This window comes from Colossoma macropomum, unplaced genomic scaffold (assembly GCF_904425465.1).
Source record: "Colossoma macropomum unplaced genomic scaffold, Colossoma_macropomum, whole genome shotgun sequence".
NCBI classification, from domain to species: Eukaryota; Metazoa; Chordata; class Actinopteri; order Characiformes; family Serrasalmidae; genus Colossoma; species Colossoma macropomum.
The window spans coordinates 13,040,663-13,112,751 of record NW_023494798.1 but is presented as its reverse complement, the minus strand read 5'-3'; the positions used below and the strand labels follow the sequence as shown (position 1 = coordinate 13,112,751).

The 72,089-nt window shown below is 42.7% G+C and overlaps 1 protein-coding gene across 1 annotated transcript; it reads left to right on the top strand.

Moving 5' to 3' along the window:
* The first annotated feature begins 37,013 nt into the window (after positions 1 to 37,013).
* tle3a (TLE family member 3, transcriptional corepressor a) lies at positions 37,014 to 61,563 on the top strand. The gene is given in 22 exon segments (XM_036584946.1): positions 37,014 to 37,446; positions 37,994 to 38,207; positions 38,953 to 39,053; positions 39,292 to 39,355; positions 40,590 to 40,634; positions 45,500 to 45,562; positions 46,054 to 46,128; positions 52,034 to 52,235; positions 52,740 to 52,747; positions 55,021 to 55,143; positions 55,227 to 55,277; positions 55,447 to 55,599; positions 56,221 to 56,321; positions 56,323 to 56,351; positions 56,645 to 56,808; positions 57,386 to 57,459; positions 57,689 to 57,938; positions 58,317 to 58,564; positions 58,663 to 58,810; positions 59,818 to 59,968; positions 60,336 to 60,412; positions 60,883 to 61,563. Coding segments are annotated over 21 exon segments (2,259 nt in total). The 5' UTR covers positions 37,014 to 37,446; positions 37,994 to 38,183; the 3' UTR covers positions 60,991 to 61,563.
* The last annotated feature ends 10,526 nt before the right edge of the window (positions 61,564 to 72,089 follow it).

The following is a 72,089-nucleotide window of genomic DNA, read 5'->3' as shown; positions in this document are numbered from 1 at the left end:
CATAGGGGTTGAAAGTGGGTTCAGTGTGGGCACTTGAAAACTGAAAAGGAAAACAAACCCCCCCACACCTGCCTGCACCCACACCCTGGTTACACCTGGTTGTTTCATGTGACTTGTTTCTGGATTGTATCCTGATCAGATTTTAACCACATGCATTTACACTTGGTAATCAACTGTGTCTCCGGGTTAGTCAGTTTGAAATTTGGTTGTTTTATGGCACGTAGCATGCAAAAATGAACTCATATACAACAAACAGTTAGCTGTGTTAGTCCTCATTTTTCCTGTTCTTTTCACAAGATGGTTGCCTTGACAATCACAGCATAGCATGCTATTATTCATTTTCTTGCACTGGCTTTACACCAATGTTTACAAGAAGATGACTGTTTGGAGTAATTAGTCATGGCCGTCATGGACCACATGCATTAAAACGCAATGTATGATAGCAAGACAGTAATAATAATAACAATAACAATGAGACAAAAAAGATTAACCAAACTGCTGCTTTATTTGAACAAATTTATGCAACTGAATTGCATAAATTTTGCATGGTCCTTTCTCTACATGCAAAACAGCACAGGTGGTGTGGTCACAGTATTGGGAGGGGTTTTGGTTGTCGAATGTGGTTTGGAGAGACAGATGCGTTTAGAATTCTGGCTTCAGTGTGTCACAGACCACCTCCTAAATAGGTTTGAGTGATTGGATTTAAATCTGTTTCAAATGCGTCTTGGTTGCCTCTACACATGTTTATGTGGATCTCTATCTGGATCTAGTACTCACATGAAACAACCAGGTATAAACAGGGTCTAATGTTGCTACAATTTAGAACCCTAGAAACGGAGCAGGACTTTGTAAACTATCAACAAATGTGGCTGGTAGAGATGTGCATTGAAGTGTACATGGCCATGTACAGTCATATGCAAAAGTCTGAAAACCCCTGGTCAAATTACGTGTTTTGTTTCTAAGTGAAAATAAGTTACACATGCTCTACAAGGAACATACTTAAATATGGCATTTTTCTGGCAGATGATAAATCTTAATGTATAATTATTTGATTACTTTAACATATATGAAAAAATAAACATAAATATAAAATGCATAGGCCACATTTTTCCCCAAACTTTACTTGGGCAAATAAACAGTAATTTTGCATTAAAATGTGCAGAAATGTGTTCTCTGTAGAGGATGTGGTAACTTATTTTTGTTTGCATACAACTGTATGTGTGCATGTGCATGTGTGGCGGCCACAGCTCACTTGGTGACAGCATGGGCCAGAGTGGCAGCCCCCACGCTAAAATTCCACTTACTTTAACTGGCAGGGCTGTCTGTTGTTATGGCAACAGCTGAAATCTCCACGCTGACCTGTGCGTGTTCCGTGATGGAATATAACATTTAGCACGCTCCACCGCCCTCTATCTCTCCTCATCTCCCCTTATCCAGGACTATCTGTTTCTCCAGCATGCTTTCTCTCTCCCCCACTCCCTCTCGGTCGCTCCTTCCATCTCTTCTTGGCCCCGGTGTCTGCTCACATGGTTTGTGTCATGCTCGATGTGCTGAACGGAGTGTCTGGTTATTTGATAACAGGAAGTTGGAGGTGCTGAGCTGGTGGAATCATCTCTTAACATCTCTGTTTTGTTTGTGTGAAGTGGTGCGGAAGACACACACACACACACACACACACACACTTGTTTTCATGCAATTTCAAGACGTGAAGTCATACATAAGACTCATATATATTATATACAGGGGTGGACAAGGTACACAAATTCAGTACTTGAGTGAAAATAGAGATACCCTTGGTAAAATACATTTTATGGTCAAAAGTATTTGGACACCTGGCCATCACACCTGTATGAGCTTGTTGGACATCCCATTCCAAAACCATGGGAATTAATATGCAGTTGCTCCTCCTCCCCACCTTTGTCACTATAACAGCCTCCGCTCTTCTGGGAAGGCTTTTCTGAAGACTTTGGAGTAGCCCAAACCCTGTAAAACAGCCCTAGCCCATTATCCCTCCTCTACCCACCTTTACTGCTGCTGCTACGCATTTGTGTAGATAGACTTATGATTCATCCTTCAGATGGCCAGATAGTGAAACGTGATTCATCACTCCTGAGATCACATTTGCACTACTCTAAAGTACAGTGGCACTGTGCTTTACATCACTCAAGCCAATGCTTAGCATTGTGCATAGTGATCTCACACTTTTGTGCAGTTGCTTGGCCTTAGAAACCCATTTCATGAAGCTTCTTGTGCTGATGTTGCTTTCGGAGTCAGATTGTAACTATAGAGAGTGATAGTGATAGGTGATTTTTTAGCAATTGCCGGCCCACTCTGTAAGTTCGTGTGGTATACCACTCTGTGGCTGAGGTGTTGTTGCTCAGAGAAGCTTCCCTTTCACAATAATAGCACTTACAGTTGATCGGGGCAGATCTAGCAGGGCAGAAATTTCACAAACTGACTTGTGGCAAAGGTGGTATCCTATAACAGTGCCACATTTAAAGTTGATGAGCTCTTTAGTTTTACCCATTCTACTGCTAGTGTTTGTCTATGAAGATTTCATGGCTGTGTGCTTGATTTTCTACACCTGCTAGCAGTGAGTGTGTCTGAAACAGCTGAAATCAACATTTAGAATTTGACCATATAGGTGAGGGATTTAATGAAATCTTCACAGTATCATAGAGAAAGTAGTTGAGTAAAAGTTAGGATATTCTACTGTAAAATGTAGTGGAGTGAAAGAAAAATTCTCAAAAAATGGAAATACTTTATAAAAGTATGCAAGTACAGTAATGAAATACATATACTTCGTTACTGTCCACTGATTATATGGATGTTTCTGCAACTACAGGCCTTTGGGGGTGTCCAAAGTTTTAGAAAATCAACCTCAATGAAAAATATTTTTTAGTATCAGAGTATGTAATTCAAATAATGAGCTGCATAAAATTGCATCAGATATTTACATTTAATCTAAATTTAATATGTCTTAAGATTTCATTTGATCTGAATTGAATTTGTATTCACAACACTGAGCTGTTGTAGACATGTTGCACAATATTTTTACTGTTTCTGAGCATAAATGAAAAAATATAGCATGGCCTATTACATTACCTATGGTAGACAACTTCTAATGTATTTGAGATTAACATGAAATCATGCGTACGTTCCTAAAGTTTGGAAACTCATGAGCAAATTATATGTTTTGTTGATTTTCCAAATGAAAATAATTACACGTTCTCTAAAGGGAACACATTTTAGTGCACAGCTTCTGTTTCTTTGCTGAATTTAACAATTTGCGGGAAAAAACTAAACATAACATGTGGCCTGTGCAAAAGTTATGGCACATTTCATATTTTATGACTTTGGTCTTCAGACCAAAAAGAAATGATTTATCCTTTTAGTTTTACAAACTGAAACATGTAACTTTGTAAAAAGCATGTTACAAAGTCTGGATCATTGTCGGCCCTGACCTTGTAGGTTAACCCTGTTCTTGTCTGTGTTTTCCAGAGTAGAGTATACATACATTCATGTATCATATCTCCTATGCACAACTCGAATCCAGGGCACATATCATACACATACACGTACGCACACATGCATGCACAAATACACTCATAATGCACACTTTCATTGGCCTCAAAGCTGCTAAACAGACAGCAAGCCCTAATGCGATAACTGCTCGCACATGTCTGAGCAGAGTCTGTGGCTTTGCTGTGAGTTGGTGAAATGGTTCAGTGACACACATACACACTCACACACACCAGCTGAGATGGCTGTGACACCAGGCGCAGAGCGAGAGACTGTTAGAGAAAAAAAAAAGAAAAAGTGAGAGAGAGCACAGTAGCTTAACCGCACCGCACCAAAGGAAGTGGTGTGGAAAGTATGCTTGAGGACTTTCGGTTGAGGTGCGGCTGCTGTCTCTCATGCTGAAGAACAAGGTCAAGCACTTACTCCAGCCACACCGCTCCACTGACATGCTTCTCAGACTGTTTTCTTCCAAAAAACAACTTAGTGAAACTAGAGAAAACTAGCGATACTCAGTGAATGTGAGTAACAATAGAACTCTCTCTCTATAGCTGGGCTTGTGAGGTACAGATATTGTAATGATAAATGAGTGTGCGGTGGGTAATATACAAATATGCTGTAATCATGATAAATTGCATCACAATATCTTGGGTACCATCATACTTCTAGAACACAGACCAGCTGTATCATTAAAATTAAATTTAGATCAATCACAGAGTTTGAAAGCAACAGCAACAAGTATATAGTAACTACGTAAACATACAAATGTGTATGGTGACTGCATTATAACAAGTATCTGATTGGATGTCATCCCATTATGCTAGTTTTTATTGCTATTTTTAAATGTGACTCGACACTGTTTAGGCAGTGCACTTTGTCGATATGTTTGAAATCATCAGAAATGCTATTTAGAAATTCTTTTTATGTGTAAAATTAAGCAAGTGGCTTGCAATCTCCATAGACAAACACTGGCTGAAGAGATCACTACTGAAGAGATCATTGACTTTAAACATAGCACTGTCATAGGATGCCACCTTTGCCACAAGCCAGTTTGTGAAATTTCTGCCCTGTTAGATCTGCCCTGGTCAACTGTAAGAGCTATTATTGTGAAATGGAAGTGTCTGGGAGCACCAGCTGCTCAGCCACAAAGCTGTAGCCCATGCAAACTCACAGAGTGGGACCAAAATCATCTACCCTCTGTTGTATCACTTACTCTCAGTTCCAAACTGTCTTTGAAAGCAACATCAGCACGAGAACTTTGCTTCGGGAGCTTCATGAAAAGGTTTCCATGGCTGAGCAGCTGCAATGCTAAGTGTCGGCTGGAGTAAGCACCACCACTGGAGAGCAGTGAAAACGTTCTCTGGAGTGGTGAATCATGCTTCAGTATCTAGCAGTCTGAGGGATGAATCTGAGTTTGGTGGCTGCCAGGAGAAGCTACCTACTGAAATGCATGGCGCCAGCACTAAAGTTTGGTGGAGGAGGGATAACGGTCTAGGGCTGTTAATCAATGTTTGGGTCCCTTAGTTCTAGTGCAGGGTAATGTTTATGCTATAGCATACAAAGACATTTTAGGCAATTATATGTTCCCAACTTTGTGGCAACAGTTTAGGGAAGGCCCTTTCCTGTTTCAACATGACACAAGTTACTCCATATTAAAGCCTATGGTTTTGGAATGGGATGTCCAACAAGCTCACATAGATGTGATGGTCATGTGTTCACATATTTTTGACCATATACTGTATGTTACTATTTATACTATTAAGATAACATCACAAAACTTGAAGCCAGTATCTTCACATATTGTGCTATTATATTTATATAATTAACGGGAGTGTAAAATTCTAATATTAGAGTCTTTTCTTGTACCTTATGTGCTTTGTATGGATTATACTAAGTACAGTACATACACAATGCATGTATGAACCGTGCCTTATGGTCACCATAATTAAACCATTAGCACTGTCAGTATGAGCCACAACTCTACCACCTCTACTTTTGCACATGCAGTATACTTTAAATACTTGTATATAGTTTTGGTGTAATGTTCTTTGTAATATGAAAATACAGTGATTGTAATGATAAAAAGGGGGTGGGGATGGTTATGGTGTACTAAGTGAAGTACATCTACTCTTCCTTCATCTGAACTGAATAGTTGAACTCCTTGCACACCATTACGGGTCAGGGCGTCTCTACAGAGCCAAGCTCTCCTCTATTTACTTGCTTTTCTGGTGCAAGAAAAAAGACAGCTGAAGCAGCTTAGACCACCCACAATGTGACGGAAGTATAAATCGGGTAGAGTGTGGTCTGGGTGCAGTGAAGCCTCTACCCAGATAAGTCTGTTCTTTCATGAACCACATGAGAGGAGCCTACAGCTGCAGAACATTTCCGCCTTCGCAGCAGACTCAACACGACCCACCATTCCAACTTCACAGAGCTGGAAATTAATGATTTTATTGAAGATGATGGGGGGGGCGAAACACGTAGCAGCGGTGTTCAAAAGTGCGTGTTCAGGCACAGCGGGCACCTACAGGCCCTGCCCATATGTCGCATATGGCCTTTTGGGTGGAAAATGTAACTACTCATTTCCACATTTCTAGTGCTCTAAACAGCCACAGTTCCATTATATAATATGTCAAAGAAAGCCTGTTTCACGTAATACAGTGGCTAATGCGAGAGTGACAGTTGAACATTGTCGTGAGAGTGAATTGAGTAGTTGTTAGTGTAAATGTGTACAACTTTCATAGTTAAATTGTTAAGTGTGAATTTTAATGCATATAAAAAAAATTAGCACAATATCGACCCAATACCAGTATCGGTATCAATGCATCCTAAAAATAACCATGTGAGTTGTGATCTGACCTTTCTTATTGAGGTCACATTGCCAAATATCGAATATGCAGAGTAGCAAGTCCAAGAAATACTTTTATATGTTAGTTTAAGTTATTAATTCTGTAGCATTTATTCACAGGTCATTCTGATAAGGACTCTTATTCTGAAGGTGGGGATAGTCTTCCCCGGGGGATACGCGTGTAGGTTAGGAGGAACTGAGAGTCAGTCAAGAGCTGATGACTGAAAGAGTGAGACGTGAGCTGAGTAGTGAGTGAGCCGTTAGAGAAAACTCTGCTTATGTATGGGGTGGCTGTGGCCAACAACAGCTGGTTAATAAAGCAGCACGACTTGTGTGAGAGCTATGTCTCTTTTAATAGCAGTGAACTCTACAGTATCAGATCTTGGAGCACATATAAAAGTGGTTCAAATTGCTCTGATTTGAAAAGATCAGACTTCTGTGTTCACATATTGCTGAAAAAAATCAGATCTGTGTCACGTTTAGGCCAAAAAAACAAGTTTGTGCCACTGTGCAACCTCATAGCGTGAATGCAGACAAAGTCTCGGCCCACAGCAGAATCATTAGACTCCTAGCAGTTTTCCTGTGCTGTATAAGATGCTTCTTGTTGCTCTTGTGTCACGCTTATCAACACATCCGTGTTAAGAGGCCATTTGCTGCTTAGATCTTTTCCTATTTTTATCCAAGAGCTTCTTCTGAGTGTGCTCTGCTCTGAATGAATGAGTGTGGTTTTTTACTTCAGCAGAACGAATGGGGCAAAAAAGATAAATTATGGCCGCTTTATGTTTACGCTGCCTTTTTTTCTCCTTTTTATATTTCATCGATTTACAGTGGCGAGGCTGGCTCATTGTCCCTGCCACTAAAAATAACAGCGAGGGAAAACAACAACAGTGACACAGCGCTGGTATTGATTTTAACGGCCGGCCGCGGTCTCCCAGCCGCCCCGAGGCGCTTTTTATCGAGAGCAGTAAAATAACAAAGGAGATGGGCTGGAAGTTTTCCATGTATACCAATCAGAGTTTATAAATTGCTCCATTACCTTCATTTCCCTTGGTTACTCTGGGAACATTAGCAATTATTTTCTTGCGGGCTTCACCCACGAAACTAATAATCTGGTGATTTAGTGCCTTGTGGTGCGGCGCACCTACTCCCGCCTGCCTTAATCCATTCATCTCGCCACCTATCAGTTTGACTTCACCGGGACAAATTGCTTTCCTGAACACATCCAAGAGAAAATGGGTCAATAAGTATCCTCCAAGCTCCCTCACCCATTAGGAAGCACTAACAACGTGCACTGAACTCTCCTGCTTTAAGATTAGTGAGGATCATTACGGTGCTAATAAATAAAGAGCCACTGAATTTATTATTCCATATGCTGAATGCAAAATTGTGATGTCACAGTTTCCACCTATTTATCTAGTGCCACAGAACTGCATATAATTGTAGCACAAAGCAGAATAAATTGGATTGTATGTACTGCACAGTGTGTAGGGATGTGTAATGCAAAATGAAGTGTAAATTTAATTAGCACCTATTAGAATAGGCAGTAAAATATAGTATTTATACATTGTGGCTGAAGACACAGTGTGTGAGTGTGTAAGTGTGTATGTGTGTGTGTGTGTGTGTGTGTGTGTGTGTGTGTGTGTGTGTGTATCAGAGATGTTCACAAGCCAATTTAAACCTCGAGTTTCTGCGGTGTGAATCTGAGTTGAGTCTCATGTTTTCATGTTTTACTTTAGTCCTGTTATAGCTGCAAGTTTTGGACTGTACAAAACTAAGCCACTTTTAAAAACCTCTGGTTTTTGGTTTGACACAACTTCAAATAATGAGCCTTTCATTACCTAAAACTTTCAGTCTGAAGGCCAGAACTAAAGTGCTACTTACAGTAAATGCAGTGTGCAAAGGGAAAAGGCAAAACGACTTGGATCAACTGGTATAGTCTGTAGTTTGTATAGCAAACATGCTAGCTCTCTATCGTAATCTGTAAGACAACTAGTTAGCTATGGCTAATCCAAATGTGATCTGTACTACTAAAATTTCAGCTAAATTAGCTAAAGCATTCTTGCTTTTCAAAGTACATGCTAGCCAACCATTTCTGAACACTGCATTTACTGCATGTAGAGCTTCATCCTGTCAGACTCAGGGCTTTTATTTAAAGCTGTATGCAGCTAATGTCACTGTGAGCTGCAGAAGAGAACATTGCTATAATGACTGCGCACGAACGTAATAAAACTGATAGACAACACAAACTTGTGTGATTGGAAAGGTTTTATACAAATATTCATTGACAATCCTAATTGATTATTGTTTTCCCCACTCTAAAATTTTACAGGTGTTAAGTCTTGAGTCTGAGTGGAGTCAGTTAACATACAACTTTGCTACCAAACCAGCTAAACCAGCACCAGACCAGCATAAACCAACTTAGACCAGCTTAGACCAGCATGGAATTCAATGGAGTCCCTGTCTCTGTATATATACATTCGTATGCAAATGTTTTGTCAAAATATATGTTCTTTGGGTATTTTCTCAGTGAAAATAAGTGCATATCCTCCACAGAGAACAAACTTCTGCAAATTTTAATACACAATACTGTTAAGAAAAAAAATAAAACATATAATGTGGCCTGTGCAAAAGTTATGACGCATTTTCTGTATTATGTTTTTTTCCAATATGTTAAAACAAATAAATACAAAAAAATCCATATTTAGGTTTAGTATAGGATGAATATTTTCACTTAGAAAACTAAACATGTCATTTGACCAGGGTATTCAAACTTTTTCATACTGCTGTAAATGTGTAAGGTGTGTGTGCGAGTGTGTGTGCAGTAAGTGTGAGGCTGCGTGCAGGGCTGAGGTTTATTTTAGTCAGTGTTAGTGCAGTAGATGGATAGCGGGCTGTTGGAGTGGACAGGGCTACTGTGGCTGTCCCATTAGCTCGTCCCTGGGGACGGACAGACCTGGAGGACGAGGAGACAGGTCCAGATTAGCTCATATATCACTGCCCAGGGGACAGCAGCAGAGCCTGTGACATCATCACCGCGAGACGAAGCGGCCGCCCTGCAGCACGGCTGACTGTGCAGTCCTGTTACACTGCGCTCTGATGATGCGCTTTGACACGCTGTTTGTTCCACAGCAGCGCCACAGTGCTGGCATCATAACACACACCGCTCAGCAGGCTAGTCCAACAGCTAACACAGGCTTTGCTACTGGAGGTTTTTAGGAGAATAAAAATAAATAGTGGTCCGACCGATATATCGGTTAGCTAATAAATAGGCCGATGTAAGGCTCCGTGGAATTATCAGTATAGGAAAAAAAGGCTGCCAGTAAATTATCAATATTACTTCCCTTATTCACTATTTTTGTTATTTTATATGCAATAACTTTTATTGTAATATTTAACATCCACAATATTAACATCCACATTGTAAAACATATGACCAAAACATATTTTTAGATGTCTTATTCAATATTTCAAGACTTATGAGAAGAGAACTTTATTAAAAGATAATTCATGTACTGTAGTTACTTTTTACTTTTTTCTGTAATCTGCCTTGAGAGTTGATCCCCACTTTTGAAATATGAAGAGTTTTGATGAATTTAGCAGTGCTGCTAAGTATCTGAAACCTGTTCCGCAAGACTAGCATATTAGAATCATTTTTATATTTGTCTGCAACCAAATTGGTTTCCTAATATTAAAAATGTTGACTCTAAATGCTTAACAAATCATATTTGTCAGTCACCTATGTCTGAAGATTTAATTTTCAAAATAGTACCAGTCTCACTCAAATAGTACCAGTCTTTATGGATACTGCTACGTTAGCAGTGACTAACTGTTCCTTGTACAACACAGGTGGAACAACAAAACTGGCAAGAGTGCTTGGAGAAGAAGACAGTTGAGAACTGACGGTTCAAAATGACACTTGAAAACCAGGTCAGTGCTGTTTAATTCAAACTTTGTTAAATTTTTGACCATATATATGTATATTTTTGGCTAAACATTCATATCGTCAGGCCTAGAGCCTAGTATTTTGCAAATGCTTCTAGAGGCTGAGACAGTTTGTTTCCTCCATAAACAACATTAGAAATGCCTAGAAAAGGACATTTGTGTCAGAAAGTCATTCTGACTAGCGGTTTGTCTTTAGTTTGCAAGTGGGATGTTTGTTTTCGTGGAGGCCTCAAATTTGTCTGTCACTCTGTGATATACAGTCTGTAATAAGACTTGTGGGACGTGCACACACACACAAAAACACACACACAGGCTTGTGGTCACATGGTTTTCCAACGTTGGCCGGCGGCCCTGACCTCAACTCTTCCCAAGCTGGGTGGGATTGAAGGCACGGCCAGGCCGCAACAGAGCCAAGATGGGCCGGAGACCAGCACACACCACAGACAGAATGTGTGTTTACGCGTATGTGTGTGTGCGTCCAACATCAGCATGTGCCCGCAGAATGAGGGGATGTGGTTCCCCCCACCGGTGACCCTGCTCTACCAGTGCTACATACCAGAGAGGCCCACCCACGACTACGCACACACATACCAATGACCCAATTACCCATCCAGCACCTGGCAACACCACAGCAGCGCTTGAGTCCATGGCTGAAGATCAAAGGTATGGAGCTGTAGTGAATGTGGTGCTTTCTGTCCGCTGTAATCCACGTCACCTCACAGGACCAGTAGCAGTGCAGGCTTGTGGGCTGAAAGCAGTGTGTATAATTGAAGTCGACACACCACGCTTAGTTTCAGTGGCTGAAAGGAGAGAGGGTGTGTAAGCGTGCTTCTCTCTTAAGTGAAGCAGACCCCCTCGCCCTCACCCAGACCCCTCCAAAGTCTGAGGCAGGCCTGGAGCAATTTTTTTTCAAGGAGTGGAAAAATCTGAGAAAAGTCAAATAATGCCGACTTTCACTAGTTGTAGATTGTAAGCTGAGTGAAATATAATTTCCATTTTTAATTCGACGGTTACATGAAGCAATTCAAAAATAATCTCATGCAGCACATTCAGTTATTCCACCACCAAGATTAGTTGCAGTTATTTACATAAATATGGTATTGTTATGGCTGTATAAAATCACCTGCAATGTGTAGTTTAGCCTACATTTCCATCTTTGTAAAATTTTTCTATGTCAAGAGAGGAGAAATGAATAGCCTAGCTATATAGATCACAATAGAGCAGGATAACAAAGCTGAATAAACACTGGCACAAGCTGCTGTTCAAACAGCCATTGTCATGTTATCATGTTATCATGCTCTGGCCAGCTAATTTAGCAAATGGGTTAACATCAAATAAATAACGTTATTCCAAGAGACCATATTCAGTTTTAATTTGTCTTGCATGATGTGTCAGTTGAGATGATATTGGTTAATATGATCACATGTTACCAGAGTTTTGATTGGCTGTTTCATAAAACATGGATCATAAAGTTGAAACTGTTGCAACTGAGTATCAGGTGAGTTGTGGTGGTGCAGTAGGTAGTGGGTCTGGGTTTGATTCCCTTTCTGTGTGGAGTTTGCATGTTCTCCCCGTGTCTGTGTGCGTTTCCTCAGGGTGCTCTGATTTCCTCCCACAGTCCAAAGACATGCAGTCAGGCCAACTGGAGATGCTAAATTGGCCCTAGGTGTGAGTGTGTGTGATGTGTATGTGTATGTCTGTGTGCTCACCCTGCAAGGACTGCTTTCCACCCAATGAGCACTGGGACAGGCTTCAGCACCCCCCATGACCCAGGAGGATAAGCAGCTTAGAAGATGAATGAATGTGTAAAATCAGCCTAAACAAATCCCATACCCATTCAAAGGTGTCACCAACTAGCCTAACATCCACAAACATACTGTTATCCTTTTTCATTCATGTGCTTTCTTACTGCTTTATCCCTTATTATGACCTTATTATGACTTGCATTATGACTTTTATTGCAACATTATTGCAAGTCATTCATTGTGACTTACATTGTGTGATATTATGATGCAATCTCTTCTTCTCATTATTTACTGTTACTGTACTTTGCACCATGTTTATCTGCACATATGTATCTTGTAGCTTTATCCTGTGCACAGGAGCTTCCTCAGTTAATATAACTATAACTTTGCTATTCCCTCTATTATTTCTGTAACAGAAACACTGTCATGTAGCATTTGCACTGGAGTCTGGAGTTGGTTCTTCAACCTGTGACAGATGCAATTCCGAAATAGTAAAATGCAAACGAAAAACAGAAAATCCTTTTTGACCTCTACTCAACTGAAAACAAGTAACTTTATTGTTATATATATATATATATATATATATATATATATATATATATAGCGCTTCATAATATGCTGCATATTTTAATGGAAGATATGGGCTGCAGTCAGGCCAGTCTAGCACTCTTGCCTTTGTAGATGCACTGATTAACTGTGTTTAATAGTGATATCCATCACAGAAGCATGTCGGTTTTTGCTTGACGAAGGTCACAGGCAATCAGTTGTGGTTTATGCATTTTTCCAAACTCCCTGCATCTTTTGAATATATTTTGCACCGTAGAGGGTAAAATACCAAAAATCCTTTTTTTGGAATTGGTTTTGCATATTTATTAATTATTATTTTAAAATCAAAGTGATTCCATTCAAATAACATAGCAAAATATGCATTTGATAAAAAGATGTATGTCGCACAGCAAGAACTCTCGGGTATCTACGTAACCTCATTTCACCAGTGGTGTGCCAAACTGCTAAATATGACATAATTATTGCAACCCAAATTATTAGTCTAATGTAAACATTTAGGTAAACATTACATGCTAGTAGGTGGAGTGACATGCCTTGAGACAAAGTATGTTGTGATTTTTTAGTAACTGAAAATAATTTTCATATGGGGACATCATTTTTTTTGCACTGGAGCTCAGAGTCCTAGTTATGCCACTGTGAGATCTGTCGAATAAGAATAAATATAAATTACATATAGCTTTCATTGCTTGCAGTTAACAGTTTTGTCTTCTCTGGTCAATGTACTTGATTTTCAAAGAAAGTAGGTACACATCTTACAGAGAACACACTTCTGCACATTTTAATGCACACTTACTGTTTATTTGCTGAAATTAACAAACGGAATAAGGGGTTGTATGTTAAACTCAGCAAAACTTTTCACTTCAATCAACAAAACATGTCATTTGGCCAACTGCTCACACACACAGGCCAAAGATGTCAATTCAAATGTGGACAAACCTCAAAAACTTCTTATTACACATAGGCATTATGCCTTAATAGATAGAATTGGATAGTCTAAAACATTACAACAGAAAAAATAAGCAAATAAGCACTTTGAGTTGAAGCTGTTGACTGTATGTGTCACGTAGCATAACAATAACATTACTACTACTTGTAACAGTGGGCTTTATCTTTACCCCACTGTCACATCAGAGGAACATTAGCATCACTACTTAACAATGTAGTGCAATATTTGTGGGTCACACATCAAAAAAAAATTTTAATAGGTCACAAGAACCTTTTATGTCCTGATGTTTTTTTGTTGAAAACAATAAACACATCAAGATAATTCAATTGTAAGGCGTTCTGTTATAAATGCTAAATAGAATTTGGCACGTGGAGGCACTCAGTGGTGCAAAGAGTATCCCTCTAGACCCCCCTGCCTTCTTAGTCCCTTGACACTGGGCATGCTCTTGGGACAGGAGTGGCCTTAGTGTCATCCAGGCCTGAGCCATCCTCTCTTTCTCTCTCTCTCTCTTTTGCTCTCTCTCTCAGCCCCCTGGTAGCCGCCCTTTGTCCCTGTCATGTTCTGTTGCTGTAATCGTTTTGACTAAACTGTACATTTACACTGTATCTGAGGCACAGATAAGAGGCCCTGAGGCTCGGCCCTATCTGGAGCTATCACGGGAGGGAAAGAAGCAGGATTCGAGCCAACTCCTCTCCCCCCACGACTCTTCATGTGTCTGCAGGCCTGCTGTTTTGTCTGAATGTAAGTGCGGATTTGTGTAATGATGTCAGGCAGAGAGAAGGAGAGCCAGAGAAAGAAGGAGAGCGACAGACTCAGCCCCGCTGTAGGAGTCCCAGTGGCAGCCATGTCATAAACGCATTTGACAGCTGTCACAAGATCACCACGCAGCAAAATTCCCACACACAGGCCAGCATGCGCTGCTTCAGAGACTGACAAACACTTCAGGCTAACTCAGCTCCCTTCAGTCTCTCTGCTCTGGACTGGACTGGGCCATAGAGAAGCCACGTGTTTCAGATGAAGCTAGCGCTAGCGGTGTTTAGCATTTTGGGATCAGAGTAATTGCCACCTTATGTTGCTTCTCATGCTTCCTGTCAGCATTTGCATAACTGTTTTCCCCCATTCCATCCTGTTTTTACAGCTTGCTGCCATGTTAAACACCACATCAAATTAAGAAGTGAATAAAGATCAAGAATCAGCATTTTAAGCTGTAATGATGATTCCATTATAATTAAGAACGCTGTATAATATCGAGAATGAAGTTATAATATAATTGAGGCAGATAACTTGAAAATTAACTATTATAAGGATATAATTAAAGTATATTATTTACAATTTCATTTCTATTGATCTTATTCATTCATTTTATTTAATTTCTTTTGGTTTTTATGTTCCCCAAATGCATAAATATTGAATAAAACATCAAAATACTTCTGGCATGTAGGTTACAGGTATCTGTATGCCATATTATTGAACTTTTACAGGGACACTTATGTAATTCATATTTACAAAATACTACTATTACATATTAAAGATATATGTCTATTGTAGATATTTGAGTTTACAGTACAAAATCAGCAGCAGAGTTTTCAGACACTACATGTTTACTGTTAACAAAAGTTAGAAATATTACACATTGTTAAATTTTGGCTATTTATAGGTTTTTAAAGAGAACAGTATGTTCACACTATTAATTTCAACAGCATTAAACTGTTTAGAAAGCACACCTTTTACACAAGTTATTACAGTAGTTATGTGCTCCTAGGTTGGTCTTTAAGACTGTAAAACTGGCAGTAATCCAGTGTCTGTTTCAATACGACAATGCCTGATGAAACAGTTATCTAAAACAAAATGTTTGGGAAAACAAAATATGTAAAATGCTCATCTTTAGCATAGAACAATATGTTAAAAACCGCATGTGGAAGGAACTGTAGATGAAATAAAGAGAGCAAATTAACAGAAATGAGTAAAACTGTAAGAGATGCAGGGGAGCTCCGCCCCCAGTACTATGAAATTCAGAGACAGGCTGCTCAAGACTGCACAAATAACAGTCACTTTCCCAATATTCTTTGCAAATAACTGCTAATTACTGTACTGACAAGAAGCCTGACCTCTATCCCAAAAAGCACGATTGTTTTACTGCAATTTCTTGTTTTTGAGGAACACAGTAGATTCAGAGGTGAACTGTCACTAGGGCTTGGCCTTCAGTTTCGAACCATGAAAGTCAAAACTTGGTCAAAAATGAGAGAAAAAAACATACACACCTACTGCAAATCAAATGCGACTGGTTAATTCCACCGTCAGTTCCTTATTATGTTACAAGCAGTACTAAGTACATGCAGCCAAGTAAACGCAATGTAAAAGCAATGGGAGCGTTTACTTGGCTGCATGTACTTAGTATATATATATAATATATATATATATATATATATATATATATATATATATATACGAAGTACATGCAGCCAAGTAAACGCTCCCATTGCTTACACCAGATTAACTTGTAACATAATAAGGAACTGACAGTGGAATCAACCAGTCACATTTGATTTGCAGTAGGTGTGTATGTTTTTTTCTCTCATTTTTGACCAAGTTTTGACTTTCATGGTTCGAACTGAAGGCCAAGCCCTAGTGACAGTTCACCTCTGAATCTACTGTGTTCCTCAAAAACAAGAAATTGCAGTAAAACAAAAAATCATGCTTTTTGGGATAGAGGTCAGGCTTCTTGTCAGTACAGTAATTAGCAGTTATTTGCAAAGAATATATATGTATGTATATATATATATGTATGTATATATATATATATGTGTGTGTGTATATATATATATATATATATATATGTACAGTCCCAGTCTGGTCGCTCTGACTGAAATGACATGGGCTTTTTGAACAGATCCTGGCTGTCTATGAGTCTGAGGAGCTGTTATAATGGCACATTTGTTGGAGCTGAATCACTTGCCCGGCCATCAACGTTGCACGCAAACCACACCGCAGCCGGCCTTAGCACAGGGCATCCGGCTCCACACTAGAGCCCACGCTGTCCGAGGTCAGGAGCTGGGAAGGAAAAAAAACATCACACGACAGCCACAATTACAGCCCTCAGACATGAAAAAGTGTCTCTTTTTATTCTCTGACAGGGCTCTTGTTGTTAATGGCTGCTTCTGCGTGCCGCGGAAACTAGCAGTCTGTGCCGGCCGCCGGCCGCCGGCAGCAGCGGCAGCGGTTTGGGGAATGAGGAGCCGATTACAGGAAGTAGCTGGAGCCGCGACCATCGTGGCCTTCCCTCTCTCTGTGCCTCTTTCTTCCTCTTTCATTCTCTCTTGCTCTCTCTTCTTCTCTCTTCTCGAGCTATAGTAGCCCTGTGGCTCAGTTCAGGCACTATACACTGTGTTCTCGAATTATACATTATGTACTTCACTGTAGTGCTCCAAGTTTTGTAGGGTGGTGTTGTTGCTAATGTGTTGCACTAGAAGGAAATGGCAAGTTACTGTGAGGCACTGAATTGCACTTTGAGTAGCCTTCATACAAACATCCAGCAATTTAAAAATAAAAATGCCCTAAATGTTTTGCTCCTGATCTGAGTCGTTGCTTGGAGCATCAGCCATTTTTAAACTTTTAAACTTAAGCTTCATTTCAAGGCTTCTTTCTGCTGTCTATGGCAGTCTGCAGTGCACAGCATAGATTTCAGCTTCAAAGGTAATGCTATGCTAGGCTGTACTGGGCTATGCTGACGGCAGACTGGTGCAATCATATACTTATCCCTTTCTTATCTGTCTCTCTCTGTCTGTTGTTCTTGTCCTATAGATTTGCCATATTGTATGACCTGTTGGGATTTAAGTCTAGTGTGGTACTGTTGTACAGGTGAACACAAATTTCACGTGTGATCACATTCTTTTTCATGTGATTACACATTTTTAACATGTGAAATGTGCAAAAACCACGTTTTATTCACATTTGAAATGTACGACTTTTCTGTAAGTGAGGACTTGATTGCTGTCTTGTATGTTGTACTGAGGCCCTCATTGCATTGTGTACTTGAGTAGGAGGGGATGACATTGAAGTTCTTTGAATACTTTTCCAATGCGCTCACAATCATCAGATTCATCCACTCCAGGAAGGGGTCTGAAGCACAACTGTGTCACAAAATGCACGTTGGTTCTGTCTGAAAGGTAATAAACATTGCCTACTCATACAGTATTATGAGGCAGGAAAGCACCTAGTCATGTCTGAATCGATTGTTTGTATAAAATGCTGCCTGCTGAGGTTCCTCCGTTTGGCAGTTTTTTTAATATGTATCTTTTGCTGCCTTACAAATCCCATAACTCTTTGTGTCAGAGACGATGCAGTTAGTAGAAAATAGCAGAAGGCACTATTCCTGACACAGTGAAAGAGAAAGACTGGTTTTCGGTACAATCATTTTTGTGCTAACAGCTAATGCTAACAGCTAGCAGTGAGCTGTTGTATCTTGGCAACGACGTGATGTGTCGCTGCCTTCGAAGTGCATCTCAAATGCAATATGGTTGCAGATACCTTCATCATGACGCCTTCCAAGGCAATGACATTTGAGACAGCACAAGCAGCAAGGCGCTGAGACAGTGGCCTTTCATACACAGCCTTCATGTGCAGTTACATATTTCCACCAGAGAGGTCTCCAAATCCCCAAATAATCTGTCAACTATAATTTGATTAATTGACTAATCATACTATGGACAAAACAAAATGATATCTTCTTTGTAGGGTTCAACACAACAATGCCCTTACACTTCCAGCAGTGTATTGCAATAAACACCTGAGCTCAATGGGCCCAACAAAATATTATGTTTTGGGTTGAATTTGGGCCGATTTCTAATGTACAACATCAGGCTCAGGTCAGTCTTGGTTGTTTTCTAATGATTGATTTTAATATGTGGTAGATTTGTTTTTATTTGAAGGAATATACCTATGTAAATTTTGCACTCTCACACAATTTCTCTCTTACGCTACTGCTACTCTCCCTCTCTCGCTACTGCTATGTGTATGACAAAACCTCGCTAACAGTCATACTAACCATGGACAAAATAAAAAGAAAGCTCAAGGGGAGCTGTTTAAAATTCCATATGAGTCAGGTACATCGGTACATCTACAGGTGTGGTCATTATTTCCAATGATATTTCTATATGTAGTCCTGGGTAAAAAGCACACTGGTCACATACAGTATAAAGCTTGCAGTAGTATTATGAGCTATTATTAAATCTTATTATTACTACATGGGGACACATGGACTATAGATGCAATCGTATTGCAGCAGTGCGGGTTGGTTTGGGTCAAATTCAGGTTTTGAATTTAGCAGTACCAGTTGGGCCTGGCTCAGGTTCGGCCCCAAAGTTGCAGGTACTGGTTGGGTTCAGGCTTCAGTTTCAAACCTGTGCCTCGAGACCTTGACTTGCAATCTGTCTGAATGACCACATGTATCATATGAACATTTTAGAGGTTACATTTTTAAGTAAAAGATGTGTCAACACATTAACTTTTTTCCCAAAACCGATGTAGTTGCTTCTCCGAAATATACTTAGGCCTGCAGGAGGTTTCGTCCTGCCTCTGAAGTGCAAATGTCAGTGGTCATATGTCTGTGGCATGCAGGCTGTGGTACAGTGTGTGTTTAGTTGCATGTTCCGCCTTCTGCTGTATACACAGAAGAATGAGGGTTTGCGCACAAGCATCAAAGTAGGGGAGTGGAGTTCATGCCCAGTAGTGCTGCGTATGACATGCTTTAGTGCCGGGAGGAGCTCGTTCCAAGGCCGTGAATTATTATCTGGCGCATCGTGGCCCTTCGAGCGCTTTCATGCAAACTGAACCTTTGAACCTCTCTTTCAAATCTGCGGGATTAAGTGGAATATTAGTCCCATATACACAGCCGAATTCCTCCGATGGAGATAAACCTCCTCCATATCTTAATGGAACGCAGACACATCACTCGGTGATGATAAATGAGTCCGCCCGCTCAGAGCCGGCAGATTTGCCAGCGCCGCTGTAATGCTGCGGATGTTATGATACATTATCAAAGCTCGGAGTTAGTTTAGGGCGGACGAAAGTGCAAGCTCAGGACTTTTCGTGGTGAATGGAAAGACTGGCCCAAACAGCCAGCCTCCCTCTCACACAAGCTCTCATGCACGCATACACACACATACACACACTCTCTTTCTCAGAATGGTGCAGCTGCTGCACCTGCCCGTGTTTGCCGGCTCCAGGGCCTCTCCTGCATCTCCTCTCGTCTCTCTAAGCTCTGCTAATGAGGGGGATTTTAATTACTGATAGCATGGCCCTATCCCTGCGCTAACTGTACTCAGCTTCATTAACCGCCATCAACAGGAGAGTGCTGCACATAAACACAGCTCATTAGTGCTGCCTCTCCACCTCCACTCAGCTCTCTCTCTCTCTCTCTCTCTCTCTCTCTCACTCTGTCTTTCTGTCTCTGTTTTTCCTTTCTCTTTTACTCTCTCTCTCTGTCTCGCTCTCTTCGGTCTCTCTTTTTCCCCCTCTCTCCTTGCAGAGGCTACTTCCCTATGGAATGAGTGGGCAGGTCATTTTTCAGTCCCTGCTGAGATTAAGATACGCAACTTCATGAGCAACAACAGCAGCTCTGGGAAAATAAAAAAAAATGTTTTTGTTTGTGTGCCTCGTTTTTTATGTACTCTGAGGGAAAGTCAATATTTGTGCTTTTAGAGGTTGCAGTGCAGTCAGATCGCCGTTAGATACAGCGAGAGGTCGGGTTTGATGTTGAAATTTACACACGGTTGTTGCTGAATTATCTTATATAAATGTCAACACAGCCTGGTTTAAAATCAGGGCAAGTGGAGAGACCGACCTGTGAGGCTCCATGGCACATCAGATAATATGGATTAATCTGCCTCTTCACACTTCAGATACAGCAGAGGGGCTGAGAAAGAGATAGACCGGCCTGTAACCCCCCCACTACACTCGCTACACTCTGGACTGCTCAGTGGACTTGAAAATGTGTTGTCACATCTCTCATGTCCAGAGAGAGAGAGAGGAGAGAAAGAAACAAGGGGAGAGAAGAGAGTGAAGGAGAGAGAGAGTGAGAGAGAAGGAGAGAAACAGAAAGAGCAGAGACCATCTTATTAGGAAGGAAGACAGAAAGCAACAACTTTTGCAGGAATATCGTTGCTGAAAAGCAAAATTTTGTGTGTCCGTTTTTGACGTATTTCTTTCTCTTTCTTTCTTTTTATGTAATTTAACACTGTCAGCTGCTCTTAACATGGTGTGAGAATTTCTTGATAAATGGCCAATGGGCACTGTACAAAATAGCTTAGAAAAAATATTGTTACATTAACAGTAAAGAATTTTTTTTCTTCTCCTTCTTCTAAAGTTAAAGCTTGGAGCCAACCATTAACCCAAACCTCCTGATCAAGTTTAATAATCACAGTCACAATCCCCTCTACACACACATATACATATGTTTTTGGTACTAGGATGGTCATATTTATTTGTTTGCAGTGCAGTGATTTGAACGAAGACTAGTGCTGGTATTTGGGCTTGAGTTTTGAGCCGGTGCAGTGGGTTTTAAAGAACTGAGTGCTGGGCCTGGAGGGAAATGTGGCTGTGTGTGTGAGAGCAGCTGCCCAGTCAAAGCAGGCCTGACACATTCATGTCACTTCAGAGACAGGCAGCAACCGTGACATCATTTCCCCCTCTGGGACGAGAAATGTGTAAATGCAAAAATTATCCTCTAACCAGCCCCCTACAGCTCTTACTAACCAGAGCTGCATCCAAAACCACACGCTTCCGCTCCAAACACTGTGCCAAAATAGTACACCAGAAAGATTACTGACTACAAAACCACAGAATTCATTAAATAGTAGAACAGAAGTCCTGTCAGAATTGGACGTGTGACAATATTCAGTCACCGTAACTCCAGCGATGTGAGGCGTTGCTTTTGAGGCAGTCTGATGTGTATATATATTAGGGGTGGGAATCTTTAGGCACCTCACGATTCGATCCGATTACGATTCAGAGGGCTGCGATGCGATTATAAAACGATTATCGATGCATCTCGATGCATCTTTTTTTTCTATATAGCATTTCTATTTTCTCACTGTGTGAGCTCAAGTTTCGAGTTCGAGTTTCAACTTTATTTGTCACTTGCACAACATGTCAGGACATTTATGCATTGAAATGCTTGTGATGAGGCTCAGATAATCACTCTACAGAAAGTAAATAAGTAAAAATAAAAATACAAGAAAAACCAACTGAAGTATATTAAATATACACAAAATATACACAGAATATAGAGGGGGGGGTGGATCGCTGTGTCAGTAAAATATCTTTGAGACAGGACGTGTGCAACAGCGCGAAAGCCCTGTTTCTCAACGACTGAGAATTGCCGTGTAGACTGCAGGTCACATGGCAGCGATGCGTAATTCGCATCCGTAAGTACTGCAGTTGGTTTCCTGGTACATTAAATCTGCAATGAGAGACTGTCAAACACTAAAAAGTGGCGAAGATGAAGTCACTTCTCTTTCGAATTCTCCCGTTCCACCTTAAATGGTGCCGCATTTACATTCGGTGGAACGGGTAAATTCAAACAAGAAGCTGGAGAATAAGAAGCGACTTCAGCCTCACAGAACAGTCGTTGAGAGCCATTTTACAAGAAACTGATCAACTTCTGAGGATTTTTTTTCTGGTGGAGATGGGAGGAAAGCGGCTATAGCTGAGCTAAATCTTAAAGCAGAGCGAAGTAAATCTGCGTTTTCGTTTATATTGTTTAGCCTATACTAGAACATCGTCACATACTGAGACATACTGGACATTAAATGTTGTGGCTCCCAAGGTGGTTTGATTTTTGTTGAAAGGACAAAATGTTAACATTTGTGTTGTGACTCCTGACCTGACCTGGCTTTAATGCAGAGGGTGCCGGTCAGATTTCTCACACATCCAGTAGTGGTTTTGTTAGGTGCCGCCACAGACTGTCCAGGCGCTGCACTTCAGCACTTCCAAGTTCCGCCTTTTGCGTTCCGTCAACATTACATTATAAATTAAATATTTAGAAAATCAATTTTTGACATTTGTGAATCGATTCAGAATCGTTCACGTCTGCATCGCGATGCATCTAAGAATCGATTTTTTCCCTCACCCCTAATATATATATATATAGCGGACTGCCACATGGTCCACATTTATTATACACCACTATAACCAAAGAATAACTGCAACCCATGTAGTAATGATAAGATTTAATAATAATAAGATTTAGGGGATTTTAAGTGGTATACAGTGCTGTGCAAAAGCCAGACACCACCCTTCATTTATTTAACTTCCAGTCAAGTTGTTCTCTTTAATATAAAAATTTTCAATATTTCAATGTCTACATTTTTCCTTTATTATAGCTGACATGCTTTTCAGGACTTACTTTCAGTTTTTTAAAGAAATCTGCAGGGATATTTTTCCACACTTCTAAAGTTTAGTCTTAGAAGTTGGTTCCATTTTCTGCTTTTCACAATCCAAGTATTCCCAAATTTCCCAAAGCCTTTTGTTTGATCAGCAAATTTCTTTTTGTCCATTTCCTTCTCTCAGCAATGACTTCTTGACAGCTACACATCCTTTCAGACTCCTAGTGTTGAGCTGCAGGGTTGAGATAGCTACTGAAAAATTAGTAGCTAGCTACTTTATAGCTACTTTACCAAAATTTGTAGCTAGCTACAATTTAGCTACTGTTCCATGGAACGTAGTGGCTACTTTTTAGTTACTTTTTGAAAAGTAGTGCACTACTTTTTAGCTACTTTCAATGTTTGTGAATCTCCACCCACACACCAAGCAAGCCCAACTGATAGTGTGGACAAGACACTGCATTTAATCATGTGCCAGAAAGAAACATACAACTGAAAAGCTGCAAATATACAAAAAGATCACCAAAAAGTAAGTTTAAGTATAACCAACAATCAAACTTACACAACCAGAACTCAGTCAGGATTGCACAATCGCCACTAGCCCAGTTAACGACCGTGTTCTGTGGTTCAGACACACAATTTGTAGGCGCTACAGCAATTAGCTAAAAAAAATTGTAGTTAGCTACAAAAAGTAGCATGCTACTTAGCCACTCCCCCATCCCTGTTGAGCTGTTCTCACAGTGGTAAGATGGACAGTAACAAGAGTGGAGCTTGATTTTCTCCTTCTTCTCAAAGATGAAAACTTTAAGTACTGTTTATGTGATGGGGACAGTTTTTGTAGTCTACCAGGTCTTACATGGTTGTTAGGAGTCCCATTTTATCTGTAGCCTTTGATCATTTTTAGAGCTGTAGTTTTGGAAAGTCCTGTTTTTTCCTCTTATTTATGCAAGTGGATTATCTAATCTTCTCAAACTGCTGAAAAATGTATTACTTGTACTTAATGGACTGTTTTGACTGGAAATTAATCGAAGTGTGGTGTCTGACTTTGAATGTAACCTGAATATAACATTCCATTTGAAATGCTCAAACAGTGTAAAATGCAGTTGGTGATTTCTAATGGTGAATAACAGAAGCTAAAAAAGGAGTTATGAGGTTTTGATATGACATCAACAGGTTGGTTTTGCATATGTTCACAGAATGTATGTAATCAAAAGCTGAAAGTTTAGTGGTCGTTGGGGCAACTGGCTGTGATGTTGCAGTTTGTCTGAAAAGTCTCACGCTTATTTGAATGTCATACCAAGCAAGTAGGAAATCGTTTGTACTGCTGCTCCATATAGTGTGTAATATGCAGTAGTTGGCCTGCGGTAGTCCCAGCGCTCAGAGCCAATCCAGACACTGCACGTCATCGAAGGCCTTGCACTGCTAGCTCTGTTTACCCTCTTCTCTTAGCAATCTGGTGCACAGATGGCTAACAATTATTTCTCTGTGTGCTCATTGCTCCTGGCAAACCACCAGCGCGCTCTGAGATTTGGTGTAATCTTTTATTATTTATGATTGTCTAAGATTTCTGGATCAGGATTTGAGCACACAAGCTGTTGAATAGCTGAGAGGAGCGATTGTGAGAGGGGGAGGCGGAGGAGTGAAATTGAGTGTAAACAGAGGGCCCGGAAGCAGGAAGAAGTGGGAGAGCCGGCGTAATGAAGTTGTGAATGTTTGGGGGGCTGTTTGGAGGAGCGGCGAATTCGCCCCCTGAATTCGAACGGATTTTAATCCCATTACCACACACTAAATATACAATTTGTTTTAAGCTTGCTGTCGGTTGTGTTTATGATAATAGGCGCGGTGCTGCGGGCGCTTTCCCAGAGACTTTTGGAGGGCACGGGCTAATAATTAGATTTTAAAAGGAAGTCAATTTGGATCCTCATTTGAAGTGAAAATAAGAGGCTTAGCTTCACACTGTGGAGCCGTATTAATTTGCTTGGTCTCTCTTTCTCCCTCGCTCACTCTCCCTCTCGCAGGAATGCTTGCGGTCGATGATACTGAAAAATCTCAAAATAACAAACATGGCTCCCTTCCAGGAATATCTAATGGGGCAATGAGACGTCAGTATATGGAATATAATGTCATTTGTTATGTGTGAAATGAGTCGTTGGCAGTGCAGTCCTAATAACTGCTAGTGTATGGGAGAGATTTAATATGATGCTACTGTTCTTTTGGTTCTTTCTTGGTTTTTACACCATATGAAAACACCAGGTGCACTTTACATGGTGTGGACATTTCATGATCAATGACTTGAAAAGCCATGAAGTGAAATGATGTTACGTTGAAAGGCTCCTACCATGGAAAACTGAAAATTTATTTTTATTTTTATGATAAACGAGTGTGATGTGGTATGTAAACATTTCAAAAAAATATTTTAAAAGGTACCATTCACTCCACATGATCTATATATGGAAATGAAGTTCCATTTGGAATTCATTGCTTTTTTGTGACGTCATATCTTATAGGCACAGTAACAAAACCAACTTCTTTCATTGTAAGGGATAAACAGAGGTTGGAAATTGTCATGTAAAAAGGAATTCAAATTGGTTTTGGTACATAAAACTACACAAATTTAATAAGCGGACCTCTTTAAAAATGTAAAATAGAAGAAAAGTGTAGGATATGGGCTCTTTAATATATATTAGGAAAGATTTTTCATTTTCTCATAAAGGAGATATGAGGCTTTCCTACAGCGATGAATATGTTATGGTTGAGTTCGGCAGTCTAGGCCTGCTCCTCGTTCTTGTCAGTAGAGCCATACAGAGAGTGTTATGGACTCTGATGGTGCTTGATAGCGGTGTGTATGTGCGTGCGGTGGATCTCCTCATCACAGTGTGTGATCTGTGCTGAAAGAAGGCCAGAGGCCCTCTCTTAACACCAAGCCTCATCTCCTGTCAGAAAGCCCTCTCTCGCCTTCCATCCACTACTCCATGCTTAAGAACTCTTTCTCTCTCTATCTCTCTCTCTCTCTCTCAAACCCTCACCTTTCTCTATTATTTTTTTTCTCCCTCAACTCATCCCTCTCATTTTCCCCCACTCTCTCTTGCTCACTCTACCACTCTATTATATTCTCCTCCTATTGCTCCCTCTCTCTCTCTCTCGCTCTCTCTCTCTCTCTCTCGTTTTCAACTTAATAGCAGAATGGAGTCCCCCTCGGAGGCACCGGGCTCGACGGATGGAGGAGTAATTTTAGGGGAGCATGTGTCAGTCAGCAGCTCTAGGAGTGCTTGTGCACAGGCAATTTTGCCTGGAGGAGCAGCGGTTTATTGCTTTTGTGGCAGGAAATAAGAAAAGAGACTCTCTATGGTGTGGAAGTCATGAAATTACAGTATCCTGGAAGAAAATGAATAGGGGGCTCCTTCGTGAAGTAAGCGGCCGGCTTTGTTCTGTGAAAAGCACGCACCGGCTGTCCTGAGCCTGTCCAAGTACTACTATCTTCGCTCTCTCTATTTCTCTGGGGTAAGGATTTGTTCATGGAGATCAGAAATATGAGACAGATATGAAATGTATATCTGCTCAAATGGCAAGGCCACAATATCCGAACCAACTTTTCCATTTCACTGATAATTCCAGAGCGTCTGTGAGATGGATGTTGAAACCAAGTCAAAACACCAGACTGCTTTTAGTTTAGTCGTACAAACTTAAACAATTAAGGTAGTGTCCTAATTTTTCATATAATCTCTCCATTTTTCTCTTCTCCTTCTGTGCATTTGGTGCAGTCACTTATTAGCTCAGTTCCTCTGCTTCCCTAAAATATGGGCTGTAAATCTACAGTTGTCATTTGTAATGCTGCTCGGTGCGATATATCTTTATAATCACACAGCACTGCTTGCTAGACAAGTGATGACTTAATCCACCTCCTAATTCCCCCACCAAGCACTGGTTTGTGGTGAAGGGCCGCAGTTATTTCTGAATCGATGACAAAAAAATCCAAACTGTTTGACGTCTGTGGGATATTTCTCCAGTAATGCAATACTTTCATCTGAAGTTTGGATGCCGGGCTGTCAGTGAAGCCTGCCAGGACTGGAGTCATAGATCTAGTCATCAGGCTTTCATTTCCTTCGGCTACATCAGAGGTCCTGCTGTTAATACAGATCTAAACATTGCGTACTGTAAATTCTGTGGCGAATTTTCTTGTGAGCAATCTTCAGTATTTATCTGCTTCAGTGGATTGCACTTTTCACACTTTAAATGTTCCCATGGCAACTGTGCCCTGTCTTTACAGATAGATCAGGTTACGGCGTGGATCGTTTGCTGATCCGGAATTTACAGTCAGTCAAATTAGTTTCTGAATACACCTTTTAACACAGTCACGCACGGCTATGATCTAACTTAAGGAGTGCTTAAAAGATTAGTTTGGTGAAGTATCACATTTACACACTTTCCACCTTACCTCAGATGTAGTCGATTAGCCGAAATATGTTTGGTGTCTGAAGTTCACTTCTTTATCTTTGCACTGGATGCTAAAGGAGCCAACAAGTAATGGAAGTTTATGTACATCAGTCAGCACTGTACAACTGCATGACTAAACATTGCTGGAAGTGGGTTATCAGGAGAGTTGGAGAATTCCTCGCGGTAATGTTTTGGTCCGGTAACTGTGGGCTAACATAAGACCACACAAACAAACTGTAAACTGTACAACAAAGTTTATATTTGTAGTAACTTGGTGGTTAAATCCGCTGCCCCTCCTCAAGTGAGACAGTCCTGGTTTGCTGATTGTAATTGGTCAGCCAATGAGTCTTGTAGACTGTTCAGAATGCATGAATCTGGTAGTTGACACACCAGGCAGTGTGGATGAGCGATACCACTAATTTACTCTCTGATCTTATACCCAGGCTAACATCCCAATGCCATTACCAATACTTTTAAAAGAGGGAAATCTCTGTGATTTGTACAATGCAAACTGGTAAAAAGTGGACATTAAAAGGTTTATAGGAGAAAAAGCCATTGCATTAGGATTAAACTGCCACAAAAACTGTCGGAAATAATTAAAAATTTCTTGACATTATAGAGCATTCGCTGCATCTCGTGGCTGTCTGTGCCTGTGTTTGTGAAAAGGAGAACGCGGAAGGAAAAGTAGTTCCTACCCTACACATTTATTTGCAATTATATATTTTTTTTACTTTTTACTGTGTAGTTCATTACTGCTGATGTATATTCACTTAACTGCTTAAAAAAAACACCCGGTATCAACGTTGTCATGTGAGGATGGATGTCTCAAAAAATACATCAGTATTGGAAGAATCAGTATTTCAGCCTTGATCCTCCTGTCCCTAACAGGCTATGTTCTGCAGGGTGCATTGTTTTTGCATTGCTTACTGAATTTCCATTAGTGATGAACAGGAGTGGCAAAACACTAGCATTAGTATATAGCGTATTGGCTGCCATTGTTATGTAACATTTAAGATAAAAGCTTTATCCAGTTTTCAGTTTATCACTGGCTGGTGAGTTTGGTTGTGTCACAGAAAATAAACGAGTATGAAATAAAGAAAATAAAAATGTCCAGTTTTTAGAGAAAATCTTCTGCTAAGTACCTTGCCATAGTGAGAAGTTAACTTTTAACATTTTTTTTAAAATGAAAGAAAGTGATTGGATTTGCTGTCAGCTTCATATTTCTTCTTTCTTTAATACATTTGCCTCACACTGTGTCCAGTTTGTGCTGCATACTTATGTCCATTTTTTAATGATAACAGTATATCATACAGTGTCATTAACCACTCAAGCAAGTTTTCAGATCATTAAACAACTCCATGCAGTTTGAGGTACATGTGATTGTTCATCCAGTTTACATGGTGCTAACTGCAGGCCAATCTTCCATTACTTGTTAGCTACATTAGCCTCCAAGTAGTAGCTCCAGTGCAAAACTACACAAGTAAACTTTAGAAAATAAACATGCCTTGGCCGATTGACTGCTTTTGGGATAAGGGGGGAAGTTGTGTAAATTAGATTTTTCGCCAAACTATTGCTTCAAGTGCATCACACTGAAACACACTCATACAAAATCACTCGTACCAATTGCAAGTCAGTTGTTCACACTGTTTCAGCCATTGCATTATTGATTGGTTCTGGCATTGTGGGTGTGAGTGTGGTTGAGTGAGTGAGGAAGTGAGAGTGCTGCGGTGGTGTTTAGTGCGTAACTATCACGTAGGCGATGGCAACTTGGCAAATGGGCCTAGCCTGCTTTAATAAGTAGCCCTTTCATGGAAAAAGCAGATAACAAGAGAGGAGTCATGAAAACACTCAACATGTTAAAGTGAAGGAGGTGTTGCTTATGTTGGGGAGGGGGAGGTGTGAGGCTGCGAGCTGTGCCGACACCTCCCGTTGAGCACTGGTGGAGTGGGGGGTGGTGTTATTGGCCAGATACATGCACTGAAGCCTTCACACCGCCCCCTATAGTCTGGAGACAGCATCGCTAGTCATCTTCCAACATCGTCAACAGAGTTCTCTCCGTGGCTGGCATGTGTGAATAGAAATCCCACTGCTTTGTGGCTACACGTTGTGGCCCTGAAGGGGTCCGCTCTAGTTTCTGGCTCAGAGATGACATGATGACCCTGGCGGACCACCTGCAGCTTGCCCTGAGGCCGGCATTCTCAGCTGCAGACAGACGACTGTCCCTCGATCAGCCCAGGCAAGTCTCCCCATGATTGACCCACAATCCTCTGGGCTTTCAGTTGCCATGGTAACAGATTTCCATGCAGTCATGAAGTGATCTACAAAATAATGCACATCAGCTTTTCTTGTACTGCTCTCTCTCTCTCTCTCTCTCTCTCTCTCTCTCTCTCTCCCCCTCCCTCCCCCACCTCTCAGCAGCTGGGAGCTCACAGTAAAAAACCTGTCAGACAATTAGTTTTGCTTAGATTCATCTGCAGCGCTGTCAGTCATGATGCTTACATCAATTACACTCCGCTGATTCTCTCCAACTGCTGCTGCTGGAGCTTAGGGCACTGGAGATGTATGACAGCTAGTCCTAATTTGTGTGAAAATTAGTTAGAATGAGAGAGAGGAACTAATTAGAATCTGCTTAATCTTAGAGGATGTAGTAGGTCTTTAAATCATTAAATCTTTAGAGGTACGATAAGGAAGCTTTTCCTCAAAATGTACTAGAGTCAAATCTAACCTAGCATTAAACTCTTAAAAATAAAGGTACGAGCAACCTCGTCTAGTTCTTTTAAGGCCTTTCAGTTGGATTCGTTCTTTAAAAAACTTAATTGGAAAGGTTTAGGGAACCAAATGTTCTTCTATGGCAGAAGTGCTCCAACCTTGTCTTTAGGGGCCAAAGTGTAATGTGTATGGTTGGCTGAGGGCCAAAAAATAAACAATATAAAAATAAAGAAGGCAGTTTACTTTAGTTTAGTTTTTTAAACTGTATTTTGTAAATTACACTATGTTTTGGTACTAAAATTCTTCAAAAATGCTATTTTAAAAGAAAAATAGGAATTTAACAATTTATACAGATATATGCAAAAGTATTGGCACCCTGGTAAAACTATGTTAGTTGATTTTCTAAGTGAACACACTGCACATTGGGAAATTTTGGGGAAAAATAAAACTTAAAATATAGTGTGTGTAAATGTTATGGCACATTTGACAAGTTATGTTTTTTTTCCCAGTATGTTAAACAAGTAAATAGAAATTGTGCACAAAAATTTGCAGAAAACATCATATTTCAGTTTGTGTCCTGTGGGGGGACAAACTGTGTTAACTTATTTTCGCTTAGAAAATCAACAAAACATGTCATGTGACTAGGGGCATTCAAACCTTTGCATATGACTGTATATAGCAAAAAAATATGTTTTTGTTCTATAGCATCATTCCAAAAAACCTTTCCAGCACATGTATTGTAAAGAGTAGATGTTTCAGATGGATATAGGATGACACCTTGCTGACCTAGGCCAAGAAGAAGCCATTTTTCATCAACGTTTGGGTTGATGTGGCCATATGACCAGCAGCAGGCAATCAACAAGCACAGCATTAAAAAAAACTCTACTTATGGCTCCTTTAAGCTGTTTTTTTCCTGCCCTTTTTCCAACCTAGCAATGACGTTTCACAGTACACCCCCCAAACCCCCTTGAAAGCTTTTGGAGGTGTGGTGACTCCTACAGTTTGATTATGGCCCATTGTGTTGGCCATCCTTTGGGCACAATTCAAGCTGGAGCTCTTTAATCTTTATGACCCTAAAGAAAAATAGGAAGCATCCCTGTGGGGGTGGGGTGTTTTATGTATGGGCAGGGGGGTGAATGTGTGTTGGTGATTGCAGAAAAGGGGGAGAGGAGTGTTAGACAAGTGAGAGAGCCGCCTGTTGATCAGTGTAGAATAACGACGGCACAATGCCCTATTAGGCTCTGCCTTCCAGTGAGTAATCTTCCCCCGCTTTAATGAGAGGGAGCGGAAAGGCGAGACGAGACGGAGAGTGGTTTTATGCTTAGGGAGTTCAAAGAGACGGCTCTGGGAACTTTAGCAGCTCATTGTAAAAATTGATGTAAATGCCGAGGAAAAGTGGCTGTGGCAATTACCTAACAGCACCGTGAAAAGCGGCTCCGGCGTAGCTTGGGTTAGCGCGCTAGCGAGCGCCGTGCAAGTGTGACAGTGTGGACGAGTCAGGGCCTTTTCTCACATCTGCCTTGTGAAAGGAACAAAACTAGCAGAAAGAAGTGAGCACAAGCTGACCTCAGTGATAAAAATCCCTTTAAAAGGAGAGAGAGAAAAAAAGTTCATTACATCCATCTCAAGTGTTGTCATTTTCCTCTGTTCCACACATTAGCCTGAGGCTGTGTGATTGTGTATGCAACCGAATTAATGGACTACTAATCAACAGTAGCTCCAGAGGGTCTTTCAGTAGCTTGCGCTAGCTAGGAACGGCTGACAGGAGGTCAGTCTTCAAGGGGTTTGATATCATACAGGCTGCCAGGCTGAGCGGAATCAATGATGGCCGTTACCATTATGGAGGAGGAGAGGATTTGTAAATGGGAGCGTACAAGCCTCTTGACAGATGAGTCAGGCGCAGCACACAATAGTCATTAATGGCGCTCTGTTCTCCAAGCGGGCCTCCTTGTAGCTTTTTCTGTATTGTCAGCCACTGAATAGCATTAACCCCTGCTTCAGGGACATGAATGTAATATTAACAGATTCTACAAATGGGAAAAAAACGACCATCTGACCAGTAGTGGAATATTAGCTGGGGGACGGTGGACACAGAGAGAGCATGGAGAGTGTGTGCGGGGCATCTGTGTGACCGTTAGGCTCCTCTAAAGCCAGCGGAGACAAGGCTATTGATTTTTCCGACAGTGCGGTGAGGAGGTCATTGTGGCTGAGAGCTTTTTGGGGGATCTTTGCTGTTCATTCTGCCAGCTCTTTACCCCCAGGCTGGTCAAATTGGTCTGCTGGGCAACATTGCTTTTGAAAGGTTCACTCACTATAATGCTGTAGAAACTATCAAAAAATAATACCTTAATAATCTGACTTCAAATGAAAAAAATTGTAGTTTTTAAAGAATGTCATTAGGTACACTCTTTAAAATAAAGGTAACAAAAAGGGCACATAAAAGAACCACTTTTTGTTCCCAAAAGAAAGCTTTTTATGAGCATATGAGTGTGAGGAACAAATGTAATATGTGAAGGTTCTATGCCAATTAAAAGGCCTACATCATGGGGAACTGAATTTGTTTTGCTTTTTTTGAAATAAAAGACTTTTTATGTAATATGTAAACATACTACTCTCTCTTTCTTTTTGAATTCATTGTTTTTGTAATGTCAGAAAAACCAACACATTTACACACATCCACCTATTCAGCACTTTAGATCCACTCATTCACACAGATGTTATAAGGAGTCTTTCAGCCTGGGTTGCATTTTGTATAACAGTTTTTATTTTAGAAAACCACACAAACATCATAAATGGACCTCAGGAAACATGGCCCCTTTAAGATTTTTTTTACTTGTTAAAAATCCATACATCCAAGCCAAGAACCATTTAGGAACCTTTATTTTTGTGAGTACACTCACAAAAATGCACTCGAGATTATTTTCTATGCATGCAAAAGGTGAATTATTTGCATTAAAAAGCCTTACAGAGCTTGCAGACCCCTTTAGCTTCCAGCACACGGTGCTGATGCCTGTACTTGAGGTTTTAAGATATCAGTGAGTGGCTGTTGATGTCAGAGAATTAGAATTTCAGAGTAGTAATTGGCTCTGTTTCCCCCTGGCTGGCTGCATTGAGGCCCGGCCTGGAGCCCCTGCCAACGGCTCCATCCCTTTTTGTTTGGCGACACTGTTCATGTCTGCATTTGTCCCTTTTGATAAGGCCTTTCATCCTGTTTGCATTGATTACAGCCTGTCGAGTCACCCTGATACACTGTGGGCCATTCATGCCCCACCACCACACACTGGGCCCATTGTGGGGGCTGGAATGTGTGTGCGTGTGTGTGTGCGTCCTTGCCTGGCTATAGGCTCCAGTTGGAAAGCATGTCAGTACTCTGGAGACGGCGGTGCAGAACAGCACCCACCCATCATGGAAATAAGCCCCCCATTTTCTGCTCCATGAGCAGCAAACGCAGATTGAGTGTGCGCAGGAGAACGGCACATTACTCATTTATGTGATGAGAGTTTGCATTTCTCTTCTCTGGGTTTTGTGTGTGTGTGTCACATTAATGACCACATACTGAGCAATCTGCATATGGCACCAATCAGCTGGTGATGAATATGGCTATGTTTAATAATTTATCTGTGTCTTGTTTTTCGATGCGCAAACAGTAAATGGAGCTCCAAAGATGTATGGCCTCCTTATCAGCAGGCGTCGTATCTTTAGCAATGGCTAGGCCCGGTTTAACGGAAATAGTTGATGCTGTCAAAAGTTGGAGCATTAAGCCTGAACTCTCATGTGCAAACTTCTGTTCAATGTACTTTATTAATCTCACATAAAATGTTGACGCCTGCAGAGCATTACGACTAACCATGTTGTATTTAGCTAAGCGGGAATCATTTTTTGGTTTAAGAATAGCTGTGACATTACCTCATCAGCCGTCTGTGTAAAAAACAGACCAACATGCCTGTACACTTACTTTTAAGAACACATTGAGTAGCACGAAGAAACTTTTCATAGCAGACAGAAGAGCCTGACAGAACATTTGTACTGCTTCAGTTGTTCAAAAGTGAGGAGAAATCTTTTAGTCAGGTTAGGTTAGGTTAACTCAATAGGTGAGCTAATGCTAGCCTTAACAGTTCAACATGAGATGAGAGGCATTCATCGTCATCCACACAAGGTAAATTAGGTTTTGCTCAGTGGATAATGTGGAAACACATGACTTATCAAGGTAATATTGACAAAAAGTATCTTTTCTAACATCAGCTAGTCCAGTCACACTACCTCAGACTTCTCAGTCATGTCCATGGCACATTAAGGAACTCTGTTTCCCAGTAATAAAGTAAAACAACAAGACGTTACAGTGATTGAGACCTCATTGTGGCACCGAGTTGCCAGTTTATTAGGTACTGTGTACCTACTGTACCTAATAAATGTGTAGATGTAACTATAGTAGCATGGAATAAACTTTTTTAAGCAACTTTTTTTAAGTGTCAACATTTAACATTTTCAGTTTTACAAGTTGACCGTGCAAGAATCTTCCGTCACTTTTGACAGCGTCAACTATTTTCGCTACACGTGATCATTCGTGGTTGGGTTCCTATAGTAGCAAACACAAGCGCTAACAGCACTACAAACTGGACCCTCGGTTACTAAATCGTTTGAAGACTTCTGTAGCCGTGCCTTTAGGTGGTTTGGGTGTGTGTGAGGAGAACCAGGTGGGTGTGTGGGAATCAGGCAGTGCACTCGGGTTGAAAGTGGAGAGGGCGATCTCTTGTTCTGTGAAGAATTAAAAGCACCTCCGCAAATAGCGGCATGTGTAAATCCTGGGGGTGGGAGGTTCACAGCGGCTGAGGTTTCCGTATAAATAAACAGTGAGTGAGTGAGGGCTGCGTGGGCGGACGGCCCTGGCCCCCTACTCCAACCCCGCCACCCCCCCCTCTCCGGGGTTAGGGCCAGCCTTTTGTCGCTCTAAATCCAAGCACTTTCTGTTCAGGAGGCTGGAGGGGGGTTGCCTGGGAGAGATTAGTCTGCCAGTTCTGGCGCGCACACGCTCACACTGCTTCTTTCTCAGCCAAAAGGAATGGCCCAGATAAACACCTCCTCATTTTTTTATAACAAGGATGGACAGAATCAAGCGCCTCAGCCCCGAGCCCGAGCACAAAAACCTGTTTGTGCGTCCCTGTGTCTGACACCATCGCTTCGCCACTGAAACCGCAGAATCCTTCAGCTATACAACCTTGAGCCATAAGAGCTACCAACGCTGGGATAAGCGTTAAGCTTTTCCATGGCGCACTGCGCTTTCTCCATATATACAAGACCACCCTATTTCTGCGGATGGGGTTGCATATCCTGAAACATGCAAGAATGGCAATTAAACTGTCAGATGAAATGTATTATTATTATTATATTGGTTAGAATGTCTTGCTTTATCTGGAAGTAATTAGCATATAATTAAGAATATGCTCCCAACAGAAAAAAAGATTTGTCACTCAAATAAGACACACTTTTCTCTTAGCAATGACAAAAAAATGTCAAAATGGCATCTTATGTTCTGAGAATATAACTCTATTTTTTAAAAAGAGCTACCAAATATGATACTTTTAACACAGAAGGCAAATGTTGTGTCTATTTAACGTTGCTGTGGTTTGCAGAAACGCACCTAGTTTGATGTTATCCATTAATGGCTAACAATAATTTTGCGTGGAAGAAATTCGCTCTTTAAAAAACGCTATTAAGTGTTTGCATGCTCCTTTGCTCCTTTGTTTTATGTAAGGCTCTCATTACCACGTGGTAGTAACAGATTGTTTGAACTGGAAAGAAAAGCCATTCGAAGCTAATTAAGCAGCCATTCCAGGCACTATTCACGGGCAGAAGACCGAGAAGCGCAGGCATTTGTCAGCGCTTGACCCCGCGTGGTATTGATTGACAACAAACCTGCCTGAATGACAGGCTTAACCTTCGCCGTCCAATCAGAATGGAGGGAGCAGGCGAGCTGCGCGCTGATTGGCCGAGGCGCTGTAAAGCCGCGGAGCGGGCCCACGTGGGTGAGACGACACAGCCGACACGGGATAGGCTGTTACTCCTCAGCACAGACATGGCCGATGTTCACGGGGATCAGACCCGAACAATCAACTTATTCCCAACGCTCGCTATCTGTCCATCCAGATGATAGGTCATATTCTCACGGATATGCACCTTAAAGGTGCCGTTTAAAAAAGAATAATAATAATAAGGTTAATTCTAAAGAGTTCGTGAGGTTGAATACAGCAGTCGGTCTGTTTTGAAATAGATGTATGAGGAACACAGCAGCTGAAATATTAAAATGGGAAAAAACGCATCATGCTTTCACATCAAAATCATTTGTAACCACGCTGTCAAAATCAGAATGACACAAAACATAGGTGTGTGTGCTGTTTTCCCTTTTACAGAGTGAACGATAGTGGGTTGAGAATAAATGTAATGTTAAATGTTAGCCTATTTTAAGTCTTAAAGATTTACTTTTGCTGCGTGGCTTTTGTTGCCTTAATTTCAACTGTTTTCTGTTTCTTGTTGAAAAAGTACTTTGTTGGGAGAATAACATTTAGCTCTATTCCAGTACACTGTTATAGTACGCTGAGAGCAGCTGGATTATTTCCTCGGGCAACGAGTTTCCATTTTATGCATTCGTGCGGTCCAGCCGAAGCTCTCTAAACGAAGAAAGTGTGCAGCACCGCTCTACTTTGTGCAGAAATACCTAGAAATGTGGTGATTGCAAAGCTACCTGTTCTGATCTAAAATGGCGAGGATGATGTCATATGTGGACCCGCTGTCCCCACGTGGGGAGACCGCGCTGCGATTGGACGAGCCGCAGAGACGCCGTGTTCTGCTCTCCGATTGGCTGGAGCGAGGCGCTTTCGCGGCGGCGGCCCGGCCCTCGTGTCGGTGGACTGTCTGTGTGTGGCACAGCGCTGCTGGACGGACGGAGGGGAAATGTGAGAGTGGAGTACAGCGGTGCACTCTGAAACCTTCCAAACCTCTTCAAAATCGGAAGTACATTTTGGCACCATCTTTTTTCTCCCCCCGGATTACCCATACATATTTTCCCCTTCTTTTCTGACACCGCTCGACCGAGCCTCGGAGTCTTTTTCGTGTGTGATTTTAGTGAGTTAAATCTTTGTCGCCTTTGCTTCGGACGCGCAGAGCAGGAGTCCCAGTCGCTTCCACTCACACACAGAAAGAGAGAGAGCACGGGAGATGTGGACGGCGACCAACGGGGCGGTTTTTGACGATTGGACGCCATAAAGTACGCATACGGCGGTGGCCCTGGTTATTTTTTACAAGTTATCTTCGTTATTTTGACACGGTGGATGCGAGTGGACGTTTGAGACGCGAAAGCAGGTAGGAGGCAGGCTAGCACGGTTAGCTAGCCACACTAGCATGTTATTCAACAAAGTCTTCATTCAGCGTCGCTCGGCGAAACAGAGACTGAGCTCGACAGCCTAAGTTAGTCTCTGTCACTCTGTACACACAGCGGTTATTCGGACTTGTTTTTTCTCTTATTTTCTAGTCATGTGAACCACTGGAGGCTTAATGTGTAAGAAATTAATGGTTAAACTAAGAAAAAAAGCCCGACCGCGTGTCTTGTTGTGAGTGCCGTTAGCCGTTGTTCGGTTCTGTTTATCGAGGCGCTGCTTGTCTAACTGTGACCATTTAGCTTAAGAGCCTGTCGAAATTCTCAGCCAGCGTTGGCAAACAGCATTACAGCGCTAAGCAGCACCTCGTTAGGTTTGAAGAGGGATTTTTAAAGGTCACCTGACAGATTGAGCGAGTGTTGTAAAACGTCAAAACTGATACAATCGTGAGCTGTAGCATACAATTCAGTACAGCGAGCTAATTGTTCTTCGTTTTTCTGTGTCTGTTTTTCTCCTTCATCGTTTCCCTGAAGAGCTAAAAGGGTTCGGGGAGGGAGCAGAGCTCGAACAGCAGGGGTTTTGGTGTCCGGGGCTTTTGTTTTGCCCCCAGCGGCAAGTTTAGGCTGTTGGTGTCCGGCTCATGTGCTGATCACGGTGTCTGAGAGCCTCCTCAACACAGAGACCAGCGAGATCTCTCCTGCTGAATAAAGGATACAGTTCAAGATGTATCCACAAGGCCGGCATCCGGTAAGTGGTATTTCTTTTAATTTATACCAGAGGTAATTATTGCTGCAGCTGCATGGCTTTAACTCATATGTGAGGGAGAAAATGCCCTGTCCATGACCAACGACATCCTCATGTTCAGCTCACAATGAGTTGGTCTGCTAAAAGCCCTCTGTTCACGCCACCATAGTGCTCTGAAATGAAAAGCAGGTCAGTGGGTAATGTTTGGCTTTAAAAACACCCCCCACCGACAATGCCATCCACCCTTGTTCACTGTGTCCTGAAATGCAGTCAAAAAATGCTGCCAACCTTGAAGAGTGAAGAATTCCTTGAGCTGTATGCTCATCCGTAGTCGTATTTGTTTACTAGAGCAAGGCTGTGTTTTCAGAAAGCATTAAGTTAAATTGCGGGGGAAAAAAAACAGAGAAAAGAAAAGAAACAGTATTATTTTTTATTATTATTATTTTTTTTTAATTCTCTATTTTGGTCAGCTCAGGTCCATCCATGCGAGGCGACCCCGTTTCAGTGAAGGCTTTAAAGCGGCCGCAGAGGTTGTCCCCCTGCCTCGGCAATCAGGGCCCGTAGCTATCGGGCAGATGTCACTGTAGCAGAGATGTCACCCGGGCCCTCATTCGGGGGGCTGAAATATTAGAGTCGCTCCCCTGCGGGCGCAGAATGCATTAGAGCCTTGCTATTGCAGTCAGTGGAAAACAAATTTGCTTCTCGAAGGATGTAATTGAGTTTGATTGATGTGATGGCTGTCTTTCAGGCGCCCCACCAGCCTGGTCAGCCTGGCTTCAAATTCACAGTGGCGGAGTCCTGTGACAGGATCAAAGACGAATTTCAGTTCCTGCAAGCGCAGTATCACAGGTAATAATCTAGGGCTCTGGGACAGTAAAATAACATCCTGTGCATTTACTGCAGACTGTATGAAACGGTTGCATTCAGACATCAATAATGCATGCTTTGGTAAGCAGTTTCAGTCATACAGCAGAATGGTTAATTTGTTTTGCTAACGACAGTGGCAATGAGAGACATACTGATATAACTGTCAGCAGTGGTGAAGACAGAAATTGTGGAGTCAAAGCCTGTGTGTTGTTATTTTCAGTCTTAAGGTGGAGTATGACAAACTGGCCAACGAGAAGACTGAAATGCAGCGCCACTATGTCATGGTAAGATGAGATCCAAAATCTAAGCTGCAATTATGCTCTTATTTATGGAGTGTATGGGGGAGGTGGCGGGTTATGCTTGGTGTATACCTGCACTGTTGCTGTGTGTGTGTGTGTGTGTGTGTGTGAAACCTCTACTAGTGCCTCCAGCTTTATTAAAGGGCCCTGAGTGACTGCTTTGAGCCCCAGGCTCCTTTATATGCCGCCCCTTAGCCGCAGGGGTCAATGACCATTGCATTGTCCCCTTTTTCTCTCCCTCTCCCCCTCCTCTCTATTCCTCCCTCATCCACCCCGCCCCCATCCCCCTCTCTCTGCCTCCCTCTGTGCGAGGATCTGATTATTCTCCAAGGAGACGCCGCTCTCAGACAAATGCACGGCTGTAAATTAGGTGAGGGGTGATGGAGGAGGGCCAGGGGCAGCTGTGGGAAAATACTCAATCGCCGCAGAAACGCCAGTGTACAGTCTCTCGATAATGAGATTTAACACACAAACAAGCAGCTCGGCTCGAAAATCTGCATTAATCTTAAGCACAGGCTTAATCATTTACACAATATCAAAAGGCCCAGATTCAATTGTAAATGTTTTGGGATCGCCAGGTTTTATGATTAGCAGAGGAAAAAACAAAGGCTTGACGTGATGTAACGCTACAAGGTCAAATCGTGGAAGTGTATTCTCTTATCTTGGGTAAACACACGAAGGATGACTTTAACCAATACCCAGGGACGCTGGTTAAACATTCCGTTCACAGGAAGAAGCTTGTCAGTCTGACAGGAGGAGAAGAGGTTAGGTAAACATGGAGAAGAATCCCCCCATGCTAACTGACTCTGCTGATGGTGTCTTTTACTTAGAAAGGAATTATCCAGGGCCAGAGACTCTCCTGTAGTGATTTTTTTTTGCTTTGTTTTTTTTCTTGAAGTGAAAAAAACTGGCAATATTCTTTGTGTTAATAGGAGTCCTGGTTAAATTGGATTTCTCTTGTTTAGACTTGAGTCAACTGGGCAGCATATGGAATGGAAAGAGGGTAGAAGAAAGAAAAGAGGGCAGATTTGAAATTCTGGTGTAAAAGGGTTTGAAGTGTTCATCAAAAGCTCCCTCTTCCTTTCACCCCTTCATGTTTAACAAAAAAACCTAGAAATCCCCTCCACAGGTCTCTCTGATGTGCAGTGAGAATTTTTGATGATATTGGGATATGGTGAGGGGAAAGAGACTGAATATTTTTCTTTCTGTTGCTTTTCAGTACTATGAGATGTCCTATGGGCTGAACATCGAAATGCACAAACAGGTATGTAGGCCTTTGATTTCTCCCCGACATTTCTCTCACCGTCTCTGTATCATGGACAGTGTCCTAGGGGGTGTGTGTGTGTGTGTGTGTGTGTGTGTGTGTGTGTGTGCGCGTGCATGCACGTGTGGAAATGTAGGCTCAGTTGCACTGACAAGTGAAGTATGCTCCATAGACATCATAAGAGATGGCCTGTGGTGTTTGGTGAAAGAGCTTGTCCCTCTGTCTCTCTATTTTTTTTTTTCTTTTTCCTGCTCACATACAAACACTTAGATATGCATAAACACAATTATTTCTTCCTTTTTGCTGCCTCTGCTGAGCTAACAACACATGTCTGTGTGGTCAGGCAGCTTTGATAAGATTAAAGTCAGGCATTTGGCAGGAAGGGCCTTGTGTCTTAATGACTAAAGAGAAAGGACTCTGCCCAGGCCCCATTATGTCAGCACATTTAAGACACCCCTATAAATTAAGGCTGGCGAAAAATAGCGCCCGCCGTAAATTCAGCCCTTCCAATCAATTTCTTACCACGCTGGAATTTCACAGTGCATATACCTGACTCAGACTCTCTTTTGGAATCAATCGTCAGATTGTGTTTTCTTTCTCTGCATGGCATTTTTCCAAAGGCTCATCTCGGATATATGTCTGAATGTGTGTTGTATTGTTTTTGATTTATCGCCTGGCTTTGTACACCAGATAAGGAGATAGACCAACAAAGCAACTCCTATCTTGACAGAAGGGTGCTAGCCTAGCTTAGCCCGCTCCCTTTGTACCCTCCTGCTGCCTCCTGAAGGTTAATGGCATAAGGGTGGAGCGTTGGAGCAAGCGATCCATCAGTGTCCTCCATGTGCGTCAGTGTGGTCGGCCGTCCATCAGGTCCCGCACTCTTCTGATGGCTCCTGTCGGCCACTTATCTCCCAGAAAGAAAAGGGGGGGGTAGTGATGGTGGGTTGCAGAGGCGGCTGGGCGGGCGAGTAGGAGGACCAGCCCTGTGTAAACAGGTTAATCGACTGATCCATTTTAGCACCTTGACTTTTATCAGCCACTGCCACTGAGCCCATGGAAGTGCTTGAATAATTCATCCAGTCCCAGCTCTAACCTGCTAGAGGCGAGAGAGGAGGGTGTTAGTGAGCAAACACGCGCGCACACACACACACACACACACACACACACACTATCATCCAGCTCAGCCCTCCCACATTAACCCCAGCCCAGGAGCATGAGTGCAGGCAGGGAGTGGTTAACCGCCAGAGGTGGCTCGGATTACTGCATCCACACCGCCATATTATCCTCCGGCCCAAGGATTTATTCCCACTGACAGGAAAATCCGTCTCTGCATCTGCAGTGTTTTTCCTCCTCCTCCTCCAGTGTTTTGTATTTTAAAGAGACGAGGCGTAATGCAGATTTTCAGGAAGCGCGTTAACGTTTGATATCCGCAGACAGCCGTGGCGGCAGACGGAAACGAGGCTCTAGCAGCTGAACTGCCATGTCATTGAGCTGCCAGTATAGGTTATTGTTATTAAGGGTTGATCCAAATTTCTCACCTGTTGTGAATGGCATAGGGAAACACCCCTCCCCCCCAACCCTCCTCTCAAATCCGGCCAGGTGGTTGCTCCCTGCATACTGAGACCTGGATTGAGCTGGTCTGCCTTTGCGGTTGACACAGGGACACTGATCAATGATTTATACAGAGGGACTCTAGTAAGTGTTTGCTAACTGCTGGATGGCCCTTCTTAGTGCGAGCCAAAGCAAACAAGACTCACTCTGCGAGGTGAGCACACACAGCCCCTGTTAAAAGAAAACACTGAGTGGTGGTGAGTGAGCAAGGGCTCAGAGCCCAGGCAAGCTCCACCCCTCATTTTCTCACTGATTAGCCTGTGGTCAGGTACAGAGAAATGTGCCAACAAGCTGACAGCGTGAATCTGTGCACAGTGTAGCGAAGGAGGGTTGTTTCTGTTGGTTTGTTTTTGTTGACATGTTTGTGTAATGTTCATTTCAATTCTTATGGACTACCTGGTCTTTCCACTGAGAGGAAGGATAAGCTAGTCATCCATGTATAACTAGAGCCCAAACCTCTGCCTTGTGCTGTACAGGTAGACTTAAACGCCAGTTCTTAGCTCAGTCTCACTCTAACAGCGCTGTTAGATGGCACGTGTGAGACACCTCTAGTCGTGTAGCTGATGTTAGTCCTTCATTACTGTATGTCAGTCAGAGAGCACCATTTCACTCTCTGTTGAAAACTAGAGCCCCATCATCCTGGCTGGGTCAAGTATTGTTTGTGATGGGGACACATGGCTGCAAGCACCAGTTGTTTTCCCTCTATATTCAATGCTCATCAGTGTCTCACTCCATTCCGCCACCGCTGATAGCAACAGACAAATAGCTTTCAGCATGCCATTGACAGACTGGCCCTAGAGTGCTCTTGAAGGGGTGCTAGACAGGTCCGAGTACCTGTAATTGTGTACCAGAGCGTGAAGCTCGCCACTCAAGAGCCGGGCTTTCATCTGCTTAAAGTGACAACGTCCTATTTTTATCCCCAGCCAGAGCGAAAAGGCTCCTCTCTCTTCCAGCTTTACACACACGCTTGCAGTTAGCACACTTGTACATATGTACATGGCTGCTGTTACATGTCGGCCCACCCTCCTCCCAACACACAGTGGTGGGGAATTTTTTTCTTGCCAGATAGAGTACGAAGGTTTAGAGTGAGTGACAGATAAGTCAACCCTTGACCCCACTCGGCCAGCTGTCAGTGTTGTGGTAAGCCCTTAAGGAATGCGCTCAGTGCTCTCCAGGCCTCTCAGCAAATCCTGTCAAATGTTCGGCTGCTATTGACAAGGTTTATCTTGGCAAATAAGGATTATACACTGAGCTGGCTCTTCAACCATTTTTGTTGATGCATTCGTCTAGCATTTTTTTTTCCCCTCCCCGAGCATTCAGCTTGCAAATCCTTGTTTTGAGTCATTTTATTTTTCTTTAAAAGCAAACTGTTGCTGTACACCCCATTACTTCAATATAAATCAAGCATGCTTTCATACAAACGTCCTAATGCTGACAAAATTATAAGGCTGGCTGTTTATTGCATGCAGAGCCAGCTGTCAGGAAAAGATGTTTTTTGAGAGCAGGGAATGTACAGAAAGCAAAGAATTTTTGGTATGTCCTCTAAACTGCTTTCATGTTGATACTCCACCGTGCCTTTGATGTGGAGCACCATCCGCCTCAGATTACTGTCAATATATCCCTGAATTCCAGCTGCTTGCTTGGATATTCCAGACTGTACACTTGTCTGTAGCCTGGCCTGAAATGAATCTCTCCTCGTCAGACGAAGGGGGGTGAGGGCAAAAACTTTCTTGGGTGTTACCAATCATCTCGTATAGAAATATTGTGTTTGGCCGCTACCACCACTTGGCATTTTTCGGCAGTACGTTATAAATAATTTCCCGGTCAGCACAGCGCTGCGTGTTTGCCATTGAAATGAGAAATAGGGCTGAAGAGCGCTGTGATGTGTTTGTGCTCGGCTCTGGCCCTGGGTTGAACCGAGGCTCATAAATTCCGTAGATGATACATCTGTAGCAGAGTTCTCTCCCACCCCCCTCCATCGCACCCCCTTCTGCTTTGGTCTCAGTCAAAGCCTGAGGTAGACCTGTGATGTGAGGCTCTTTCATCACTGGACGGGGCTCTGATTTGGCAGTGCTGTGTTCTTGCTATCTGCCGCCAGAAAGAAGGGAGGAAAAATGGAGGACGACCCACTGTAGCTGGCTTTCTGGGGTAAGACATGGATTGCTGGGTTAGAGAAGATGCTTTAGGAGGATGTGTGGAGAGAAAAGGCCACATTTTCTCCTTCCGTCATCCTCATTCACAATCCCCCCCCCCACACCCCTGCCACCATTCCCCCTCTTTATCCACCTTCCGCAAGCAGCGCTCATCTGATCGACAGGCCGAAAATTCAATTTAATGACCTGCCCGTGTGCCTGTAATATGATTTTACAGGCTGTTACGGTCAAGCCGAGGTAGCATTTGCATAATGATCGGAGCGCGATAGGAGATGGGGGCCGCTCGTCCGTAGTTGCCATAGCGACGGCCGGGCGGGCGGAGAGAGAATGGAGGTCGGGTCCCTGTGGCGGATTGGATGGATGAGGTGGAGGTGGGGGCGTTGGGGGGGGGCGGGGGGGATTGGTGCTGGGAAAATGATAGAGGATGGTGGGGAGGGGCTGAATGTGCCCAGGCTGCTGACAGATCTGGCCCTAGTCCACCCTCTCTCATTAGTGAGCACTGACTGCTGGCACCTACTAGCGCTACTGCTGCAGACATTTTCATCCCCAACCAAACGCCTCATCTTAATTCCAACATCAACACAACCGGCTTTTCAATATGTAGCCAAGCCTAGTCAAGGCTTAACTTTAAACATTTTAGCTATGCTTTCTCAAATACGACTGCAGCTCAGAGTATTCATCTCCATTGAATGTTGACATGTAGGTCACAGCACATCTTCGTGATACAGTATAGGGAGTAACAGGGAAGTCCTCAGCAGCAGTAGACTGCATTACCGGCCTGACAGTGGGTGAAGTGTAATGGTGCTCTTAACGCGGCTCGCCTCTGGCGGGCTCGTGTTCCGTGCGGTTTGGAGTGTACACTCATCGCAGCTGCGCTCTCTCTCCCCTGGGCTCTCCTAATGCTTTAAATATTTCACATGTCAATATCACGCTGTTTGGAGTGTGTCGAGTCAAGCGCTGCTGATTGCCATGGTAATTGACTTAATCGTTGTAAACACTAAAAGGGGTTGAGTCAAGCTTTTTTTGCCTTTTTGTGCTGTTGTAGTTTCCAGCCCTAGTCATTTGCCTTATTTTTTTTGTTTCTGTTTTTCTCTCTTCCAGACCGAGATTGCTAAAAGGCTTAATGCAATTCTAGCTCAGATCATGCCTTTTCTGTCACAAGAGGTGAGTTTTATCACATGTATTTACCATATGCAAAGTTAACCGCAGTAGCAGTTTTATCTGTAGAGATGCTGTATTGACACAAGTGAAGCAGTGCTTTGGAAATTCTTAAACATGATTATTCATATACTTTGCTCTGTTTATGTGTACTTGTCATCCATATTCATACATAAATGAGATGTTATTTATCACCCATATTATCATTATAATATGGAAAGAAATAGTGTCTAAAAATTCATCTAGAACATGGACTAATACATTTGTCGTATGAGCATAACAGTGGACCAAATTAAATATCTGATGTTTATGTATCTGATCACCAGTAGTTTGCACTGTAGCTTTAGTTGCTGCTATACTTTGCACTTCAGAAGAGTTTTTTAAACAGGGCATACCTCTACTTATGTATTTATGTTGAATAGTGTTTAGCATGAAATAGTTTTGTGTGTCTTGAGGTTTTATTTGTCTGAGTATTCTTTACCCGCTTTGTGTTGTAGCACCAACAGCAGGTTGCGCAGGCTGTTGAGCGTGCCAAGCAAGTGACAATGACAGAGCTGAATGCCATCATCGGGGTACGTGGACTTCCCAATCTGCCTCTCACCGTGTGTATACCCCTTTAATTCTTTTATTTGACTGTAGTAAGGGGGCAAAACTGCACTGTCATTACCTCAAAATAACTACTCCAGAATTTGTATTTGGAATAAGCTATTTGAACTGTAGAAAATTATCTTGTGCAGTTTTGCCCCGTTCTTGAATGCTTTTTAAAAAATATATCTAGAAAATGAAATGCATGTGTTAATGTACATGTTAATGTAATGCATGTTTAGTTTTTAACACACGTGTTATTGTGTGCTGTTCTGTGTGTTTTACTTGCATCCCTGACCGTCCTTGTGTTCTTTTTCTTTGGTACACTTAGCCGTTTGGTTAGTTATCTAATGCGTGACTGGGATTAGTGCGTCTGTAGGCTAGGCCAGCTGTATTTGGGCTACTGTACCCTGGGTGTGTCCTGTCCCTGAATGTGAATGGAAAAGCCCTTCAGAGCTCTCTTGTAGAGGCTGCATGCCTTTAATTGGATCAGGTTTTACTGGGGAGGCTCATCCCTTATTGCTGACCTGGATAGCACCCACGAATAACAACAGATATACACACAGGCACACGCACTGGTCACCGTGTTACAACTTGAAATAACTTCTCTCACCTGTACAAGTTCATTCAGTTGCAGTTCGGCTCCCTTTTGCCTCCCATATACTTCTCATTGATCACTACTGAAAGATCTGGGTTGGTGTGTAAGTGAACAGATCCGGCCCATGACCCCAGAGCTGGTCCGGCTGTGATCTGATTATAGGAGCTGACCCTGCTTTGATTGGCCTCCTGCTTAAGGGTCATTCCATTGCTGGCAAGGGAGGTAGAGGGGGACCAGGAGCAGTGGCGGCTCTGTAGCCTGGTATCGAATTCAATTAGGGCCTTAACACCGACACTCCACCCCTCTCCCCATTCTTAGATAATGATTTCCTGGAATCTGAGGTGGGGGGGAGAGACAGGCATGTGGCCACTTCTAAATGCCAGCCTATCTACTGGGAAGATCCCTTCTGATAGCTTTGATGCTGCATTATGCCAGAACGGCTCTATTGCTTAATGACTGTCTTGCAAGGAGAAAATCTGAAAGTACAGGCTATAATTCTTGTGGAAGTGTTCTTTCGGCATTAAGATGTGGTCTTTATTTGCGCTTTTAGAAGTCAGTCACCTTTTCTCCCTCTTTGGACAGAGTTTAAATGCAGTTGACATTTAAGTTTCTGAAATTTGACTTTGTTGTCTCTCTTTCATTTTGTATGCATGGATTTTTTTTACTTAGTTTTTTTTTATATCTGTGCAAAAAGACATTAGCTTGTCTGGAGGTGGGGTGGAAAGATCAAATATTTTTCAGAGGTGGTGAACATACGTAATGCGCACAGCTGTGTGTGTGTGTGTGTGTGTGTGTGTGTGTGGTGCTGGAATCCTCATGAATACTAGAGGGACAAGGTGAGATGAGAGGTGTGTACTCAAATGCACACACACACTGGCAGTGCAGAAGCTGCCAGCATCTCTTATTGATGGACCCCAGAGCAAGTAATAGGATGCATCTAGGACAGCTGTGCTTTTTTTTTCTCCTCTTTTTTTTTCTGCAGCGCTATGACTTTGATCAGAGGTCTCAAGATGGCCTTCTCCAGCAGCTCAGCATTTCTGCCCTCACCATTTTTTGTGTGTATTTGGTCTTGTTTATTTCAGATAATGCTTGCCATATTCTCTTCTGTTATTTTAATTTTCTCTATGGTTATATGGGGGCTGCATTAAGCTGTTACTGAATTTAGAATAAGCTGAAGTACGCTGCCCACTCCAATTGATCTTTTAGCCAGAATAATAGTTTTTTTAGCGTATACATTGTATTTACAATTAACAAGCATGCTTCAGTTCCAAAATCAGTCAGGTGTTGCTTGGAAAACAGAAATATTTATTAAAAACCTGACATTAATAAGAATGTTGCCATTGTGGGGACTATGGTGGTCATTAGCTCTGTTATTTTATTAGGTACTGTTAAGCTGTTGCAGTGATAGCATTTCACTGAAAGGCTATCTCATTTTATACCATATTGTATTTAAGACTTTTTTATAGAATGCTACTGGCAAAATTTTGCCAGTGAAACAGCATCTATATTGCCAGGCAAAACCAGCTCGGCAGGAGGGACCACCACAGTCACCATACAGTCACGTTAGCTGTCATGGTGGTTACAGTTAACGAACTGTGAGGAAAATCAGATTTGTCTGATTAGTTCTGTGTCTGACCAAAGAGGTTTGTTAAAAGGGAAAAAGAATGCAAAACCATCTCTAAGACAAGTGGCTAGTCAGGCCACAGGCTTTGTATTTTTGTAGCCGAAATGTTATGGCCAGGGGTCCCCGGGTGATAGGCAGTGTCTGCCCCTGATTGTGGTTGTGTATTGCAGTAGATGGAAACGTAGCTCAGGGCAGCAGCACAGATGCAGACGTGCACTGAACTCACTGCTAACTGTGCCGCAGCTGCTGCTGCAAGATGTCTTCCCAGACCTCTCACAGGAGTACCATTTAAGATGGCCTCCACTTGTGCTAAGGGTCCAATTAAGTGTTTTTGTGTGTGTAAAGGAGAGGGAGCTGTAGATCTTGAGAGGCTGCATGTTGCATGGTAACAGTGCTAAATTGTTTAGCTTATCTCACCTGAGGACAGGGGTAAATCGAGTGTCTTACTTGGCCAGTTGACTTTTCCGCTGCCCAGACGTTTTTTTTATTCATCTGGTGGCCGGCCAGCATTTGGCAGTGATATTTCACAGTTGGGGAGGAGATTAACACCAACAGAAGAGGTCTTTATCTAGGAATATTAAATTAGAGGAGGCATTTTATTTCTTTATTTTCTTGTCTTCATAGCCGGGGCTCTAATGAGAGTTCTCGATGATTGTCCATGCATATTACACATCAGTGGCTCATTAGCCAGAATGAGCAAGGAAGGGCCTCCCCCGTGAATCAACTGCCTTTTTAATTTCCCTTGTGGTCCGTCATCCTCCCTAGCTTGCACACACATACACTCGTTCACTTTTTTCCCCTTCTATCTCCTTACTCACTTTCTAACTGCACACACACACACCTTACAACCACCTAGCCACCCACGCACAGCCCTCCTGATACGCACACAGATCGCCTTCTCCTTTCTCATGTCCACAAGGTCCCTGGTTTCTGCAAGGCCTGTCTCATAACTGACTTGGCAGCTCAGAGTAGGAGAGCAGGGCAAGGTTGCAGGTTCAAATCCCAGGTGGCGCTCCTCTATATACCATTCTCTCCCTTGCCATTCTTCAAGGCCCTTTGCTGTAATATACAGCCAGCTGTGCAAATAATCGGCAAAGCTGTTGGCAATTATAGTCACCCCCAAATACGAGCTCATGATGGACATCTTAATAATGATTTATCCTCTGGAAAGGGCAAGCTTTCGGAGCATTCCAGACTTCTAAATAAGCCTTTAGTATTGATATTTACTCTTGGCATGGCATTAATGACCTGCTGATAATTCTGAAAGGTTGTACCTCCATGCTCGCAGCACTTAGCCAATAAGATCTACCCTTTTCGCTTCAAAAAGAAAACACACACACATGCCAAAGATTTCAGTGAGAATGGCCATAAATGGTCATTGATTGAGTTGAAGTCTGTATAGAAAGAGGGAGGTACATGCCATAACAGCAGCTAAATTATACAGCCCGCCAGAGCATAGTAATAAATTGTGGGGAGGTTTTTGTTTTTTTTATTATTTTTTTTATTGGTGCTTGTGCTAAGTATTATTTAAGCTTACTTTAAACGATACACTTTCCTTGCTGAGAGGCTTTTAACTCCTGTCAGCTTGTCCCAAGCCCTTCAGATATTGATGGGAGTATTGGAGGCTTGAACACATGCCAGCACGGGACCCCTGGTTGTTGGCTGCTGCAAACGACACAACATACTTGCACTTACACATTCTCTCAGAACTTCAGCCCAGCTGCTGCTGGAGTGTTTTGAAGTTTGATTTTCATGGGTGACTCATACATGGGAATTAACCAAACCCTAATGCAAGGGGAGTCTGTGTGCATTTTTATATGTATACAGTCCCCTCCACCATTATTGGCACCCCTGTTAAAGGTGAGTAAAAAGGGCTGTAAGAAATTCCCCTTTGCTGAATTAACTCAAAACGTCGGGAAAATACAACCTTTAATCAAAGAAATTTATTTTGAGGGGGGAAATCCTCATCAAGAAATATTTATTTTTAACAAAACTACAAATCCATAATTAGTGGCCTCCCTGCATTTAATCCTTTGTATTACCTTGTATTACATTTGCCAATATCACAGCACTTACTCTTCTCATATAACATATTATAAGGTTGGAGAATACCGACCAGGAAATTTGAGACCATTCCCCTTTATTCTCTCCAGATTGTCCAGTGTCCTAGGTCATGTCTTGTGCACTCTCCTCTTTAGCTCACCCCACAGGTTTTCCATGGCGTTTAGAAGGGGACTGAGATGGCCATGGCAGAAGCTTGATTTTGTGTGTCCAATGACAACCCATTTTTAGTTTCTTGGCAGATGTAAAATGTCCTGGTGTTTCATGGAGGCCTTGGTGCCATATACCATAACAAGGTTCCCAGGGCCTTTGGAGGAAAAACAGCCCCACACCATCACAGACCTCTGTACTTATCAGGTTCTTTTTAGTGTAATTTACTTCAGTTATTTTTCTCAGTTAGTGTAAGAGGGGACTGTCTGTGTGTGTGTGTGTGTGTGTGTGTGTGTGTGTGTGTGTGTGTGGCCGTCAAGCTCTTTTTGAAGGGGTTGAGGAGCAGGTGGTGTCAAGCCCATGAGCTGACATTCTAGTGCGTGCTGTCTGCATCTTACCTGTATCTTGAAAAGGCCTTGACAACTCATTGAATGTGTGTGCGTTTGTGGGTGTGCGTGCTCACAAATGCATGTTTGTGTCTTGACCTCTTTAGTTCAGCCTATTTCCTTTAAGGGCACAGCATTGGGCAGCCATGGCTTTTTCTCTATCAAAATCTGTTTTCATCATTGACTTCCAGCTTTCTTGGGTTTCCGGGTTTTTTTTCACCCAGCTGTGATTCTAAACTCGTCTTTCCTGTCTCCTGAGCTTCAGCCGACAGTTTCAAGTCTCAGTTCTTTCCCACGCAGCTTTTCTTAATAGCACGTGTGCTTTGACCAGTATGGAAACGTACGGGTTATTTTGTCTGTAATCGCTACCATGACAAAACCTGTTATCTCTGAAATGGTAACTTTCTAGGAGAAAGAAAAAGGGATTGACAATGATGTCAGAATCATATCAGTATCAGCAGATATTTACTTTAAAATTATTGTCATTGAGAAGATGTTTACATTTGACTTATTTCATCTGATATTTTATGTATTTATTGTACTCTGAAAGAGCAGAACGTTTAGACGTCACTTAACTACTGCTCTAAAATGTCTCCATTTTATTTATTTTACTGCATATGTGGACCTCATTTAATGGATTTCCCCATAATGCTAAAGCAGGTGGATCCAGTCCCAATTTCTGCATTTTAAAAGTGGTTTAAATCAGCAGATAAGTACATGGTGGAGTAAAATGTTGGATATTGACATCGGCCCACAATTCCCGTATTGGTGCATCCCTAATGGAAAAACGGTTTTGGACCATTTCTGTTAGTCAAAAATCTTTTACAAAATGTAAAGGCCAGCTTGTTTTTTTTTTTTAAAGAAGAAGCAGGAAAATAAATAAATAGTAAATGGAAACAGAAATGGAGATGAGATTTGTCTGTTTAATGAAGTTCAGTGTTTTGATATGACATCAGTGTTAATATCCGTCTCCTTGGGCTTACAGAAGCTCAGACTGTGCATGTGTATGTTTGGCCGATGGCCTGTCTTGGTGCGTGTTCTCTCTGGCCCACTCGTAGTATATCTCTCTGCAGCAGCAGCAGCTCCAGGCCCAACACCTATCTCACGCAGCTCATGGCCCTGTGGCTCTGCCCCCACACCCCTCGGGCCTGCAGCCCCCAGGCATCCCACCAGTTACAGGCTCTGGTTCGGGCCTCCTGGCACTAGGCGCTCTGGGCAGCCAGCCTCACTTGTCTGTGAAAGATGAGAAGAACCACCACGATCTGGAGCACAGAGGTAAGATACCTGCACATACAAGGCTCTAATGAAGACCAGGACACCACAACTCTGGCCCTTCAGCGGATTAAACCTTTGACTTGAAGGCTGTATAGCAGAGATTATCATTCTAAATGTTTATAATGTGACATTTGATGATAAAAGCATAAATAAAAACTTTCTTTAAGTAACATTTAGCAGATGTTAGGTTAAAAACATTTTCCCTTTTTCTATCTTCTAGTTATTATTCTGAGAATAATGTTTTTTTAGAACAGTGACAAAATGTGAAAAGCTTTGAAATTGTAATGAGAACATATTCGAACATAACTAGTTCACTTTGTCAGGGGCAGGAAAAAGGAAAGTTCCTGTTGCAGGTTTTTGTGAGTTCGAAAATGTAGCATTTTTTGTAGGTGATGAAACCATGTCTTAGTTGGACAGACTCACTAACTTTTGTTGTCTATCTCTTCTGTGTGTCTGGCCAATCTTAATATGTCTCTCTCCTCTAACCGGATGCTGTGACTACAGAGAGTACGGTGAGTGCCCAGTTTTCATTGGCTTGGCTCCCCTCTCTCTCTCTCTCTCTCTCTCTCTCTCTCTCTCTCTCTCTCTCTCTCTCTCTCTCTCTCTCTCTCTCTCTCTCTCTCTCTCTCTCTCTCTCTCTCTCTCTCTCTCAATATATATATTCTTACCCACTCTCTCTCACTTGCTCTTGTTCTGTCTCCTGCTTTTCTGCTTTGTCTCTCATTCTTCCTGCATGAAAGAGCTTCTTGGTCTGTTTCACGCCTAAGAAAATTTCCATTAATGTAAATGTCAAATAAGACTCCTTTTGCCTGAAACACGCACAAGTTGCACTCCGTACAGTAATCTGCTTTCATTAAAGTGACTAATGGGGAAATGAGTGTTGTTGTTTTTTTTTGTTTTTTGTTTTTTTTTGAAAATGAAATAAGCCCTCACTTCTCCACGCAGATGGGAAAAGACTCGTATTACAGTGTACGGATTAGTGCTGCTCCCTAATTTCGGCACAATTAAAGACGACTTTCTCTTCTCCCCTCTTAGCAGATTTATTTGATCCTTCCCAGTCCCCCCACACCACCTCACTCACTGTCTCATCCCTGTTTACTGCCTGTTTTCCTCTATCCTTTTTTTGCCTGGCCAATAAATATGCATGAACACAGGCAGTGGAATTGTTTTCTTGCCTCTGATCCCCTTGTAAAAAGCGTTTATTTGACGTAGGCTTAAATCTCTCCGATGGCTGATTGTGGCAGCGAGATTGGATTTCTGACGGTCCCTGCCAGGGCTCAATGGGTGCAGTCATGTCTAAAGGAAAAGAAGCTCCCCTAGCAGTTAGCGGCCCAGGGCCCTTGTGAGTGTGTGTGTGTGTGTGTGTTGCGGCTGCTGTTGTCTCAGGTCATCTGATAGCATAGTGGTGACTCTGTTTAATGAGTCACGCTAAGCATCTCTTTAAAAGGTCAGGCATTACACACACACACACACACACACACACACACAGGATGGTGGGCCTTCTGCCCAGTCTGCTACTTAATCTCACTTCTCAGCTTAGTTTCCTTTTACACTTGCTGTGAACTTAGGCTTTTTTGCTGTCTGTTGTGTTCTGCACACTCTCTGAGCTGCGAGGGAAGCCTAAGAGAAGCTCTCGGTGTTGGATTATGTTGAAAGTGCCCAGAGAGCACTCCAGAAAGGTCTCTCCGCTTTACTGGCACCTCTTTTCAGCCATTGGCCATGCGTACTGATGACCTCTGAGTATGTGCCACAGGAACAAGGAAGAATCCCGTCCTTTTTGTAGAACGTAGGGGTTTTCTACAGAGGAAATACTTGTCTTAGTCTGCTGGAGGCAGGCCAGCCATGTTGTACTGCCATGTGTGTGGTCTCACTTTTCTTCGTTTGAGTGGGCCTGGAAATAAACTGAGGCAGAGGAAGTTCCAGTGGACAGAAGCTAACTGCTGGAGAGCAGCTGCCTGCCTATGGCCACAGATAGCTCTATGTTCGGCTGTCTGTAGCCTAGCAGCTCCACAGGCCTGGAGTCAGAGCCAGGAGGTGCCCAAGCACGCTACAGCAATCAATGGCCATTACATGGTCCTACACACACACGCAGAGCCAATCCAAGCCTGGCTGCTCTCAGATAAAGAGCTGTTGTTCAGGACTAGTACACTGCTCATGTCTTCCTGAAGCTGTTTGTTGTCTCTTTTAGGAATGGAGGGAGGAGGGGGGTTGGAGGGGGCTGTGAAAACAAGCCCCTCTCTTTGGTCTGCTTAACTGTGGCTGCTCTGTTGTGTAGCCAGGACATTCTTGTGTGTTTAGTCTAGTGTAGGTTGTTAGATACGGCTTGGCTAGTTTCAGTGCTTTGTGTTAGACCTGTTTTGGGGTTTGATGGTGGCTTATTGGAATGAATAGCCCTCTTCTGGCTTTTTAAAATGTGTGGGTTTTGGAGTGATGAGAGCAACCTTGTTTTCCGTTTTCCCCCTTTCTTTCTTTTTTTCTCGCCTCACTATTTCCCATGTTGGATCCCTTTCAGGACCCACAGCTGCAAAGTACCCGTCATTCTGTCTGCAATTGTTTTCTAATCTGGCTTAATTAATAATGTTGCCACAAGGCATATTACCAGTGAGAAATAAAATAAAATTTTTTAAAATAAAATTGGGGTTTTGGAAACTGTTGTTGTTATAGATGATATTATAACAATTAAATGATAAATCTTGCTCTGTGATGTTTTCTCAGAGAGTATTTTACAGAGAGGATGCATAATCATCAGTTCCTTTAATATTTCTGTTATGTGTTCCTTCTTCAGAACAACTCCATCTCTCCATCTGATAGCCTGCGTACCTCCAGTGAGAAGCATCGCGGCTCCTCAGATTACAGCCTGGACTCTAAGAAGCGCAAAATGGAAGAGAAGGACAACATGAGCAGATATGTGAGTCTGGAGGATGAAAGCTTATGAACGTTTCTGTAGTGTTAATTGTGTGTGGGAGGTTGACAGATTGATCTTTTAAACAGGACAGCGATGGAGACAAAAGTGATGACCTTGTGGTCGACGTTTCTAATGAGGTGACTGTTTATTTATTTTACAATTATGAATTGGTTTGTTTTTCAATCTTTATGCAAAAAACTAAATAGCACCAAATTTAGTCAGTTCTAGTAAAACAGTGGTGTGATTATGATTGAGCTTAGTGTTTTTAATCTGTTATTTCTTTTTGTGGTATTTTCGTTTTTGTAGGACCCTGCCACACCCCGAGCAAGTCCAGCTCACTCCCCACCAGAGAATGGCATAGACAAGCCCCGCCCTCCGAAGAAGGACACACCCAACAGCCCTGCATCTGTGGCCTCCTCTGGCAGCACACCTTCCTCCAAAACCAAGGAGCACAGCCATGTAAGGGCACATGCACAAACATGCATGAGCTCACTCCTTTCAATGTTGAACACCATTCACCTTCTAGGCACTCTGGATTTTGTGACAGTTTGTGTCACTTATGGGGCATGTAATAAAGGGGAAAGAAAGCGGGAGTGAACCAGACAGAACTAAATAGATGCCACAGCAGTGATCTTTCTGTGGTGTGTCTGTCTCACTCTCTATCTCTTTTTCTTTCTTGCTCTCTCCTCTCTCTCTCATTCTGACTAATGGCTTAGGAGTGAATGTCTGTTTCCCAGCCCCGTCTTTAAATACATCTGTAAATGTCAGGGATAATGCATTCCCATAGCAGGATCAGTCGTGTCTGCTCTGCTAATAACTCAATGCGTTTAACCATTCTAGGCCTTCTGCCTCGGCAAAAAGATTAAAGGGAAAAAGCGGGGGATAGGATAAAAATGAGCCTCATCTCCATTGTAGCAGTAATGGGTTTTGGGATAAATAGCGGGGTTTATAGCTCGTAGGAGTAGCGGGTTTGTCAGAATTGGATTGGATTAAGTTCAGCCAGCACTCAAATCTTCTGCCTGGATGCTGCCTCACTTTTCTGAGGATTTCTCTGTTCTGTCTGCCCCCCCCCACACACAGAATGACAAATCCTCGACGCCTGGTCTCAAGTCCAACACCCCCACTCCACGTAACGATGCCCCTACCCCTGGCACTAGCAGCACGCCGGGGCTGCGGCCCTATCCTGGGCAAGCCCCCCATGGAGGCTCTGGGTGAGTATGACCTACACACCCACATAACGCTCCAAAAAACCCTCTTAGGATCTCTCTTCAATGTGCTACATAAGTAGATGATCACATGACTATAAGAGAAGGGCTGTATATGAAAACTAAAAGTTTCCTTCAGGCTTGTCTCTGATCAGAAAGCTGAGGAGCTGTCTTGCGGGGGTCTCTGTACCTTAGTCTGTAAGGTTCAGTGCAGGTTGATTGAGATGGATCGCCATTCTGGCTCCTCTGCCTGTCCTTGACGGATTCTGATTTATGATTGGCTCCGTGTGTCTGTGTAGCTGCTCCTGCACTGCGCACACCCCTTTCCTACCCGACGCCTTTTGCCATGATGGGCCACCATGAGATGAACGGCTCACTGACCAGTCCTGGCGTCTATGCTGGCTTGCACATCTCGCCTCAGATGACCGCGGCTGCTGCTGCCGCCTACGGCCGCACGCCCATTGTAAGTATTTGTGTGAGTGAATGCGTACCCTCACTAAAGTTAACTTTTAGGGGTGCACGACTGCAATCAGACGATTTTTACTGCTGACACAGCGATTTTTTTTTGTTTGTGGCCAAGCTGTGATTTTATGACTACTGTAATATGAGCCGGCCAAGTACATGCACACTGCATTTAAATTTGTGCGTTTGTGTATATGTAAGGCTTACCCACCAGCTGTACATTTACGTGGTCACAAGGGCAAGCTTTAGGTAAAAAGCAAATAATATTTTTGTCTTTGTTGCTTATTCTTTTCAACTAAAATAAACTAGGTTTTGGGTACACCTTTCTGACCTTAACTTGATCCTTTATTTATTAATTTCTGATGGAGTGTAAAATAAGTATATTATCTGGGCTTTCAGGCAACCTGGCTGTCTGGTTTTTCATTGCGTCACTGTTACTATTTTACAGCATATATCAGTTCAGACCAAATGTAGTATATATTATGCTACTTGCACATTATCAGTGATGGTAATATAATGCAAGGCTTGTAAAGGTTGTACAGCCATGTATTGAACTAATGTTACTTTATTTCTTTTAGGCCGGCTTTGAGCATCCTCATATGAGAGCCCCAGGCCTCCCTGCTAGCCTCACCTCCATCTCTGGGGGAAAGCCGTAAGTGTTCTTTAAAGATGACCTCATCTAGAGCCTTCCCTTCACAGCTCTATTTATGTAGCAGCACCATACAGAAAACCTTTTGCTAGTCTTAACCCATTTCAGACCACTCACTCATTGCTCTAATTGATTTAATGAACCCACTTCAATCAGTAGTCATGCTGTGGACTACAGGATAAATAACTAAGGAGACTCTTTCATTTAAATGTTTTCTCCTTTTCTCTCTCAGGGCCTATTCCTTTCACGTCAGTGCTGATGGGCAGATGCAGCCTGTCCCCTTCCCTCCAGATGCTCTGATTGGCCCCGGAATCCCACGCCACGCCCGGCAGATCAACACTCTGAGCCATGGTGAGGTGGTGTGCGCTGTTACCATCAGCAACCCTACACGACACGTCTACACTGGTGGCAAGGGCTGTGTCAAAATCTGGGACATCAGCCAGCCTGGCAGCAAAAGCCCTGTGTCCCAGCTCGACTGCCTGGTAAGAACTGAAACCTCTATAGGAGCCATTTACTGTTATCGGTGTAAATATGGACATGCATTATTGAAATACCTTGAACATTTGGAAGTTAAAGTGGCATACATAATGCATAATTTAATATTTGTATACTAGGACTTTTGCCAACATTACCCTGGCTCTCTTTATCTGGACAGAATAACTTTGGTGTTTTGAACACAACTCATTCACTTTTCTTTTCCCACAGTTGCCAAATCATGTAAATACTAGCTCAGCTTTGTTATTAAGAGTGCTGGGTAACATTGCATAAATTGCATTCAGTATGCAGTGTTATGCAAAACTTTTGCATTGGCAGTGCTTTGGAATGGATTTGGCTTACTGTGTTGCTCTTCTCCGGATCAGAACCGGGATAACTACATTCGTTCCTGCAAACTGTTGCCCGATGGACGCACTCTGATCGTGGGTGGTGAAGCCAGCACTCTGACCATCTGGGACCTGGCCTCGCAGACACCTCGCATCAAGGCTGAGCTGACCTCTTCAGCCCCAGCCTGCTACGCTCTGGCCATAAGCCCTGATGCCAAGGTCTGCTTCTCCTGCTGCAGTGATGGCAACATCGCTGTCTGGGACCTCCACAACCAGACTCTTGTCAGGTAAGCCCTTGGTCTTGACTCTGTTTGAAAATTGTGGTAAGCGTGATTGGTATTATTGGAGTGAAGCTGATTACCCCATTGCCTTGTGGGTATTATAGGCAGTTCCAAGGCCACACAGACGGTGCCAGCTGCATCGACATCTCACACGATGGTACTAAGCTATGGACAGGAGGCCTGGACAACACTGTGCGTTCGTGGGACCTGAGAGAGGGCCGGCAGTTGCAGCAGCATGACTTCACCTCACAGGTAAAAATCCCTGCTCCCTACATAGTAGGGCTCCAGCAGTTACAGTCTGTAATGTTTTTGCTGTCATTCAGCCAAGTTGCAATACACCACAGTAAGCAAAATGGCTTCTTTTTAGGGCTGCAACAAATACATGTAAGTAAAATATAAAAAAAAAGAAAAAAAAGAAAAGAACTTCTGTGGAAAAAGGTTTATTTATCAAGTCAAATGCTAGCTTATCACCCATTAGCTACCAATAGCCCATATCTGCTAGCGCTGCACACGAGACTCATTGGAGATTACAATTTGGCACAGCTTGCAAGACTTTTACAATTTGGAGAGACAATATTGGTCTTAACTCCAACTGCAGTCCAGATATGTTTGCTACCTATCATGTTCTCAATTGCGTTTACTACCAAGTGTAAATGAGAGTCTGCAGGTTAGTTGTCCAGTGCTGTAATAAGATTATTCAGACTGCACCAGGTGACAAACCAATGTGGCTGAGATTAGCTTTTGCTTATGTATAAAGTGGCTTATAGCAGCCTCAAATCCTTGATCGCTCCGCTGAAGAGTTGATGAAGAAGTTTTCTTTTTTAAGATGATGTTAAAAAAGACAGTTTCCTCTACTTTCCTACACTGCTCACTGCTGCACAGAGCCAGCAACATGATGGGCGTTATGAAAGAATAAATTGCTTGTTGCACAGCTAGAACCTTGAATAATGCCAGCAAAGGAAGTGGAACAGAAGAAGACATGACTAAGAATGTCCAAAGATCGAGAGCTTTTTATCTGCAATACTAACACCTTAGTACAAATCAGTATATGTAAAGTGAAAATGGCTTCACAGCAGTACACGGATGATGCTCAAACATTTAAAATGAAAGCACGTGTGTTACATGTATGTTTACACTTAGATTATTTGATTAATTGTGGAAAAAAATTATGGGAATAATCTTTGAAGCCTTGTAACATCCGTCACTATTGTTAAAGATCTCTGTGTCCTATTGACACTCTGTTCTTGTCCCACATACAGATTTTCTCGCTGGGCTACTGCCCAACGGGCGAGTGGCTGGCTGTGGGCATGGAGAGCAGCAATGTAGAGGTGCTCCATCATACGAAGCCTGACAAGTACCAGCTCCACCTGCACGAGAGCTGTGTGCTCTCACTCAAGTTCGCCTACTGTGGTAAGATACTAAGAAATATTGACATTACCTTGATTAAAAGGACGGACAGTGCCACAGCTGCCAAAAGTGTACCATTCATTCTGTAGCTGAGGGGGGAAAAGTGTTTATAACTGCAGTTTAATGACATGAGATTGCATACATTTGTCTTGGAATTAACTTTAATTGCATGTGTCTTTGCTTTCCATTGTTTTCTAAGAAGCAAACTAGTTGATGTTTACGCATGAACTGCGTCTCTCAATTGAACAGAACCTTGACCGTCCTAACCCATTAAGCCTGCCTTCAGTCGCTTTGCACATATCTCTATTTAGCTCTCTCTTGCCTCGGCAGCCCGGCAAAGCTCTAATTACGTTTGATTTCCCTTGACAAGGTAAATGGTTCGTGAGCACTGGGAAGGACAATCTGTTGAACGCATGGAGGACTCCCTACGGCGCCAGCATATTCCAGGTACAGAGATCAATACAGGCTGTCTGCAGGAAGCTTGTGGGCAGCCCAGCTTTGCCCTAGAGGGCGGAGTGACCGCTGGCTGATGGACAGCGCGTGTATCAGCGGAAATGGGCCAGAGTGTGTCATTAACGCAAGGGCCCTGACCACTTAGGCAGGATGTGGGCCCGCACACACAGCCGCTGTCCACCAGTAAATAACGCTAACCCTTCAAGTGTTTATGGCTCGAGAGGTCGGCACAAGAGCTAATGCAGTATGATGGTGCAGAGAGAAGTGCTTATGTATACAACTCTTAGTGTTTTTGCTTTGAGTGATTGGTTGGGGGACGGAAGGGGGGTGCTTGTGAGTCATAGCTTCATGCAGTTCTACCATAGGACAATAAGTGTTTTGACAGTTTAATTTCAGCCGACTCACTTTTTTTCTTCCTCGTTGTACATCTTTTGTCTCTCTCTCTCTTTCTTCTGTTCCACTAGTCAAAGGAATCATCCTCAGTCCTGAGCTGCGACATCTCAGCAGATGACAAGTACATCGTCACCGGCTCTGGCGACAAGAAGGCCACAGTGTATGAAGTGATCTACTAGAAAGAGAGGTAACTGAGTAGAGAAGCTCAGGCCGTGTAGAGTGAGACCGGAGCGTTTGGGGTGCCGCCCTCCTCCTCACTCCAACGACTCTTCTAGTCAGACAGACAGGACAGCACCTGTCTGCCTGACTGTCTGTCAGTCTCATCCCCCATCACCCAATCATGGACAGCCTGACTGACAAAAGCCTGGATTAGTCATGTATGGGCTGGAATGAACTGGACTGGGGTGGACTGGACTGGACTGGACAGCCTTCAGCCACTAATGCTTCTTACGTGCTCATCTCTCCCTCAACCACCACACCCAGCGCAAGTCAAATGGCACTAGAGAAGAGAATACCTTTTAAAAAGTACAGTGAGAATGTTCCATACTGCAGCGTGAAGCGGCGCTTCGTTCTGAAACTTTATCCATTTGGAGGTTCTGTGAAAAGTGTACATAATGGAGTATTAAAAGGCCTTTTATAGATTTATATTTTGGTGTCCAGTTACATTTGTGATGGTTCTTTCTCTCTCCCCACCCCCTTCCTCTCCTTGATGCTTTGTTTTTCCGCTGGGGCTTGGAAATTAGATTAGGACTTTTTTTTTGCTAAGGATATTCTATCTCTTTTCTTCTGCAAAGTTCGTATTCCAGGCTAACCTTTTTATGGAAATCTAATTTACTTTCACCCCCCCTCTCTGAAAAACAATTTTGAGCTAGATCACATTTCAGAGATGTTTTTTTTTTAAAATGTCCTGTGGATCTTGCCCCTCCTCGCGCTGGAGAGCTCTTGCCTTAGCAGTCCTCTAAAGCACCTGAGGCAACAGCTGTTGCTCAGCATTAAGAGCAGTTCCTGTGAAAGAAGGGCGGACACTCAAGACTCCACCTGATGGGGAGTGACTGTTCTGACTTCCTCCAGGCAGCCTCCTAGAAGACAGGCCAGCTTCCTCCAGAAGAAGAACCCTTTGTTGTGGACAGACATGAGGATTATGGAATGTTTGATTGTACAGTCTGACCGGACTCTTCCATAGCGGCCTCTGAGAAGACAGGCCAGCTTCCTACAGAGGAAAAGCCCTATGATGTGGACAGGCATGTGGAATACATTTGATCGTACTGTCTGACAGGAGGACCCTTCCATAACCTGTGACTTCATTGCATTACTGTATGAACAGGACACAGCATCTTGTCTTGTAGTGGATGGACATGATTTGGATGAATCAGTTAATATTTCCTCAGCCCCCATGATGTTCTCTGGGGTTTGTGTGCATAGTGTCTTGTATGCAAGAAGCACAGAGTCTGCTAACATCTCGGCAGCTAAGCCAAACAAAGCGTAAAGGCCAAGACTAACGTGCAGGCTTTTATGAGATGATTGGCCAAGTTGTCCTTCACATCCCTCTATTGTTGACCTCCCCTCCCTTTTACATAGAGTCTGAGGATACAGTCACGTCTCAACACACACCAAAGTATGTAGCAAACTGTGTTGTCACTGAAGATATGTACAGTTGTTGATAATTCAATAAACTGTTTTTTGTATAAAAAGAAGGAATTAATGCTGTTTATTCTATGTTTTCTGCGTGTAACCTGTGTTCTCAATGTCACATGAAATCACAGGCTGTTTCTAAGGTGGCACTGGCAGGGTGATCAGTTGAGAAGTGAACTTATTTAAAGCCACTTAAAGGAAGCATGACGCAAACCATGCTCTCCAGCCTCTCAATGTTCTATTGCAAGTGGAGTACTTTTAGGGGGCTGGCGGAGATGAATGCCCTCTCCAGTCCATTTCTCCCTTGCTGTTCCTCTGCAGAACCCAGGCTTTCGCTTTGAGCCCCTCTCCTGGCTGCCTCTTCCGTAATGTTGTTGTTGGCTAATAAAAGCCAAGGCGGATGCTTTCAGCTCTGAGGCAGTCTTTCTCTCTCTCTCTCTCTCTCTCTCTCTCTCTCTCTCTCTCTCTCTCTCTCTCTCTCTCTCTTTCTCTTTCTGTCTCTTTTCCTCTCTTTAACCCACCAACCACCCCCCCACTCCTGAAGTGTGCATTTGTATGGAGGCTCCCCTTCTCTTTTCCAGCTTTCTTCATCTTCTCTCAATCAAGCAGCTGAGTGGCCGTGCGGGGATGAAAGCTCTCAGCCCGTTTAGGGTGCTTGACACTGGGTGCTAGAGGAGGCCATGGGGTGCCTATTGTTCCACCCTCCATTGATCTTTCTCCCATGGCGCTATGTTTTTAGCACTTCTTGTACACTATCTAGACGGTTTATGGTCCCTGAAACTCCTATCACCTGTTTTTAATATGGTTGATGGTGTTACAGATAATTTAGCTCAGTATAAAAAAGACATGCAGTTTCTTTGTTTTGTATGTGAAGCTTGCTGGCAAGCAGAAAATCAGTTAATTCTAAAATCATCCATTGCTTTTAGAGTCCACTGTTAGTTTTAGAATACCACCTGTGTTTTTGCTGTCCTACAGTGATTCATGCAGCAGTGGTTGTTCCAGCATTAAGCTAAGGTTAAGTAACTGGTTACCTCTGTATTTACCAGCAGTCTACACCAGTGAAGATCCAGTATACATCAAAAGGGGCTGCAGTACAGCTTTTCCTTCATCCAGTACTTCCTTTTTTCCCCCTTTATTTGAATGCTCTATTGCACATTGGTGTGAGTTGAGGCATGGCCTGTGCATAACCACTGGCTAACATGCCACACTGCGTTCTCTGGCTGCTTTCGTCCCCTCTGTGCTCTTTAGCCAGCGGAGATGATGCTGTTTGGGTGGGTGAGAGGCTGGCACGGTGCTGAAAGACAGAGTAATAATCCCCTAATCACCTGAGCGTTGCCAGGCCGGGGCTTTATCTGCCGCAGATGCGAAAGCCCCCTCGGTGCAGTGTGATTACAGCGTTTGATCTGGGTAATAATGTCTTTACTGTGGCCCAGCCTCAGCCCTGCGGGCACCGCTCGCCTTTAATCCACACAGTGCATTCTAGTGGAATCGTGTTACACAAAGACCACCAGAGTTTCTCTGCAGACTGGGGGAAGGGGAGGAGAAATGGAGGTTGCCATGGAGACAGAGCCTTTCTCCCTCTCTGTTTCTCTTTTTCCCTTATTCTCTGTCCCTTCCTCACTACTATTTTCTTCTCTCTCTCTCTCTCTCTCTCTCTCTCTCTCTCTCTCTCTCTCTCTCTAAAGATAAGCATGAGGACAGGTTTCTGTGTTTACTCAACACAGTAGGGTCCTCCAATCCCTGAGCAGGGCTGACCCTGATAACACTTGGCCGCTACAGCAGCCGACCACTGACAGCTGATAAGCGGCAGCACCGCTCTCTCTCTCTCTCTCTTGCTCTCACCGCCTCACTCACTCACTCTTTCTACACATCTGCGTGCACTGTGTTCATTTGGATTAGTGTGGATTGGATTGGATTACCCCCTCTGTGTTCAGAATGCTGATGTCCAAAAGTACAGCACTGTTAGTGTGGGAACTTCTCTCTGTTCTTCCGCCCTTCCCTCATTCCAAAATGCGCCTTTGACGACCTTGATTAACTTGATGCTATAATCTTGTAATACAATCTACAGCAAAGCAATCAGCCAGAACGGCAGTCGCTGACCTGAATCGTTTTGGCTGGCAAGTCAGCATTCCGAAGGTTCGAGGGTAGATATCTGAGTAATCTACATTCCTCTCTGTTTTCAACCTGTACTTCCCTGCCTGTCTGTGAACTCTGTCATATGACAGGGCCTTTCCGTCCCCTTGACGTGGCTAATTTGCCTTGATTAGAGTCACACAAAGTGGTTGTAAAAGAAGAGGTATTTTCAGGCTGCGCCGCTAGGCCCCAGCTTTGTATTCGTTCCAAGTAAGCATTGAATTCCAGGGAGTAATTAGATATCGTCCGTAATAAGATTTGTGTGATATGTTTTGCTCCAAGAAGGTACCAGTACTCGCTCACTTTGATGTTTAGATCAAGACAAGCACAAGAACCCTTTTATGGCGCACATTAAGCTAATATGATAATTACATTTTCACACAAATGCTAGGGTTTTAGGCACAGCTGGGGGTAGGAAAAAACATGCATATTTACCAAGAAACATGGAACAGATATTACTTCCTGCAACAAAATGTTCAGTGTTTCTGTTTGGCTAGCCTTAGCTCATCAATCCCAGCCCATATGTGTACATATTTGATTTGTGGAATGGTTAATTTCCTGTGTTTTAGTGAGAGTGTTATGAATAGCATTTGGCGCAGTGCGGACGGTGTCTCTAAACTTGATTGTTTATGAAACTGTGTAGAATTGCTTTGTTCTGTTTTCAGCAATAATCAGGGTGCTTTTGATAAAAGATGTTTTGCTTCAAAAAGTGATTATTATTATTATTATTATTATTATTATTTTACATTTAAATACAATATCAATAGTGGATATTTCAGCATTGATTTCACTGCTTAGGACACAACCAGTTGGTTATTATTTGAACCATAAATAGCCAGCGTACAGACACGCTTAAACATAGTTTAAATTAAATTGTCACGCAAACAGATGTCATTAGGTTCATGTTTGTTTTCTGAAGCTGGTTCGATTTCTAGTCTCCAGATGCTGGACTTCTCCATGTGGAACTGCTTAGGTGGACAGGATGAGTCATATAATGAGTTCCATTTAGGTAATAATTACCTCTAATGGGATCCTAAGCAGGGTCAGGTCCAAGCCGAACAGTGGCTAATTTAAAATAATTGCTGTGTTCTCGTTCCCACTCTAATCAACCTAATCCATTTGTATGGTTTTATTTGTAGTTATCTGCCACATCTTTAATTAACCATATTATCTGGCAAGGATAGTGTTTTTATGAATAAGGACCTTGAAAGCAAACCGTTGAGGTAAATTGTTTAAAGAAAAAAAGTTTACAAATGCATATTGTTCTGGTAGTAGGTTAGTGTTTGTGATGGGGCGCTGATGTCAGTAGTATTAGCCAAATATTTCTATTATTTAGATGTTCCCTTTAGCACGTGTGTTCTTTGTGGATTGCCATCAGACCGTGGAGAGTAGAGGGGTGGTTTCAGTGGACAGAAATAATACATTTGAAGGTCACAGTGAAAGTAGCGACTCCCCTCTGCTTTTACAGGCAAATGCTGGCCACCATCATTCGTGCATCTCTAACGCGTAGGCAAATCTACTGCTGGGTTGAAGTTTCTTTCTGCCAGGAACGCTGGAAGCAGACAAAGATTTATTATGCTCCTTTGGAAGGCTTTGCACTCGTAGTGTTTTATTGGCAAATTTCATGTTTCTGTATTTAAATGTTGTTCTCGATTTGTTTCACAAAAAATCTTAATCTGATCGTTTGGATCATTCAAACAAATGTTTTGAGCATGAGGTATGAATGATTAGCTATGCAAAATCTGATGGCTGAGCCTGATTTGCCTTCCCCAAGGTAGCCATGCTCATTGAGGCATGCAAAGGGCAAATGCACTCAGCCGAATGTGTGTATTTTAAGCAGATGTATGCAAAACCTAAGGGCTAGTAGTGCCTGTGGTTGTACTTAACTAGAATGATTCACTGCTACATACAACATGCACTATAAACCTGAGACCTCATTTTATCTTTTAGTTATGTTCAGAGAGAGAGAGGCCATAATAACATTGTCAAATTTATGTTGTCTCCCTGCAAGGTCAGAGCTTTGTTTATGTTTGGACAGACATGGGTAATATACCTTCTTGAATTGCACAGCATTTTATTTACATGACAAGATCTCTTGGGTAATGGTAATTGTTTCTTAAGGCTGTTTTCCACTGCTGAACACTTTGGCCTAATTCAAGCTCAGTGCATTAAGATATTCCTGCTCAGTGCTCTGGCAATTAAACTCTGGTTTCTACGCACCTTAATCGGACGTCTTTGTGTTGTGTGTCTTTTCGCTTGAGGAGCAATTATGCCCTCAGCTATAGAAATGGAGTGTGCGCATGCACATATTCCGGTTCTGTGGGTCAGTGACATGACTCAATGGCCTTACATACTCTTAAGTTAGAGTCCTTGCCTGTGGTTATTGGCCATGGCCTGAGCCTCCAGCCCGTTTTCATCGTCTTGTGGGGGTTTTAATGGTTGATCAGACGCCCGGCTTACCCTGCCAGAGCAATTTCCCTCATGTGCCTCGGATTCTCCTTAAGCAAGCCTAATGTCAGTGTACAAGGCTTTCCCCTCTCATCTAGTGTGATGTAGCTTTTAATTGGCTTAGACAAGGATTTGACACTGTGTACTGGTACTCGCTTTAATCTGTTACTTCATTTTCTATAGCAGGCCCTTGAAGTAAAATAAGGACACACCTAGAAGATGCCTGTACGGTTCTCTTTCTTTCAGGGCATGTCATAACCTCAGAATGTCAGAAACAACAAGGACATGGCCTTTGTCCTCATCTCAGTATAGGCTTTTAGTGGATATAGGCTTTATATTCAAGCTAACTATATCTCCATGAAAATATGGCCATGGCAATTTTGTTTTTTGTGTTTTGAAGCTCACATGAATCTAATGACATTACTGCTGGTCCCTTTGACAATGAAAGCCGTTGGACCCATTGATGTGTGTGTGCCTTGATGTTGAGGCATAGGGTACTTTGCAATATGATCAAAACACAGGTGGTGGTGTGTGTGGAGCGATTGTGTTGTCATTACTGCATGTTCAATATACATCACAGATGTTACTGATTTTTACATATTTATAAGAGACTGGCTGCATGAATTCTGACCATGGTTTGGGGTTTGGATATCAAATGTTTAAAAGTTGCTTTATTTCTCATCATGAACTTCTTCCATTTTTTTTTTTCTAATGAAAGTCCTCTGTCTGCCGAGAAGGAAAGTGCAGTTAGTATGTAAACATGACCTTCTTACAGGTGGTATCACATTTTCATTTACAAAAAATAAACACAAACCATTGTCTTTATTTAAATTATCCTTAATATTTACATCTTATTTTCCCCTTAAAGGCTATCTTTAATTTGACTAATATGCTTAAAGCCCAAGTTCATACAGCATGGAAAATGTGTCCTCCATGCTGATGTATTTGTGTGTGTGTGTGTGTGTGTGTGTGTGTGTGTGTGTGTGTGTGTGTGTGTGAGTTGCGGGGGTTAAAAACAATGTCTGTGTCCTGGCTACTTCAATAGTGCATCTGTCATCCCCTTCTTCTCCCCGCCAGCCAGACAAAAGCAGAGCCATGCTTGGACTGAAAAGGCGGAGAAGCCAATCTTTTAAATGGATCTCTTTTCGAAAATATATTATGACATAATCATGTTTTCCTCTGAAGGCCCAGGGGAAGGCTGTCTGTCAGAGCCTGGGCCCCTCTCTTCGATCGCCTTCCCCCAGACGACAAAAAAAGGAAAGGAAAGAGAAGAGGGGGAAAAAAATGCGGCTGTGTGCTAATAGAACCCAGAGGCACTCTGAAACCTTAGCCGTTCTGTTTTTCCGCTCTGAGTCGGAGATTAAAGCCGGGGAAACGTTACGGGAGGCTGGATAATTGCCCCTGTGTCTCTAGCAGACAAAAGCCAACGCTCAGACAATTCCCCTCGGTAACTTGTCAAGGGGGGCTCAAGGATCCTTCAAGACTGCAGCAAATTGTATAGTCCTGTCTAACAAACTACCAATCTCTGAATATTATGAGGCACCCATACAATCCCGGCCCATAATGACAGCTTGCAGTGCCGTAATAGAGTGGAGGCACAAAATGGCTTTTCTTTTTCCTTCCTTTTTTCCCCGCCTTTTGATTCACAAATGCACTTCAAATGGAAAAATTGATGCTTTGACTTCCAGTTTTTTCCTTTTTTAATGTTCCCATTTGTATATGATTAATGCCTGTGTCGTTTTTGTAAATCTTATTTTCGTTATTTGAGCTGAAGTCGAGGACTAGCTGCTGCTGCTGCTGCTGCTGCTACCACCACTGGATGATTGAAACCGTTCCTCCTGAGGACCACTTGATCCTCTGCCTAAAAAAATCTGCAAGCAGCTAATAAGTTGCCGCCCAGTGCCTAGTGTTGGGGCGGCTGCAAGTTAACAAGGGCTTTTGTCATGATTTTCTCCTCCTCTGTCTATTTTCCCCCCACTTTCCTTGCCTTGCACTTCTCTCTCAACCTTTTCACTCTCTCTCTACCTCTCTCTTACCTGCTTCATGCCTCATTGCCTCAGTGCCAGCAGCGGCAGTGTTGTCTGGCTTCCGAGCGGCCCCTCTTTTGTCGGTTCGGTTCATGTTTAGAATTAGCCATTTGACAAGAACAAAAGAAATTAATTGGTGGTTTAAGCCCTAATGAGACGGCTGTGAAATTAACAGGGCTCATCAATGGAAACAAACAAAATCCTTCAGCGCCGCTGTTGAGGGAGCACTACTCTGACAGAGCTTTTGACACAATGATGAATAGCGGGTCAGGAGAGACCATCTGTGCTTATTTAAGCCCCTGCAGGAGGGGGGCTGGGCTCTGTGGCCTGGCTGGGAGTGATGGCGATAAAAAGAGGGAGGGAGAGAGAGAGAGGGAGAGGGCAGAAAAATAAGCCGAGAAAAGCCTCAAATTCACCAGCTTTATTCATCACCCTTCAGCATGACACCACTGCCCAACTATGGCTACAAAGGGAATAGAAAGCACTCGCATTTGCATGTGAAAGGTTTCAGGGACTCTGACTATGCGTCCAGAAAGCCAAAGCGCTCTGATTTCAAGGGATATTTAACCTCCATTCAGACGGCAACAAAGGCCTGGCTGTCGGGCTGAGAGCGCCGGCTCAGGCTGATTGGGGCTGTGGGGAGGAGAGCGAGGGGAGAGGAAGGAGGGAGGGAGAGAAAAGGGGAGGGTTGAGGGGGGGCTTTTGGGATCACAGACCTCATTTGTTCCCCCTCTTTACTTTGGCCTGTCTCTATATTCACTGAGGAGCTGCTATTTCCTAACCACCAACCCTCCCACCACCTCTCCCCTCCCTTTTACTCCACTCCAGAGGGCCTCTGTGCTTTAAGCTGCTTTGTAAAATGCATTATTGACCTGAATGTTAATGTATTAATAAAAAGGTCTGGTGCATGAGGTAAGGTCATAATTATGGCAGTTAGAATGGGGAAGGAAGGGTTTGAATGAAGGGTTTTCCCCCTCCTTCTCTGGTTGTGTGTGTATGAGTGTGGTGAGGGTGGATATGGTGTGTGTGTGTTATCTCCCAGCGCAGTCCAGACCTGAAGGTCCAGTCCATGATGCCTGTAGCTGTCCTTCCAGCGTTTTCCCCTGCTGGCCTGTTTGTGGATCACAGGGGAGTGCTGATAAAAATAAACAGCATGTGCTGGTAGGGAGGGTGGCAATGGGGCGAGGGTAAGGAGGGGTGGGGAAGGACGGGATAAGAAAGAGCGGCGGTGTCTGTGTGATGTTTAGCTCTCTCGCAGTTAGATAAGGAAATGTTTGATGAGGTAGGGAGGAATGAGAGCGATTTAGGTCATCTAATCTGATTCTCAGAGAATTGGCTGAGCCTCAGTAGGGAGCAGTAATTACATAGTGGGATTAGAGGGAGACCCTCCCTCCTCCAGCCCCCACCCCCCTTAATCCAAAACACCCCCCCCCCAACCCAGCACTGTAGGGGTAGAGGATTGTGTGTATGTATGTCGAGGGGCTTGTTAGTTAGGGGAAGCTCACTGTGTTGGTGTACACAGTGTGGCGTGTTCCAGTGCGCTCAGGGTAATGTCCGTGATCCCTATATATATATATATATATATATATATACGACCAGACCTACTGATATAAATAGGTAAATCCTTTGCTCTCTAAGAACGGCTAGGATTGCTCCATATACTAACAGGGATTATCCTAAAAATACAGCGCCTGCTGTTTTTTTTTTTTTAAGATGTCCAAGTGGAGGGCATTAATCAAGTGCAAACTAATATCTAATTAGTGCTTAATTCATCTGGTTAGAGCGAATTAGACACTAATAAAGTTAGCGAGTACAGCCTATTTTTGTAACTGAAATTGTTAATCGCCAAGCCTTTCTAAGTACAGACTTGTTTATCTGTTTGTGTCCCTCATGGTTAGCCTTACTTAGCTTGCTATGATTACATTAAGAGCTGCAGGATGTAATCCTTTAAAGAAAACCCATGATATGCAGTGTACTTCTTTTATAGACACCTACTATTTTCCTATTTGTGAATGTAATGCTTTATGTACAGCTACATGTTAAGTAATGTGTGTTTTATTAATATTATTATTATATTGGGAGAGAGCTAAGCTGAAACCTGTCAGCTAGGAAATCAGAGACTGAAGCAGATGCATGAGATTTTCACTGAAAGGCTCCTGTTTTAGCTTGATCATCAGATAACTATCCTCCTGGGGCTGCCTGACAGAGCTTGTTCCCTGCCCTTCCTCTCATCTGCCTCCTGCTTCTGCCAGAAACACAAACCATCAAAGTGTCTTTTTGCATAATTCCCAACCGACATTACAGCCTGGGCTAACAGGGAGTTAACTTCCCCCCAGGGCCCCTGCTTGCTGATGGATCTGCACAATAGATATTGGAAATTCCACCCCCCCTGTGTGTCTGAATATTGTGTGACCATGTAATAAAGTGTGTTTGCATCATGTTGCATCCAACTTCAATTATTACACCCTTATTTGCAATGTAGTACACACTGTCCTAGTGTTTATTTAGTATTTAGGTACTTAGTATTCAAGTGTGGGATATTCAAGTGCGGGAGCTAATCACCTCTACCGTCTTTAAACGTTCAGCTTTTGATTATGAACATTCTGCGACCATCTGGTACTTATCATGCAGAAACATTGTTTATGGTGAGTTTATAACCTAAGTGTAATATGTTTTGTTACTAAAAATATCTGCTGTCATCTCAGTTATACCATCTCAGAAGCCACTCCTCATACCACTGAAATCACATTTATATAGTGTCCACCATTCACCAACTTCTGGGTTAATTTTGACCAAATTAAGCATGGTATCTAGGTATTTTAAAGGGGGATTCCACGTATGATTTAATTATGCAATTCTACATAATTAAGTCATTAAGATGTAAGCAAAGTCATTCAGGGTGGTTTATTGTGAAATGCCCCCTTTCTGGAGAGACGTACATCAGAATTGTTCACAGTGGTGGTAACAGAAACCAGACGTCACCAGTAGTTTAATGCCTGTAAAAGCTACTTTAAAGAAAGATATTACACAAAACGGTT